Raw genomic sequence first — 72,089 nt, forward strand, 5'->3', positions numbered from 1 at the left:
AGAGGAGGCAGGTAGCCTAGTGGTTAGAGTGTAGAGGTGACAGGTAGTCTAGTGGTTAGAGTGTAGAGGTGGCAGGTAGCCTAGTGGTTAGAGTGTAGAGGAGGCAGGGTAGTCTAGTGGTTAGAGTGTAGAGGAGGCAGGGTAGTCTAGTGGTTACAGTGTAGAGGAGGCAGGTAGTCTAGTGGTTAGAGTGTAGAGGTGGCAGGTAACCTAGCGGTTAGAGTGTAGAGGCGGCAGGTAGCCTAGTGGTTAGAGTGTAGAGGCGGCAGGTAGCCTAGTGGTTAGAGTGTTAAGGTGGCAGGGTAGCCTAGTGGTTAGAGTGTAGAGGAGGCAGGTAGCCTAGTGGTTAGAGTGTAGAGGCGGCAGGTAGCCTAGTGGTTAGAATGTAGAGGCGGCAGGGTAGTCTAGTGGTTAGAGTGTAGAGGTGGCAGGTAGCCTAGTGGTTAGAGTGTTAAGGTGGCAGGGTAGCCTAGTGGTTAGAGTGTAGAGGAGGCAGGTAGCCTAGTGGTTAGAGTGTAGAGGTGGCAGGTAGCCTAGTGGTTAGAGTGTAGAGGTGGCAGGTAGCCTAGTGGTTAGAGTGTAGAGGAGTCAGGTAGCCTAGTGGTTAGAGTGTAGAGGCGGCAGGTAGCCTAGTGGTTAGAATGTAGAGGCTGTAGGTAGCCTAGTGGTTAGAGTGTAGAGGTGGCAGGTAGCCTAGTGGTTAGAGTGTAGATGAGGCAGGTAGCCTAGTGGTTAGAATGTAGAGGCGGTAATTAGCATAGTGGTTAGAGTGTAGAGGTGGCAGGTAGCATAGTGGTTAGAGTGTAGAGGTGGCAGGTAGTCTAGTGGTTAGAGTGTAGAGGTGGTAGGTATCCTAGTGGTTAGAGTGTAGAGGTGGCAGGTAGCCTAGTGGTTAGAGTGTAGAGGTGGCAGGTAGCCTAGTGGTTAGAGTGTAGAGGCGGCAGGGTAGTCTTGTGGTTAGAGTGTAGAGGAGGCAGGTAGTCTAGTGGTTAGAGTGTAGAGGTGGTAGGTAGCCTAGTGGTTAGAGTGTAGAGGTGGCAGGTAACCTAGTGGTTAGAGTGTAGAGGCGGCAGGTAGCCTAGTGGTTAGAGTGTAGAGGTGGCAGTTAGCCTAGTGGTTAGAGTGTAGAGGTGGCAGGTAGTCTAGTGGTTAGAGTGTAGAGGAGGCAGGTAGCCTATTGGTTAGAGTGTAGAGGTGGCAGGTAGCCTAGTGGTTAGAGTGTAGAGGTGGCAGTTAGCCTAGTGGTTAGAGTGTAGAGGTTGTTACAACACAGAGGCGGATGCAAGATGCAAGCAACGATGGTTTTAATGAATGTAGCTCACAGCAGCAACATGACAGACAGACTGTACTCAGAAGGAATCCGACCCAGGAACTCGGGCGCATCTTCTGATCATAACGTGCTGAGAAAACCAGGGGAGTGTGTCCAGATGAGTAGGAAGGAGCACAGCAGATAATCCACACAAGAGAAGAGCACGGACACACGACACAACCTCAGAGAAGAAACAACGATCTGACAACAAGAAACACTGGTAACAGAACATATAAAGGGAAGATAAGTGGTTCCAGCTGGCGCAGACAATCAGGCCGAGATTGGGAAACCACGCCCACACAAACACTGGAGAGAGAGAGAGAGAGAGACGGAGGCAGTGGATTCATGAACCGTGACAATACCCCCCCCCCTAGGAACGCCTCTTGGCGTTCCCAGGCGAATTTACCTGTCGATTGAAATCATCGATAAGGGAGTGATCCAGAATGTCCCTAGCAGGTACCCAACTTCTCTCCTCCGGGCCGTAACCCTCCCAGTCCACCAGGTACTGGAATCCGCGTCCCCTCCTTCTAGAGTCCAAAATACGATTGACAGAAAAGGTGGTCTCCCCATCAACAAGTCGTGGCGGCGGGGGAACCGGGACCGGCGGGTTAATGCGTGCCTGAAACACAGGTTTTATTTTAGACACATGAAAGGTAGGATGAATTCTCCTATACGCCGGAGGAAGCTTGAGCCGGACCGCCACCGGACTAATGATCCTGGTGACTCTGAACGGGCCGATAAATTTGGGGGCAAGCTTGTTCGAAACGGATCGGAGTGGAATGTTCTTAGTAGAAAGCCACACTCTTTGGCCAACGACGTATACCGGAGGCTTCGACCGGTGGCGATCGGCCTTAGCCTTGGTGCGCGCCCCCACCCGGAGAAGAGTCTCACGGGCTCTGCTCCATGCGTGACGGCACCTCTGGATGAAAGCGTGAGCGGAGGGAACAGTGACCTCGGACTCCGTACTGGGAAAGATAGGTGGCTGGTAACCTAAACTACACTCAAACGGAGAGAGACCCGTGGCTGCCACTGGCAACGAATTGTGAGCGTACTCAACCATAGAGAGTTGTTGACTCCAGGAAGAGGGATTCTTAGAAACCAAACATCGCAACACTCTCTCCAAATCTTGGTTGGCCCTCTCCGTTTGACCGTTGCTCTGGGGATGAAACCCTGAAGACAGGCTGACACTCGCTCCCAGTAACCTACAAAACTCTTGCCAAAACTTGGACACAAATTGGGGCCCCGGTCAGAAACTACGTCCATCGGCAGGCCATGTAAGCGAAAGACGTGATCCACGACAGTTACCGCTGTCTCCTTGGCAGATGGTAATTTAGGCAAGGGAATAAAATGAGCCGCCTTCGAGAACCGGTCCACCACGGTCAAAACAACCGTCTTGCCCTGGGAGGGCGGGAGGCCGGTAACAAAATCTAGCGCGATGTGGGACCAGGGTCTCGAAGGGACCGACAGCGGTTGGAGTAACCCATCTGGGGGTCGATTAGAAGTCTTCCCAGTGGCACAAACCGAGCAGGCCAAGACAAAACTGTGAATGTCACGAGCCATCAATGGCCACCAAAAGCGTTGCTTAACCAAAAAGCTAGTGCGGCTGACTCCTGGATGACACGCTACGTTGGAGCAGTGCCCCCACCGAATAACATCGGACCGACACCCCTCCGGCACAAACAACCGATTAGGCGGGCAACCGGGCGGAGCGTGACCCCCTCTAAGGCCGTTTTGACCCTCGATTCAACCTCCCATGTGAGTGTGGAGACCACTAGGGTCCCGGGTAGGATGCACTCGGGAGTGGATGGGCGTTCGGAATGGTCAAAAATGCGAGAAAGGGAATCGGGTTTGACATTCTTGGAACCCGGGCGATACGAGAGAGAGAAGTCAAAACGTCCGAAAAGAGTGCCCACCGCGCCTGCCTGGAGTTGAGTCGCTTGGCGGTTCTGATATACTCCAAATTCTTGTGATCGGTCCAAACTATAAAAGGTACCCCCGAACCCTCTAACCAATGGCGCCACTCCTCCAGTGCTAACTTCACTGCCAACAACTCTCTGTTGCCAATGTCGTAGTTGCGTTCCGCAGGTGATAACCGATGGGAAAGGAACGCGCAAGGGTGCATCTTGTCGTCAGAAGAGGAACGTTGGGAAAGTACCGCACCTACCCCCACCTCTGAAGCGTCCACCTCCACCACGAACTGACGCGAGGGATCGGGAGCTATGAGGATAGGAGCCGAAACAAAGCGGCTCTTGAGTTTGGCGAATGCAGCCTCGGCTGTATCGGACCACCTGAACGTCACTCTGGGAGAGGTTAAGGCGGTAAGAGGAGCGACTATCTGGCTAAAGTTGCGAACGAAACGCCGGTAGAAATTGGCGAATCCCAGAAACCTCTGTAGGGCCTTACGGGAATCTGGGCTTGGCCAATCCACCACAGCCTTAACCTTGTCGGGATCCATGCGAATACCTTCAGTCGAGACGATGTAACCTAGGAATGGAACGGATTGTGCATGAAAAATGCATTTCTCCGCCTTGACAAAAAGTCCATTCTCCAGCAACCTCTGAAGCACTCGTCTGACGTGTTGAGCGTGTTCCTGGAGAGAAGAAGAAAAATCAGTATGTCATCCAGGTAAACATATATGAACTGATCAATCATATCTCTCAGCACGTCATTGACGAGTGCCTGGAAAACCGCTGGGGAGTTGGATAGCCCAAAGGCATGACCAAATATTCGAAGTGCCCTCTGGGGGTGTTAAACGCGGTCTTCCATTCGTCCCCCTCCCTTATGCGAACCAAATGATATGCATTACGTAAATCCAACTTAGTGAACACGGATGCTCCCTGTAACCTTTCAAAGGCGGAGGACATCAACGGTAAGGGATAGGTATTCTTCACTGTGATGTTATTCAACCCACGGTAATCAATGCAAGGACGCAGAGATCCGTCCTTCTTCCCCACAAAGAAGAACCCCGCCCCCGCTGGAGAAGAGGAAGGACGAATGAATTTAGATGCCAGAGAACCAGAGATGTATCTCTCCATAGCCTCCCTCTCAGGAACAGAAAGTGAATATAACTTGCCTTTAGGCGGAGACTCACCTGGCAATAATTCTATTGCACAGTCATAGGGACGATGCGGAGGAAGGGAAGCAGCACGGGACTTACTGAACACCTCCTTCAGGTCGAGGTATTCAACGGGCACGTTAGACAAATCCACTGCCTCCTCTAGAAACACAGAATCAGACACAGACGAACAAGCAGACACTAAACAGGACTCAAGACACTTGTTACTCCACATGGATATAGAGTTATGACCCCAGTCAACTCTGGGGTTGTGTTGGGTGAGCCAAGGGTGGCCGAGAACTAATGGTGCAAGGGGTGAGTCCATGAGTAGGAATGATAGTGTCTCAGTGTGATTGCCAGAAGTGATGAGTGTGATAGGTTCAGTGGTGTGAGAAATGTTGGGGAGTTCTTGACCATTGAGAGCGTTGACGGATATCTTGTGCGTGAGTGAGGTGATAGGGATCTGGAGTTTGTGAGCGAGCTTGAAGTCCATGAAATTACCCTCTGCTCCTGAGTCCAGTAAGGCTTGGGTGTCGTGCGTGTGGGTGGCCCATCTTAGTCTTACCGGGAGGAGAGTAGATGATGAGGTCTTCTCTGTGGTGACACCACCCGATAGTAGCCTCATGTTTACTACCGGGCCTGATCTTTTACCGGGCAGGAGTGGATAAAGTGGCCCGCTCTACCACAGTAGAGACAGAGTCCTTGGGATCTCCGCCTCTCCCTCTCTTCCCGGGAGAGGCGAGCTCTCCCCAGCTGCATGGGTTCGTGAGCGGAGGCTGAACTGGCCGTGTTCCCGACGCTGGCATGCCAGCCCTCCGTGTCGTTATACGGTCTGTTAGGGCATGCTCGGCGGCCAATACGACTCAGACGAGCGTCGACCCTCAGGGCTAGTTCCACTAGTCCATTTAAACTCCTGGGAAGGTCCAGAACATAAATCTCCTTCTGGATCCGGTCCTCCAGCCCATGCAGGAACATGTCCCACTGCGCCTCCTCGTTCCACTGACACTCAGCGGCCAGAGTGCGGAATTGGATGGAGTATTCCGATACTGAATGGTCTCCTTGGCGAAGGTCAGCGAGTAGTCTGGCCGTCTCCCTACCCGCCACGGCCCGATCGAAGACCCTTCTCATCTCCTCGGAGAGTGTCTGGAAAGAGGTGCAGCATGGGTCCTGGTTCGCCCACACCGCCGTTCCCCAGAGAGACGCTTTGCCTGATAGCAGTGTGAGTACGAATGCTACCTTAGACTGTTCACGGTTGAAGGTCCGTGGCTGCAACGAGAAATGCATGGAACATCTCGTAAGAAAGGCTCTGCAGTAGTCAGGATCACCTGAATAACCCTCTGGTGTCGGTAGCCGTGGCTCTAGCTGGGAATCCGGCTCTGGCGGGGCGGGTTGAACTGCCGGTGTAGGTGGCGCAGCGGAACCCCTCAGATGTTGCAATTGTTGGGTCAGCTGGGATACCTGCGTCGAAAGGGCTTGTACTGCACGACCTGTGCTGGAGATGTTCTCCTCTTGTTGATCCATTCTCGTGATACTGCGGGAAAGGAATTCGGTCAGACTCGTTGAACTCGCTGCATCCATGGTCTGGTCAGATCGTTTTGTTACAACACAGAGGCGGATGCAAGATGCAAGCAACGATGGTTTTAATGAATGTAGCTCACAGCAGCAACATGACAGACAGACTGTACTCAGAAGGAATCCGACCCAGGAACTCGGGCGCATCTTCTGATCATAACGTGCTGAGAAAACCAGGGGAGTGTGTCCAGATGAGTAGGAAGGAGCACAGCAGATAATCCACACAAGAGAAGAGCACGGACACACGACACAACCTCAGAGAAGAAACAACGATCTGACAACAAGAAACACTGGTAACAGAACATATAAAGGGAAGATAAGTGGTTCCAGCTGGCGCAGACAATCAGGCCGAGATTGGGAAACCACGCCCACACAAACACTGGAGAGAGAGAGAGAGAGAGACGGAGGCAGTGGATTCATGAACCGTGACAGAGGTGGCAGGTAGTCTAGTGGTTAGAGTGTAGAGGAGGCAGGTAGCCTATTGGTTAGAGTGTAGAGGTGGCAGGTAGCCTAGTGGTTAGAGTGTAGAGGCGGCAGGGTAGTCTAGTGGTTAGAGTGTAGAGGAGGCAGGTAGCCTACTGGTTAGAGTGTAGAGGTGGTAGGTAGCCTAGTGGTTAGAGTGTAGAGGTGGCAGTTAGTCTAGTGGTTAGAGTGTAGAGGTGGCAGTTAGCCTAGTGGTTAGAGTGTAGAGGTGGCAGGTAGTCTAGTGGTTAGAGTGTAGAGGAGGCAGGGTAGCCTAGTGGTTAGAGTGTAGAGGAGGCAGGTAGCCTAGTGGTTAGAGTGTAGAGGCGGCAGGTAGCCTAGTGGTTAGAATGTAGAGGCGGTAGGTAGCCTAGTGGTTAGAGTGTAGAGGTGGCAGGTAGCCTAGTGGTTAGAGTGTAGATGAGGCAGGTAGCCTAGTGGTTAGAATGTAGAGGCGGTAATTAGCATAGTGGTTAGAGTGTAGAGGTGGCAGGTAGTCTAGTGGTTAGAGTGTAGAGGTGGTAGGTATCCTAGTGGTTAGAGTGTAGAGGTGGCAGGTAGCCTAATGGTTAGAGTGTAGAGGTGGCAGGTAGTCTAGTGGTTAGAGTGTAGAGGTGGTAGGTATCCTAGTGGTTAGAGTGTAGAGGTGGCAGGTAGCCTAATGGTTAGAGTGTAGAGGTGGCAGGTAGCCTAGTGGTTAGAGTGTTGAGGTGGCAGGTAGTCTAGTGGTTAGAGTGTAGAGGTGGCAGGTAGCCTAGTGGTTAGAGTGTAGAGGTGGCAGTTAGCCTAGTGGTTAGAGTGTAGAGGTGGCAGGTAGTCTAGTGGTTAGAGTGTAGAGGAGGCAGGTAGCCTATTGGTTAGAGTGTAGAGGTTGCAGGTAGCCTAGTGGTTAGAGTGTAGAGGCGGCAGGGTAGTCTAGTGGTTAGAGTGTAGAGGAGGCAGGTAGTCTAGTGGTTAGAGTGTAGAGGTGGCAGGTAGCCTAGTGGTTAGATTGTAGAGGTGGCAGGTAACCTAGTGGTTAGAGTGTAGAGGCGGCAGGTAGCCTAGTGGTTAGAGTGTAGAGGTTGCAGGTAGCCTAGTGGTTAGAGTGTAGAGGCGGCAGGGTAGTCTAGTGGTTAGAGTGTAGAGGAGGCAGGTAGTCTAGTGGTTAGAGTGTAGAGGTGGCAGGTAGCCTAGTGGTTAGATTGTAGAGGTGGCAGGTAACCTAGTGGTTAGAGTGTAGAGGCGGCAGGTAGCCTAGTGGTTAGAGTGTAGAGGTGGCAGGTAGCCTAGTGGTTAGAGTGTTAAGGTGGCAGGGTAGCCTAGTGGTTAGAGTGTAGAGGAGGCAGGTAGCCTAGTGGTTAGAGTGTAGAGGTGGCAGGTAGCCTATTGGTTAGAGTGTAGAGGCGGCAGGTAGTCTAGTGTTTAGAATGTAGAGGCGGTAGGTAGCATAGTGGTTAGAGTGTAGAGGTGGCAGGTAGTCTAGTGGTTAGAGTGTAGAGGTGGTAGGTATCCTAGTGGTTAGAGTGTAGAGGTGGCAGGTAGCCTAATGGTTAGAGTGTAGATGTGGCAGGTAGCCTAGTGGTTAGAGTGTGGAGGTGGCAGGTAGCCTAGTGGTTAGAGTGTAGAGGTGGCAGGTAGCCTAGTGGTTAGAGTGTAGAGGTTGCAGGTAGTCTAGTGGTTAGAGTGTAGAGGCGGCAGGGTAGACTAGTGGTTAGAGTGTAGAGGTGGCAGGTAGCCTAGTGGTTAGAGTGTAGAGGTGGCAGGGTAGCCTAGTGGTTAGAGTGTAGAGGTGGTAGGTAGCCTAGTGGTTAGAGTGTAGAGGTGGCAGGTAGCCTAGTGGTTAGAGTGTAGAGGTGGCAGGTAGTCTAGTGGTTAGAGTGTAGAGGTGGTAGGTAGCCTAGTGGTTAGAGTTTAGAGGTGGTCGGTAGTCTAGTGGTTAGAGTGTAGAGGTGGCAGGTAGCCTAGTGGTTAGAGTGTAGAGGCGGCAGGCAGCCTAGTGGTTAGAGTGTAGAGGTGGCAGGTAGCCCAGTGGTTAGAGTGTAGAGGTGGTAGGTAGCCTAGTGGTTAGAGTGTAGAGGTGGCAGGTAGCCCAGTGGTTAGAGTGTAGAGGTGGTAGGTAGCCTAGTGGTTAGAGTGTAGAGGTGGTAGGTAGTCTAGTGGTTCGAGTGTAGAGGTGGCAGTCAGCCTAGTGGTTAGAGTGTAGAGGCGGCAGGCAGCCTAGTGGTTAGAGCGTTGGACTAGTAACTGAAAGGTTGCTAGATCAAATCCCCGAGCTGACAAGGTGAAAATCTGCCCCTGAACAAGGCAGTTCCACCCACTGTTCCCCGGTAGTCTGTCATTGAAAATAAGAATTTGTTCTTAACTGACTTGCCTAATTTAAAAAAAAAATAACCCTGCTGCCATCAAGTGTGCGTGTGTTCTGTTAGGGTGGAAGTTCAGGAAGTGTCTATGTGTGTGAACGTTTAAACTAAAAGTGGGAGATTTGAGAAAATACACCATCAGGTCTCTTTCACCCTCAGTGGCTTCATTTTTCCATAGTATTGTAGTATTATAGTGCTGGATGTGTCTTTGTTTAGCGTGTGAAGAGGGTGGAGTTGGTAGTTAAAATGTTAATATGAGTAATTCAATTTTAATTTAACGGCCTAATTACTACACAATCTGTGAATAAATTAGAGAGAGAGAGAGAGAGAGAGACAGAGAGAGAGAGAGAGTGTGTGTGTGTGTGTGTGTGTGTGTGTGTGTGTGTGTGTGTGTGTGTGTGTGTGTGTGTGTGTGTGTGTGTGTGTGTGTGTGTGTGTGTGTGTGTGTGTGTGTGTGTGTGTGATAAATAATGAGAGAGAGGGAGTGAGGGAGAGGAAGAGAGAGAGATAGAGTCAGAGAGAGAGAGGGAGAGAGTGTGTGTGTGTGTGTGTGTGTGTGTGTGTGTGTGTGTGTGTGTGTGTGTGTGTGTGTGTGTGTGTAATGGGAAAGGGGAGAGGGGGATACCTAGTCAAACTGAATCTATTCAACTGAAACCTTCCTCATTTAACCCTCTGAATCGGAGAGGTGCGGGGGGCTGCCTTAATCTACACCCAGGGAACAGTGGGTTAACTGCCTTGCTCAGGGGCAGAACTAATGTTTAATGTTATTGTTTATTTAACAACATTTTCTGTCTATTACACTTACTTTGGCAATGTAAACATATGTTTCCCATGCCAATTAAACCCCTTAAATTGAAATTGATATTGAATTGAGAGAGAGAGGCTTCGAGGGGACTCCTATGGTAGGTACACCTATAGCTCATCTCTTGGCAGTAGTACTGTAGACTACTTTATCACTGACCTCAACCCAGAGTCTCTCAGAGCGTTCACAGTCAGCCCACTGACACCCCTATCAGACCACAGCAAAATCACAGTCTAATTGAACAGAGCAATACTCAATCATGAGGCATCAAAGCCAAAGGAACTGAATAATGTTAAAAAATGCTATAGATGGAAGGAAAGTAGTGTGGATAGATAACAACAAACTATTAGGCAACAACAAATTCAATCTCTTTTATACAACTTCCTGGACAAAATGTTTCACTGTAATAGTGAAGGTGTAATCTTGGCAGTAGAAAACCTAAACAGTATATTTGACCTCTCAGCTTCCCTATCAAATCAAAAAAAAGTCCAAGAGAAAACCGAAGAAAATGAACAATAACGACAAATGGTTTGATGAAGAATGCAAAAACCTAAGAAAGAAATTGAGAAACCTGTCCAACCAAAAACATAGAGACCCGGAAAACCTGAGTCTACGCCTTCAATATGGTGAATCACTAAAACAATACAGAAATACACTACGGAAAAAGAAGGAACAGCATGTCAGAAATCAGCTCAATGTCATTGAAGAATCCATAGACTCTAACCACTTCTGGGAAAATTGGAAAACATCAACAACACGAAGAGTTATCTATCCAAAACGGAGATGTATGGGTAAACCACTTCTCCAATCTTTTTGGCTCTATAACAAAGAACAAACAGCAAAAACATATACATGATTAAATACAACTCTTAGAATCAACTATTAAAGACTACCAGAACCCACTGGATTCTCCAATACATTGAATGAACTACAAAACAATATATAAACCAACCCAAAAAGGACTGTGCTATTGATGGTATCCTCAATGAAATGATAAAATATACAGAACACCAATTCCAATTGGCTAATTCCAATCCACAAAAGTGGATACAAATTTGACCTTCCTCAATGAAAACAATGTACTGAGCAAATGTCAAATTGGCTTTTTACCAAATTACCGTACAACAGACCACGTATTCACCCTACACACCCTAACTGACAACCGTACGACAGACCACATATTCACCCTACACACCCTAACTGACAACCAAACAAACCAAAACAAAGGCAAAGTCTTCTCATGCTTGTTGATTTGAAAAAGCTTTTGACTCAATTTGGCACGAGGATCTGCTATACAAACTGATGGAAAGTGATGTTGGGGGTAAAACATACGACATTATAAAATCCATGTATACAAACAACAAGTGTGAGGTTAAAGTTGGCAAAAAACACATTTCTTTCCACAGGGCCGTGGGGTGAGACAGGGATGCAGCTTAAGCCCCACCCTCTTCAACATATATATCAACGAACTGGCGAGGGCACTAGAACAGTCTGCAGCACCCGGCCTCACCCTACTAGAATCTGAAGTCAAATGTCTGCTGTTTGCTGATGCTCTGGAGCTTCTGTCACCAACCAAGGAGGGCCTACAGCAGCACCTAGATCTTATGCACAGATTCTGTCAGACCTGGGCCCTGACAGTAAATCTCAGTAAGACCAAAATAATGATGTTCCAAAAAAGGTCCAGTCGCCAGGACCACAAATACAAATTTCATCTACAAACAAGTATACATACCTCAGCCTAAACATCGGAGCCACAGGTAACTTCCACAAAGCCTGTGAACGAGCTGAGAGACAAGCAAGAAGGGCCTTCTATGCCATCAAAAGGAACATAAAATTCAACATACCAAATACTTGAATCAGTTATAGAACACATTGCCCTTTATTGATGTGAGGTCTGGGGTCCCCTCACCAACCAAGAATTCACAAAATGGAGCAAACACCAAATTGAGACTCTGTATGCAGAATTCTGCAAAAATATCCTCTGTGTACAACGTAGAACACCAAATAATGCATGCAGAGCAGAATTAGGCCGATACCCACTAATTATCAAAATCCAGAAAAGAGCTGTTAATTAAATTCTATAACCACCTAAAAGGAAGCGATTCCCAAACCTTCCATAACAAAGCCTTCACCTACAGAGAGATGAACCTGGAGAAGAGTCCCCTAAGCAAGCTGGTCCTGGGGCTCTGTTCACAAACACACCCCACAGAACCCCAGGACAGCAGCACAATTACACCCAATCAAATCATGAGAAAACAAAAAGACTATTACTTGAAACAAAGAATTAACAAAAATATAATTACTTGATACATTGGAAAGAATTAACAAAAGAACAGAGCAAACTAGCATGCTATTTGGCCCTAAACAGAGAGTACACAGTGGCAGAATACCTGACCACTGTGATTGACCAAAACTTAAGAAAAGCTTTGACTATGTACAGATTCAGTGAGCATAGCCTTGCTATTGAGAAAGGCCGCCGTAGACAGACCTGGCTCTCAAGAGAAGACAGGCTATGTGCTCACTGCCCACAAAATGAGGTGGAAACTGAGCTGCACTTCCTAACCTCCTGCCCAATGTATGACCATATTAGATTTGGAGATTTTTTTATATTTTTTTTTGATAAACTCCCATATCCACTGGGTGAAATACCACAGTGTGACATCACAGCAGCAATATTTGTGACCTATTGCCACAAGAAAAGGGCAACCAGTGAAGAACGAACACCATTGTAAATACAACCCATATTTATGTTTATTTATTTTCCCTGTTGTACTTTAACAATTTGAACATTATTTGACATTTGAAATGTCTTTATTCCTTTGGGACTTTTGTGACTGTGATGTTTAATCTTTATAGTTTATGTCACTTTTGTTTATTGTCTATTTCACTTGCTTCGGAAACGTTAACATATGTTTGCCATGCCAATAAAGCCCCTTAAATTGAATTGAAATTGAATTGAGAGAGAGATAACACCACCAAACTTTTATTTTTATTTTTTAAATTAACACAGTTCAAAATAAGAGGTGGGAACCAAAAAACACAGAACTAAAATGATAGACAGATGTAGAATCTTAATTTGAGCCAGGAAAATAATCTGCAGCAACAGGAAATGGGAATTATTACATGGATTATAACTAATGGACATTCTTTGTAGGGGTTGATACATTTCTTGTTAGGGCAAATCAGGCCTGAATATTCAAATGACCAACTTTTAGAAGCCTTACTACACCCCAAGTTTACATTTACTGTCGTACAGGAAAATTCTCAGCAACAAAACAGTGATCGAATTAAGATCCCACATCTTTACGTGCAAAGGCCGTATGATACAGAGAAAAATAAGAGATAGAAAGATAGTGAGGTACGTTCTTCTCCAAGTCTTCCTCGATAGGTCACAGCTCATCTCTGTGTGTCCACGGCATAGAAGTCAATGCGCATAAATTACTATTATAATCATAGAGATTAACATGATAATGGCTTGTGTTAATAGATGCCAGGAAGAGGGAGTGACAGCACTCTAAAATGAGGAGACATGCTCGGGGCAGTTGGTTCACACACGCACGCACACACACGCACACACGTTCCCGCACAGGCACGCACACATGCACATACACATACACATGCACATACACATGCACATACACACGCACACACATGCACACACATGCACACACACGCACACACACGCACATACACATGCACACTCATAGACGCCACATGAGTTTCAAGTGGAAAGCTATTTTTTTTTTCTCAAAACAAAAGTGCATCTAGGATTGTACGCATCTTTCGTCACATTTGCAGACTTATGCAAGATAGCCCTCTATTCAGAATGTGATGGGTAGATTGGATGGTCATAAAGTAGCCAGAGAGGTTTCTTCTCTGTTTTATTGCGTGACTGAGAACGAAGTGCAGTAGTAGCCAATCAGAGAGGTTCTTTCTCTGTTTTAATGCGTGACTGAGAACGAAGTGGAGTAGTAGCCAATCAGAGAAGTTTTTTCTCTGTTTTAATGCGTGACTGTGAACGACGCGGAGTAGGAGCCAATCAGAGAGGTTTCTTCTCTGTTTTATTGCGTGACTGAGAACGAAGTGCAGTAGTAGCCAATCAGAGAGGTTCTTTCTCTGTTTTAATGCGTGACTGAGAACGAAGTGGTGTAGTAGCCAATCAGAGAGGTTCTTTCTCTGTTTTATTGCGTGCCTGAGAACGATGCGGAGTAGTAGCCAATCAGAGAGGTTTCTTCTCTGTGTTAATGCGTGACTGAGAACGATGCGGAGTAGTAGCCAATCAGAGAGGTTTCTTCTCTGTGTTAATGCGTGACTGAGAACGATGCGGAGTAGTAGCCAATCAGAGAGGTTTCTTCTCTGTTTTATTGCATGACTGAGAATGATGCGGAGTAGTAGCCAATCAGGAGTCTTTAACAGGAAGACATATTGAGACATGTCTCTTTAACAGGGGAGACATATTGAGACATATGTCTCTTTAACAGGGAAGACATATTGAGACCCAGGAGTCTTTAACAGGGAAGACATATTGAGACCCAGGAGTCTTTAACCTGTTGATGCTCTGGGGGCGCTATTTCATTTTTGGATGAAAAACGTTCCCGTTTTAAACAAGATATTTTGTCACAAAAAGATGCTCGACTATGCATATAATTGATAGCTTTCGAAAGAAAACACTCTGACGTGTCCAGAACTACCAAGATATTTTCTGTGCGTGCCCTAGAACGTGAGCTACAGGCAAAACCAAGATGAGACGGCATCCAGGAAATGAGCAGGATTTTTGAGGCTCTGTTTTCCATTGTCTCCTTATATGGCTGTGAATGCGAGAGGAATGAGCCTGCCCTTTCTGTCGTTTCCCCAAGGTGTCTGCAGCATTGTGACGTATTTGTAGGCAGATCATTGGAAGATTGACCATAAGAGACCACATTTACCAGGTGTCCACCCGGTGTCCTGCGCCGAAATTGGTGCGCAAAACTCAGCTGCCAGTATTTTTCCATGGGATACAGAGAGGAAAGCAAGCTTCCACGAACTGCATATCAATGAAGAGATATGTGAAAAAACACCTTGAGGATTGATTCCAAACAACGTTTGCCATGTTTCGGTCGATATTATGTAGTTAATCCGGAAAAGTTTTACGTTGTAGGTGACTGAATTTTCGGGTCGTTTCGGTAGCCAGACGCAATGTAGAAAACGGAACGATTTCTCCTACACACAGACGCTTTCAGGAAAAACTGCGCATTTGGTATGTAACTGAGAGTCTCCTCATTGAAAACATCAGAAGCTCTTCAAAGGTAAATGATTTTATTTATTTGGTTATCTGGTTTTTGTGAAAATGTTGCGTGCTAAATGCTACTCAAAATGCTATGCTAGCTTTGCATACTCTTACACAAATTAGTCAATTTCTATGGTTCAAAAGCATATTTTGAAAATCTGAGATGACAGTGTTGTTAAGAAAAGGCTAAGCTTGAGAGCAGACGCATTATTTTCATTTTATTTGCGATTTTCAGAAATCGTTAACGTTGCGTTATGCTAATGAGCCTGAGGCTTTAGTCACGATCCCGGATCCGGGATGGGGAGTTCCAAGAGGTTTAACAGGGGAGACATATTGAGACATGTCTCTTTAACCGGGAAGACATATTGGGACATGTGTCTCTTTAACAGGGAAGACATATTGAGACCCAGGAGTCTTTAACAGGGAAGACATATTGGGACAGGTGTCTTCCCAAACGTTATCCTTTTGACTCATCTGTCCATAGAACATTCTTCTTCCAAGATGATTGCTGATCGTCCGGGTGTTTTTTTGGTAAACTGGAGTCAGCTTTGTGTAGGAGATTAGTCACATTATGTTTAAAAAAAAATCAAACACCGCATTCCACAGCTGGCCAAGTTGCGTGTTTCCCAACTCTAGGATATGCGCTTGTGATTTTAAATCACAAACCTACACAGACATGCACAGACAACGTCGAGGAACAACAGCCCAACAAGCTCTCACTGTCTCACTGCAACATTAGACGTTTATTCATATACAGTTGAAGTCGGAAGTTATGTTGGAGTCATTTCGTTTTTCAACCACTTCAACCAGCCTGTCCTTCCTCACCACACTCTCGGTGGACCATGCCAGTTGGTAGTTTGCCCCCTGTGACGCATTGGGCAGACTGCACCACCCTCTGGAGAGCCCTGCGGTTGCGGGCGGTGCAGTTGCCATACCAGGTGGTGTTACAGCCTGTCCTTCCTCACCACACTCTCTGTGTGGGTGGACCATGCCAGTTTATCCGTGATGTGTAACGCCGAGAAACTTGAAGCTTTCCACCTTCTCCTCTGCAGACACCCTCTTAAGCCTTTAGCCCCGCCCATTCAGCATCGTTCACACCCTCTTAAGCCTTTAGCCACACCCATCTCTTTAAGGATTCACATTAGAGGCCATGTGCTAAACAGAGTGAGTACGGGAGGCATCAGCTGTGTAGCCAAGTGATCATAGGGTCCACTGAGCAGGCCGGGAGATGGACCTGTCTCCAGGCTAGCGTCGGGGCTGGGCCACTCGGTTGCTAGCTAGCTGTGATGATCTGGAGTAACGGTCCAGAGTTTACGTCAGGAATCTCGTGATGTAGTTGAAACAGTCCGATATGCAGGGTTGATATCGCTCTGTGCAGACTGGTGAGTATTATCCAGGCTAAAAGCGGCTGGTCTCTGAGCTAAGGTGAAAGCCTGCCAGCAGTGGCTAACAATGACTAAAATAGCTAGTAGCTCATTAGCTGGTTAGCATCTGATGGAGATTCTAGCTATAAGGTCTAAGAATAGCAGATCCATATCACATGAGGTGGGTTGCCGGAAGGTGCATTTAATTTTAAAACGGAAAAAAGAGATTGAAAAAAAATATTGAAAAATATACAAAAAAAGACGAAAAGCAAAAATGTACATGGGACAACGACAAAACACGTCTGCACAACTACACCATCTTGGAACTGCCAAACCAGGAGAGGTTCCCAACTTGAACCAGTTCGAAAGACTCAAGAGAGACCTGCAAATAGCTGTGCAGCGACGCTCCCCGTCCAACCTGACAGAGCTTGAGAGGATCCCCAAATACAGGAGTGCCAAGCTTGTAACGTCATACCCAAGAAGACTGGAGGCTGTAATCACTGCCAAACGTGATTCAACAAGACACTTTGGGTCTAAGTAGTATTTGGCACATGAGACAAATACAATTAGATTTAATTTGAGTTCTTATATAAATGTGATATTTCAGTTTTAATTGTGATGTCATTGTGGGGTATTGTGATGTCATTATGGGATATTGTGATGTCATTATGGGGTATTGTGATGTCATTATGGGGTATGTGATGTCATTATGGGATATTGTGATGTCATTATGGGGTATTGTGATGTCATTATGGGGTATTGTGATGTCATTATGGGGTATTGTGATATCATTATAGGGTATTGTGATGTCATTTTGGGGTATTTCGATGTCATTATGGGATATTGTGATGTCATTATGGGGTATTGTGATGCCATTATGGGATATTGTGATGTCATTATGGGGTATTGTGTGTAGATTGACGAGGGAAAAAACAAAAACAATTTCATAAATTTTTCAATAAGGCTGTAACATAACAAATTTGGGAAAAAAGTTAAGGGGTCAGAATATTTTCTGAACTGTAAACTCAAACAGAATGCATGACATCAGCAGCCTGTTGGTCCAAAAGAGCACAACTGGTGTTTTTTTAACACCAAAAAAAATCCATCCGTTTAAAAACACAATTTAGTAAATGTCCATCTAGCAAACCAGGCAAGTAAAAGCCACGTTTTGGTTCGTTTCCAGCTTGGTGGACGTCGGCAACCTTCCGTCCCTGCTCTGGATCGAAATATAATATGATCTGAGAAGAACAACATTAGCAGGCCACAGTCCCTGCTCTGGATCGAGTGAGGCTTCTTCATCTGTCTGGGGCACCATCCTGCGTAAGGTTGGGCTTGTTTCCTCGTCCTTCTCGCCAGCCGCGATTTTGGGCAGCTCCCATGGTAAGACATGTGACTGTTCCTGGTGCAAAAATAGTATATTGGTGCAATATCCTGCCCCCGTAGCTCGAGTAAATAACATTACTAAGCTGCTCCTGAATGTACTACGCCAGGACATGGACATTGATTCTATCCTAGTCCATGTGGGTTTTAATGACATTATGAAGGGCAGCTCTGAACAGTTGAAACTGGATTTTAAAGTGTTGATTGACTCTCTGCTAGACACTAATAAAAGACCCATCATGTCTGGCCCCGTGCCTTCTCTGAATCACGGCATTGAAGGCTTTAGCAGGATTCTTCCCAACTGACTACGTGGTCATTGCATCTCAATGGGTGTAACTTCTGTTGATCATTTTGATACCTTTAGGAAACAAAACACTTTTTGTAAGGAGGATGTGATCACCTCCGCAGCCCTACTGACCTCTAGCAGCAATGTGGCCATTAGTTTATCAGCCCCGAATCCAAACCCAGGGGGCTATAGGGTGGCAGGATCCACCTCCTCTGGGGAGTAAGACCAGGGGGCTATGGGGCAGTTGAATCCACCCCCTCTGAGGAGTAGGACCAGGGGGCTGAGGAGTAGGACCAGGGGGCTGGATGTCAGAAGGTGAATTCACCAATTTGTAAGTCGCTCTGGATAAGAGCGTCTGCTAAATGACTTAAATGTAAATGTAATGTAAATGAGTAGGACCAGGGGGCCAGGGGGCAGTAGAATCCACCCTCTCTGCGGACTAGGACCAGGGGGCTACGGGGCAGTAGAATCCACCCCATCTGGGGACTAGGACCAGGGGGCTATTGGGCAGTAGAATCCACCCCCTCTGGTGAGTAGGACCAGGGGGCTATTGGGCAGTAGAATCCACCCCCTCTGGTGAGTAGGACCAGGGGGCTACGGGGGAGTAGAATCCACCCCCTCTGGTGAGTAGGACCAGGGGGCTATTGGGCAGTAGAATCCACCCCCTCTGGTGAGTAGGACCAGGGGGCTATTGGGCAGTAGAATCCACCCCCTCTGGTGAGTAGGACCAGGGGGCTACGGGGCAGTAGAATCCACCCCCTCTGGTGAGTAGGACCAGGGGGCTACGGGGCAGTAGAATCCACCCCCTCTGGTGAGTAGGACCAGGGGGCTACGGGGCAGTAGAATCCACCCCCTCTGGTGAGTAGGACCAGGGGGCTACGGGGCAGTAGAATCCACCCCCTCTGGTGAGTAGGACCAGGGGGCTACTGGGCAGTAGAATCCACCCCCTCTGGTGAGTAGGACCAGGGGGCTATTGGGCAGTAGAATCCACCCCCTCTGGTGAGTAGGACCAGGGGGCTACGGGGCAGTAGAATCCACCCTTGAACATGTTGGGACATGATCCCCTTGAACATGTTGGGACAGGAGCCCCTTGAACATGTTGGGACAGGAGCCCCTTGAACATGTTGGGGCAGGATCCCTTGAACATGTTGGGGCAGGATCCCTTGAACATGTTGGGACAGGATCCCTTGAACATGTTGGGACAGGAGACAGTTGAACATGTTGGGACAGTACCACCCTTGAACATTTTGGGGCAGTACCCCCCTTGAACATTTTGGGGCAGTACTACCCTTGAACATTTTGGGGCAGTACCCCCCTTGAACATTTTGGGGCAGTACCCCCCTTGAACATTTTGGGGCAGTACCCCCCTTGAACATTTTGGGGCAGTACTACCCTTGAACATTTTGGGGCAGTACCCCCCTTGAACATTTTGGGGTAGTACTACCCTTGAACATGTTGGGGCAGTACTACCCTTGAACATTTTGGGGCAGTACCCCCCTTGAACATTTTGGCGCATTACTACCCTTGAACATGTTGGGACAGGATTCCCTTGAGCATGTTGGATCATAGATTTACACCCAGAAAGGGTCTGGCCTACTGCAGCCTACTGTTACCCCTGTGGATTCATCCACACCAGAACAGCTTGAAGACAACAGCAATTTGATCAACTCTCATCAGGCTTATCCTCAGCCCCACTGTCTCAGCTAGAAGCAGTCTAATTGAATATTTCAACTAATCTAATAATCTAATCTAATAATCTATTTCAACTAAAGATGGGACCACAACAGTCAAGACCTTTAAAAGTGGACCAGGACACTCTTTCAGCCCAGCTCTTCTCCAAACAGAACGTCCTGGAACGTGACCGGGAGAGACAGACCAGGACACTCTTTCAGCCCAGCTCTTCTCCAAACAGAACGTCCTGGAACGTGACCGGGAGGGACAGACCAGGACACTCTTTCAGCCCAGCTCTTCTCCAAACAGAACGTCCTGGAACGTGACCGGGAGGGACAGACCAGGACAGTCTTTCAGCCCAGCTCTTCTCCAAACAGAACGTCCTGGAACGTGACCGGGAGGGACAGACCAGGACACTCTTTCAGAGCTGCACAGTCTTCTACACAGGCCAGCTCCTCTTCAAACAGAACGTCCTGGAACGTGACCAGTAGGGACAGAGCTGCACACTCTTTACACAGGCCAGCTCTTCTCCAAACAGAACGTCCTGGAACGTGACCAGTAGGGACAGAGCTGCACACTCTTCTACACAGGCCAGCTCCTCTTCAAACAGAACGTCCTGGAACGTGACCAGTAGGGACAGAGCTGCACACTCTTCAACACAGGCCAGCTCCTCTTCAAACAGAACGTCCTGGAACGTGCCCAGTAGGGACAGAGCTGCACACTCTTCTACACAGGCCAGCTCCTCTTCAAACAGAACGTCCTGGAACGTGACCAGTAGGGACAGAGCTGCACACTCTTCTACACAGGCCAGCTCCTCTTCAAACAGAACGTCCTGGAACGTGACCAGTAGGGACAGAGCTGCACACTCTTCTACACAGGCCAGCTCCTCTTCAAACAGAACGTCCTGGAACGTGACCAGTAGGGACAGAGCTGCACACTCTTCTACACAGGCCAGCTCCTCTTCAAACAGAACGTCCTGGAACGTGACCAGTAGGGACAGAGCTGCACACTCTTCTACACAGCCCAGCTCCTCTTCAAACAGAACGTCCTGGAACTTGACCAGTAGGGACAGAGTGCAGTTTATTCTGCTGCTTCCCACACAACCACTGACAGCATAGGCAGGAAAAGGACACCGTGTGAGAAAGACAACCTGTATTCCACCATAATGACATGGGGCCACAACCATATGAAACACTTTAAGGAGAGCAACACACATACGCACGCACGCACGCACGCACGCACGCACGCACGCACGCACGCACGCACGCACGCACGCACGCACGCACGCACGCACACACACACACACACACACACACACACACACACACACACACACACACACACACACACACACACACACACACACACACACACACATACACACACACACACATTGGGGAATAGCCTAGCCACTGAGGCTATAGGTGGATGACTGGGGAGGTCAGACACTCAAAGGACAGCTGAGTGAAAATTAATTAAAATGGCTGCATGTCTTCGCGTGGTAAATGACGGGAGGCTTTTGTTGGTCCTCTCTCTCTGCTTTGACAACAGGGGCCCGGAGGGGATTGGAGGTAGGACCATCCCAATATGTCCCTGGTGCCACCCTACCCCTGGTGGCCTTTGTTCATTGTCTAACTGCCAGGCTCTCCTCCTATCACAGGACAATCAGTGGCATACCAATGAAGCTGGCTCTGCCTCTTGTTGCTGCTAATGGTAATTACAACATTTCTGTGCTATAAGACAATGGGAGAGGTGGAAAGGCGGGAGAGAGAGTAGAGAGAGAGAGTAGAGGGGGAGAGAGAGAGTAGAGAGAGAGTAGAGAGAGAGTAGAGAGAGAGTAGAGAGAGAGTAGAGAGAGAGAGTAGAGAGAGAGTAGAGAGAGAGTAGAGAGAGAGAGTAGAGAGAGAGTAGAGAGAGAGAGAAGAGAGAGGGGGAGTGGAGGCTAGGAGGACAGAGGGGGAGGAGAGAGGACAGGGGAAAAGGTGAGAGAAGAGAGAGAGAGTAGAGAGAGGGGGAGAGGAGGCTAGGAGGACAGAGGGGGAGGAGAGAGGACAGGGGAAAAGGTGAGAGAAGAGAGAGAGAGAGTAGAGAGAGGGGGAGTGGAGGCTAGGAGGACAGAGGGGGAGGAGAGAGGACAGGGGAAAAGGTGAGAGAAGAGAGAGAGAGTAGAGAGGGGGGAGAGGAGGCTAGGAGGACAGAGGGGGAGGAGAGAGGACAGGGGAAAAGGTGAGAGAAGAGAGAGAGAGTAGAGAGAGGGGGAGTGGAGGCTAGGAGGACAGAGGGGGAGGAGAGAGGACAGGGGAAAAGGTGAGAGAAGAGAGAGAGAGTAGAGAGAGGGGGAGAGGAGGCTAGGAGGACAGAGGGGGAGGAGAGAGGACAGGGGAAAAGGTGAGAGAAGAGAGAGAGAGTAGAGAGAGGGGGAGTGGAGGCTAGGAGGACAGAGGGGGAGGAGAGAGGACAGGGGAAAAGGTGAGAGAAGAGAGAGAGAGAGTAGAGAGAGGGGGAGAGGAGGCTAGGAGGACAGAGGGGGAGGAGAGAGGACAGGGGAAAAGGTGAGAGAAGAGAGAGAGAAGAGAGAGAGAGGGGGAGTGGAGGCTAGGAGGACAGAGGGGGAGGAGAGAGGACAGGGGAAAAGGTGAGAGAAGAGAGAGAGTAGAGAGAGGGGGGGAGTGGAGGCTAGGAGGACAGAGGGGGAGGAGAGAGACAGGGGAAAGGTGAGAGAAGAGAGAGAGAGTAGAGAGGGGGGAGAGGAGGCTAGGAGGACAGAGGGGGAGGAGAGAGGACAGGGGAAAAGGTGAGAGAAGAGAGAGAGTAGAGAGAGGGGGAGAGGAGGCTAGGAGGACAGAGGGGGAGGAGAGGACAGGGGAAAAGGTGAGAGAAGAGAGAGAGAGTAGAGAGAGGGGGAGAGGAGGCTAGGAGGACAGAGGGGGAGGAGAGAGGACAGGGGAAAAGGTGAGAGAAGAGAGAGAGAAGAGAGAGAGAGAAGAGAGAGGGGGAGTGGAGGCTAGGAGGACAGAGGGGGAGGAGAGAGGACAGGGGGAAAGGTGAGAGAAGAGAGAGAGTAGAGAGAGGGGGAGAGGAGGGTAGGAGGACAGAGGGGGAGGAGAGAGGACAGGGGGAAAGGTGAGAGAAGAGAGAGAGTAGAGAGAGGGGAGAGGAGGCTAGGAGGACAGAGGGGGAGGAGAGAGGACAGGGGAAAGGTGAGAGAAGAGAGAGAGAAGAGAGGGGGGAGTGGAGGGTAGGAGGACAGAGGGGGAGGAGAGAGGACAGGGGAAAGGTGAGAGAAGAGAGAGAGAGAGTAGAGAGAGGGGGAGAGGAGGCTAGGAGGACAGAGGGGGAGGAGAGAGGACAGGGGAAAGGTGAGAGAAGAGAGAGAGAAGAGAGAGGGGGAGTGGAGGGTAGGAGGACAGAGGGGGAGGAGAGAGGACAGGGGAAAAGGTGAGAGAAGAGAGAGAGAGAGTAGAGAGAGGGGGAGAGGAGGCTAGGAGGACAGAGGGGAGGAGAGAGGACAGGGGAAAGGTGAGAGAAGAGAGAGAGAAGAGAGGGGGAGAGGGAGGCTAGGAGGACAGAGGGGGAGGAGAGAGGACAGGGGAAAGGTGAGAGAAGAGAGAGAGAAGAGAGAGGGGGAGTGGAGGGTAGGAGGACAGAGGGGGAGGAGAGAGGACAGGGGAAAAGGTGAGAGAAGAGAGAGAGAGAGTAGAGAGAGGGGGAGAGGAGGCTAGGAGGACAGAGGGGGAGGAGAGAGGACAGGGGAAAAGGTGAGAGAAGAGAGAGAGTAGAGAGAGGGGGAGTGGAGGCTAGGAGGACAGAGGGGGAGGAGAGAGGACAGGGGAAAAGGTGAGAGAAGAGAGAGAGAGTAGAGAGAGGGGGAGAGGAGGCTAGGAGGACAGAGGGGGAGGAGAGAGGACAGGGGAAAAGGTGAGAGAAGAGAGAGAGGGGGTAGAGAGAGGGGGAGTGGAGGCTAGGAGGACAGAGGGGGAGGAGAGAGGACAGGGGGAAAAGGTGAGAGAAGAGAGAGAGAGAGTAGAGAGAGGGGGAGAGAGGAGGCTAGGAGGACAGAGGGGGAGGAGAGAGGACAGGGGAAAAGGTGAGAGAAGAGAGAGAGTAGAGAGAGGGGGGAGAGGAGGCTAGGAGGACAGAGGGGGAGGAGAGAGGACAGGGGAAAGGTGAGAGAAGAGAGAGAGAGAGTAGAGAGAGGGGGAGAGGAGGCTAGGAGGACAGAGGGGGAGGAGAGAGGACAGGGGAAAAGGTGAGAGAAGAGAGAGAGAGTAGAGAGAGGGGGAGAGGAGGCTAAGAGGACAGAGGGGGAGGAGAGAGGACAGGGGGTGAAAAGGTGAGAGAAGAGAGAGAAGAGAGGGGGGAGAGGAGGCTAGGAGGACAGAGGGGGAGGAGAGAGGACAGGGGAAAAGGTGAGAGAAGAGAGAGAGAGAGAAGAGAGGGGAGTGGAGGCTAGGAGGACAGAGGGGGAGGAGAGAGGACAGGGGAAAAGGTGAGAGAAGAGAGAGAGAGTAGAGAGAGGGGGAGAGGAGGCTAGGAGGACAGAGGGGGAGGAGAGAGGACAGGGGAAAGGTGAGAGAAGTTAGAGAGGGGGTAGAGAGGGGGGAGATGAGGGTAGGAGGACAGAGGGGGAGGAGAGAGGACAGGGGGAAAGGTGAGAGAAGAGAGAGAGTAGAGAGAGGGGGAGAGGAGGGTAGGAGGACAGAGGGGGAGGAGAGAGGACAGGGGGAAAGGTGAGAGAAGAGAGAGAGTAGAGAGGGGGGAGAGGAGGCTAGGAGGACAGAGGGGGAGGAGAGAGGACAGGGGAAAGGTGAGAGAAGAGAGAGAGAAGAGAGAGGGGGAGTGGAGGGTAGGAGGACAGAGGGGGAGGAGAGGACAGGGGAAAAGGTGAGAGAAGAGAGAGAGAGAGTAGAGAGAGGGGGAGAGGAGGCTAGGAGGACAGAGGGGGAGGAGAGAGGACAGGGGAAAGGTGAGAGAAGAGAGAGAGAAGAGAGGGGGGAGTGGAGGGTAGGAGGACAGAGGGGGAGGAGAGAGGACAGGGGAAAAGGTGAGAGAAGAGAGAGAGAGTAGAGAGAGGGGGAGAGGAGGCTAGGAGGACAGAGGGGGAGGAGAGAGGACAGGGGAAAGGTGAGAGAAGAGAGAGAAAGAGAGAGGGGGGAGAGGAGGCTAGGAGGACAGAGGGGAGGAGAGAGGACAGGGGAAAGGTGAGAGAAGAGAGAGAGAAGAGAGAGGGGGAGTGGAGGGTAGGAGGACAGAGGGGGAGGAGAGAGGACAGGGGGAAAAGGTGAGAGAAGAGAGAGAGAGAGTAGAGAGGGGGGAGAGGAGGCTAGGAGGACAGAGGGGGAGGAGAGAGGACAGGGGAAAAGGTGAGAGAAGAGAGAGTAGAGAGAGGGAGTGGAGGCTAGGAGGACAGAGGGGGAGGAGAGAGGACAGGGGAAAAGGTGAGAGAAGAGAGAGAGAGAGTAGAGAGAGGGGGAGAGGAGGCTAGGAGGACAGAGGGGGAGGAGAGAGGACAGGGGAAAAGGTGAGAGAAGAGAGAGGGGGGTAGAGAGGGGGGAGTGGAGGCTAGGAGGACAGAGGGGGAGGAGAGAGGACAGGGGAAAAGGTGAGAGAAGAGAGAGAGAGTAGAGAGAGAGGGGGAGAGAGGAGGCTAGGAGGACAGAGGGGAGGAGAGAGGACAGGGGAAAAGGTGAGAGAAGAGAGAGAGTAGAGAGAGGGGGAGAGGAGGCTAGGAGGACAGAGGGGGAGGAGAGAGGACAGGGGAAAGGTGAGAGAAGAGAGAGAGAGAGTAGAGAGAGGGGGAGAGGAGGCTAGGAGGACAGAGGGGGAGGAGAGAGGACAGGGGAAAAGGTGAGAGAAGAGAGAGAGAGAGTAGAGAGAGGGGGAGAGGAGGCTAAGAGGACAGAGGGGGAGGAGAGAGGACAGGGGAAAAGGTGAGAGAAGAGAGAGAGAAGAGAGAGGGGGAGAGGAGGCTAGGAGGACAGAGGGGGAGGAGAGAGGACAGGGGAAAAGGTGAGAGAAGAGAGAGAGAAGAGAGAGGGGGAGTGGAGGCTAGGAGGACAGAGGGGGAGGAGAGAGGACAGGGGAAAAGGTGAGAGAAGAGAGAGAGAGTAGAGAGAGGGGGAGAGGAGGCTAGGAGGACAGAGGGGGAGGAGAGAGGACAGGGGAAAGGTGAGAGAAGTTAGAGAGGGGGTAGAGAGAGGGGGAGATGAGGGTAGGAGGACAGAGGGGGAGGAGAGAGGACAGGGAAAATGTGAGAGAAGAGAGAGAGTAGAGAGAGGGGGGAGAGGAGGAGGAGAGGAGGGTAGAAGGACAGAGGGGTGGAGAGAGGACAGGGGAAAAGGTGAGAGAAGAGAGAGAGGGGGAGAGGAGGGTAGAAGGACAGAGGGGGAGGAGAGAGGAAAGGGGAAAAGGTGAGAGAAGAGAGAGAGAGAGTAAAGAGAGGGGGGAGGAGGGGTAGAGGAGGGTAGAAGGACAGATGGGGAGGAGAGAGGACAGGGGAAAAGGTGAGAGAAGAGAGAGAGAGAGTAGAGAGAGAGGGGGAGAGGAGGGGGAGAGGAGGGTAGAAGGACAGAGGGGAGGAGAGAGGACAGGGGAAAAGGTGAGAGAAGAGAGAGAGTAGAGAGAAGGGGGAGAGGAGGGGGAGAGGAGGGTAGAAGGACAGAGGGAGGAGAGAGGACAGGGGAAAAGGTGAGAGAAGAGAGAGAGTAGAGAGAGGGGGAGAGGAGGGGGAGAGGAGGGTAGAAGGACAGAGGGAGGAGAGAGGACAGGGGAAAAGGTGAGAGAAGAGAGAGAGAGAGTAGAGAGAGGGGGAGAGGAGAACGGAGGACTGTTGAGGAGAGGAGAAGAGACGGACAAAGAGCAGACAAATCTCTCCATGTACCTTTGTAATATGAAGAGGCAATATGTTTCACTCCTTGAGTCCGGTAAGGGGCAGAGGAAGGTAAGGAGAGAGAGAGACAGAGAGAGAGAGACAGAGAGAGAGACAGAGAGAGAGACAGAGAGAGAGAGAGAGAGACAGAGAGTAAGAGACATAGAGACAGAGAGAGAGAAAGACAGACAGACAGACAGACAGACAGACAGACAGACAGGCAGGCAGGCAGGCAGGCAGAGAAAGAAAGAGACAGAGAGACAGAGAGAGAAAGAGAGAGACAGAGACAGACAGAGACAGAGAGACAGAGACAGAGACACAGAGACACAGAGACACAGAGACAGAGACAGAGATAGGACCATCAGACTCCACTACAGATCCACAACACAGATACCCACTACAGATACCTACTACAGATACCCACTACAGATACCCACTACAGGTACCCACTACAGATACCCACTACAGATACCCAGTACAGATACCCACTACAGATACCCACTACAGGTACCCACTACAGGTACCCACTACAGATACCCACTACAGGTACCCACTACAGATTCCCACTACAGGTACCCACTACAGGTACCCACTACAGGTACCCACTACAGATACCCACTACAGATACCCACTACAGGTACCCACTACAGGTACCCACTACAGATCCACAACACAGATACCCACTACAGGTACCCACTACAGATTCCCACTACAGGTACCCACTACAGGTACCCACTACAGATACCCACTACAGGTACCCACTACAGGTACCCAGTACAGATACCCACTACAGATACCCATTACAGATACCCACTACAGGTACCCACTACAGATACCCACTACAGATACCCACTACAGGTACCCACTACAGATACCCACTACAGATACCCACTACAGATACCCACTACAGATTCCCACTACAGGTACCCACTACAGATTCCCACTACAGGTACCCACTACAGGTACCCACTACAGGTACCCACTACAGATACCCACTACAGATACCCACTACAGATACCCACTACAGGTACCCACTACAGGTACCCACTACAGGTTCCCACTACAGGTACCCACTACAGGTTCCCACTACAGGTTCCCACTCCAGATTCCCACTACAGATTCCCAGTACAGATACATTAATTTGTGGATCTGTAGTGGGTGGTATGAGGATTGGAGTGGGTTCAGAGTGTCTGGGATGATGGTGTTGATGTGAGCAACGATCAGCCCTTTCAAAAGCACGTCATGGCTACAGATGTGATTGGTCCAGGGCGATAATCATGTAGACAGGTTACCTTGGCGTTCTTAGGCACAGGGACTATGGTAGTCTGCTTGACACATGTGTTTGTCAAAAACCATCTCGCAGCCCGTAACAAAAAGGGAGACAACACAGAGATCAAGGAATAACAAAAAATATATTTATGAACTAAAGTAAACTAGGGAAAAGTGTACTTATAAACCTGTAACCAGAACAACAGTGACCTTAACAACAGTAACCACAACAACAGTAACCACAACAACAGCTCTCGGTGAGATAAACCTGTAACCACAACAACAGTGACCTTAACAACAGTAACCACAACAACAGTAACCACATCAACAGCAAGAGGTCAGATAAACCTGTAACCACAACAACAGTTAGTGGTGAGATAAACCTGTAACCACAACAACAGCTAGTGGTGAGATAAACCTGTAACCACAACAACAGATAGTGGTGAGATAAACCTTTAACCACAACAACAGCTAGTGGTGAGATAAACCTGTAACCACAACAACAGCTAGTGGTGAGATAAACCTGTAACCACAACAACAGCTAGTGGTGAGATAAACCTGTAACCACAACAACAGCTAGTGGTGAGATAAACCTGTAACCACAACAACAGCTAGTGGTGAGATAAACCTGTAACCACAACAACAGCTAGTGGTGAGATAAACCTGTAACCACAACAACAGTAACCACAACAACAGCTAGTGGTGAGATAAACCTGTAACCACAACAACAGTAACCACAACAACAGTTAGTGGTGAGATAAACCTGTAACCACAACAACAGTAACCACAACAACAGTTAGTGGTGAGATAAACCTGTAACCACAACAACAGCTAGTGGTGAGATAAACCTGTAACCACAACAACAGTAACCACAACAACAGCTAGTGGTGAGATGAACCAGTAACCACAACAACAGTAACCAGAACAACAGTAACCACAACCACAGCTAGCGGTGAGATGAACCAGTAACCACAACAACAGTAACCACAGCAACAGTAACCAGAACAACAGTAACCACAACCACAGCTAGCGGTGAGATAAACTTGTAACCACAACAACAGCTAGCGGTGAGATAAACCTGTAACCACAACAACAGTAACCACAACAACAGCTAGCGGTGAGGTAAACCTGTAACCACAACAACAGTAACCACAACCACAGCTAGCGGTGAGGTAAACCTGTAACCACAACAACAGTAACCACAACAACAGTAACCACAGCAACAGTAACCACAACCACAGCTAGCGGTGAGGTAAACCTGTAACCAACCATGAAGAGACTCTCCAGGATACCAATGACATTGTGTAGGTAGTGACACTCGACACTACACTGGGTAATATAATGTAATGATGAGGTTAACGGACTGGTAAGTGTGTGTGTGTGTGTGTGTGTGTGTGTGTGTGTGTGTGTGTGTGTATACTACTATTATACTGACATACTATATACTATATACTATACTACTACTATACCAACATACTATATACTATACTATAATACTACTAAGCTAACATACTATATATTATACTACTACTATACCAACATACTATATACTATACTATAATACTACTAAGCTAACATACTATATATTATACTACTACTATACCAACATACTATATACTATACTATAATACTACTAAGCTAACATACTATATACTATACTACTACTATACCAACATACTATATACTATACTATAATACTACTAAGCTAACATACTATATATTATACTACTACTATACCAACATACTATATACTATACTATAATACTACTAAGCTAACATACTATATATTATACTACTACTATACCAACATACTATATACTATACTATAATACTACTAAGCTAACATATTATATATTATACTACTACTATACCAACATACTATATACTATACTACTACTATACCAACATACTATATACTATACTATAATACTACTAAGCTAACATACTATATATTATACTACTACTATACCAACATACTATATACTATACTACAGTGCCTTGCGAAAGTATTCGGCCCCCTTGAACTTTGCAACCTTTTGCCACATTACAGGCTTCAAACATAAAGATATAAAACTGTATTTTTTTGTGAAGAATCAACAACAAGTGGGACACAATCATGAAGTGGAACGACATTTATTGGATATTTCAAACTTTTTTAACAAATCAAAAACTGAAAAATTGGGCGTGCAAAATTATTCAGCCCCTTTACTTTCCGTGCAGCAAACTCTCTCCAGAAGTTCAGTGAGGATCTCTGAATGATCCAATGTTGACCTAAATGACTAATGATGATAAATACAATCCACCTGTGTGTAATCAAGTCTCCGTATAAATGCACCTGCACTGTGATAGTCTCAGAGGTCCGTTAAAAGTGCAGAGAGCATCATGAAGAACAAGGAACACACCAGGCAGGTCCGAGATACTGTTGTGAAGAAGTTTAAAGCCGGATTTGGATACAAAACGATTTCCCAAGCTTTAAACATCCCAAGGAGCACTGTGCAAGCGATAATATTGAAATGGAAGGAGTATCAGACCACTGCAAATCTACCAAGACCTGGCCGTCCCTCTAAACTTTCAGCTCATACAAGGAGAAGACTGATCAGAGATGCAGCCAAGAGGCCCATGATCACTCTGGATGAACTGCAGAGATCTACAGTTGAGGTGGGAGACTCTGTCCATAGGACAACAATCAGTCGTATATTGCACAAATCTGGCCTTTATGGAAGAGTGGCAAGAAGAAAGACATTTCTTAAAGATATCCATAAAAAGTGTTGTTTAAAGTTTGCCACAAGCCACCTGGGAGACACACCCAACATGTGGAAGAAGGTGCTCTGGTCAGATGAAACCAAAATTGAACCTTTTGGCAACAATGCAAAACGTTATGTTTGGCGTAAAAGCAACACAGCTCATCACCCTGAACACACCTCATCACCCTGAACACACCATACCCACTGTCAAACATGGTGGTGGCAGCATCATGGTTTGGGCCTGCTTTTCTTCAGCAGGGACAGGGAAGATGGTTACAATTGATGGGAAGATGGATGAAGCCAAATACAGGACCATTCTGGAAGAAAACCTGATGGAGTCTGCAAAAGACCTGAGACTGGGACGGAGATTTGTCTTCCAACAAGACAATGATCCAAAACATAAAGCAACATCTACAATGGAATGGTTCAAAAATCAACATATCCAGGTGTTAGAATGGCCAAGTCAAAGTCCAGACCTGAATCCAATCGAGAATCTGTGGAAAGAACTGAAAACTGCTGTTCACAAATGCTCTCCATCCAACCTCACTGAGCTCGAGCTGTTTTGCAAGGAGGAATGGGAAAAAATTTCAGTCTCTCGATGTGCAAAACTGATAGAGACTTACCCCAAGCGACTTACAGCTGTAATCCCACGCCCAATTTTTCAGTTTTTGATTTGTTAAAAAAGTTTGAAATATCCAATAAATGTCGTTCCACTTCATGATTATGTCCCACTTGTTGTTGATTCTTCACAAAAAAATACAATTTTATATCTTTATGTTTGAAGCCTGAAATGTGGCAAAAGGTCGCAAAGTTCAAGGGGGCCGAATACTTTCGCAAGCACTGTATATACTACTAAGCTAACATACTATATATTATACTACTACTATACCAACATACTATATACTATATACTATGACTTAGAATACGTGGACAACTACAAATACCTAGGTGTCTGGTTAGACTGTAAACTCTCCTTCCAGACCCACATCAAACATCTCCAATCCAAAATTAAAACTAGAATCGACTTCCTATTTCGCAAACAAAGCATCCTTCACTCATGCTGCCAAACATACCCTCGTAAAACTGACCATCCTACCAATGCTCGACTTCAGCGATGTCATTTACAAAATAGCCTCCAATACCCTACTCAACAAATTGGATGCAGTCTATCACAGTGCAATCCGTTTCGTCACCAAAGCCCCATATACTACCCACCATTGTGACCTGTACGCTCTCGTTGGCTGGCCCTCGCTTCATACTCGTCGCCATTCCCACTGGCTCCATGTCATCTACAAGACCCTACTAGGTAAAGTCCCCCCTTATCTCAGCTCGCTGGTCACCATAGCATCTCCCACCTGTAGCACGCGCTCCAGCAGGTATATCTCTCTGATCACCCCCAAAACTAACTCTTTCTTTGGCCTCATCTCCTTCCAGTTCTCTGCTGCCAATGACTGGAACGAACTACAAAAATCTCTGAAACTGGAAACACTTATCTCCCTCACTAGCTTTAAACACCAGGTGTCAGAGCAGCTCACAACTACTACACCAGAGATATTTAACTTACTGCTGTTTTCAATGTGTCTGTACTACACCAGAGATATTTAACTTACTGCTGTTTTCAATGTGTCTGTACTACACCAGAGATATTTAACTTACTGCTGTTTTCAATGTGTCTGTACTACACCAGAGATATTTAACTTACTGCTGTTTTCAATGTGTCTGTACTACACCAGAGATATTTAACTTACTGCTGTTTTCAATGTGTCTGTACTACACCAGAGATATTTAACTTACTGCTGTTTTCAATGTGTCTGTACTACACCAGAGATATTTAACTTACTGCTGTTTTCAATGTGTCTGTACTACACCAGAGATATTTAACTTACTGCTGTTTTCAATGTGTTTGTACTACACCAGAGATATTTAACTTACTGCTGTTTTCAATGTGTCTGTACTACACCAGAGATATTTAACTTACTGCTGTTTTCAATGTGTCTGTACTACACCAGAGATATTTAACTTACTGCTGTTTTCAATGTGTCTGTACTACACCAGAGATATTTAACTTACTGCTGTTTTCAATGTGTCTGTACTACACCAGAGATATTTAACTTACTGCTGTTTTCAATGTGTCTGTACTACACCAGAGATATTTAACTTACTGCTGTTTTCAATGTGTCTGTACTACACCAGAGATATTTAACTTACTGCTGTTTTCAATGTGTCTGTACTACACCAGAGATATTTAACTTACTGCTGTTTTCAATGTGTCTGTACTACAACTGAGAGATATAAGAAAGATCAGGATAAAACATTTTCTTTTTTTACACATTTTGGCACCAAACTACTTCCACATATATACTCCCATTACTTTCTTTCCACTGTGGCCCCGCCTTCAGACAAGTCTTGTGAGGCTGGTGGGCGTCCTGTAACCACAACAACAGTAACCGCAACAACAGTAACCGCAACAACAGCTAGCGGTGAGATTAACCCTGTGGGCGTCCTAGAGCAAAACAACCAACGCTACGGAACGTTGTTTTCATGAGAAGACCTCATTTTTGGGTTGTTTCATGGTCCGCTAAAGACCGCTGTAGCTCGGCCACCTTCCATCACAGATGTGAGGTGGATTGAGACGAATCCAATGCAATAAATACATATATATATACAGCTTAAACTGACCGATTTTGATGGGGATGTTTTTATTATGCAAAAAATATATATATTTTGCGGCTGCGTGGACATGGACTCTGTTTTTTTTAAAGAGCTATAGAGAGAGAGTTAGAGAGAGATATGGAGAGGACAGATAGAGAAAGGGTCAGAGAGAGATAGGGAGAGAGTGAATACAATTTTGAAAGATAGAGAGAGAGAGAGAGAGAATAGAGGATTGTGTTAACCTCCAGGGCAAGGTCAGGGTATCTCAGTATCCACAGAGTGTTCTCATTACACCGTGTGTTCTGTGACCCTTCATGTGGACCTTCTACAGTATATAAATAAATACAACATTCATCACCAGCTGCCCAGAAAAACCATCACACAGCCTGAGTCCCAAAAACAACACTATTCCCTAAATAAGGGACTCCCTTGTAAAAGAGACCCTGGTCTCAATGGTAATCCCCTGCTTAAATAAGGTACAAATTAGAAAGAAAAAAAAGAATGTGCTACTTTTGACCAGAAAATAGGGTGGCATTTTGGGATGCACTCCCAGCCTGCTTACAGGGGGCCAGAGATACTGAGGTCAGGGGTAAAGGTCATCCAGAGGTCAAATTGAAGCCTGGTCACTGTAATGTAGCTAACCTGGTTAATATCCTCAACTGACCTCAGTGCTAATACAATGAGGGGAGGTATTTTCTTAGGATCCCCATTAGCTGTTGCAAAAGAAGCGTGGCGTGCGGGTGTTGCCTGCAATCCATGGCTTCTGGTTGGGATATGTACTTACAGTCAATTTGGGGACGAAGTCGTCAATTCACTTGTTGATGAAGCCGGTGACTGATGTTTTATTTATTTATTTTATTTTACCTTTATTTAACTAGGCAAGTCAGTTAAGAACAAATTCTTATTTTCAATGACGGCCTAGGAACAGTGGGTTAACTGCGTGTTCAGGGGAAGAATGACAGATTTGTACCTTGTCAGCTTTGGGGTTTCAACTTGCAACCTTCTGGTTACTAGTCCAATGCTCTAACCACTAGGCCACCCTGCCGCCCCATGTGGTGTACTCCTCAATGCCATTAGATGAATCCGGGAACATATTCCAGTCTGTGCTAGCAAAAGTCCTGTAGCGTAGCATCTGAGTCATCTGACCAACTCCGTATTGAGCGAGTCACTGGTACTTCCTGCTTTAGTTTTTACTTGTAAGCAGGAATCAGGAGGATAGAATTATGGTCAGATTTGCCAAAAGGAGGGGGAGGGATAGTTTGTACATGTGAATCTGTGTGTGGATTAAAGAGTTTAGAGTTTCTAGAGTTTGTACATGTGCGTCTATGTGTGGATTAAAGAGTTTAGAGTTTCTAGAGTTTGTACATGTGCATATATGTGTGGATTAAAGAGTTTAGATTTCCTAGAGTTTGTACATGTGCATCTATGTGTGGATTAAAGGTGGTCTAGAGTTTTTTTTCCTCTGGTTGCACATTTAACATGCTGGTAGAAATGAGGTAAAACGGATTTAAGTTTGCCTGCATTAAAGTCCCCGGCCACTAGGATTAACCACTTCTGGATGAGTTACGTTCCAAACTCTTGACTAACTCAGGCTCAGTGAGGTATCTTTGTTTGTTTGTTTCCTCCCGTGGAAAAAATACTAGCGGATTGTGATCGAGGATGATATGTTGTGTGTAAAGTTGGTGAGACGTCTTCCACCCTACAAGGTGCAGGATAGGCCTGTAGTTTTAGAGAGAGAGAAACCTGCTCTGTAAGTAAGAGGTCTGTAGTATGGGAGATTGGGAGAGGAGAAGCCTTCTCTGTAAGTAACGTTAAAGCAGCAGTAACTAAGGACCACAAATGTTCAGATATACAGATAAGTCCGAAGTGGAGCGGAGTGGAGTGGAGTGGAACGAGGCAGGGTGTTAGGTGAGCAGCTGCCTGGCCCGTCCAGCAGCAGTCTCATCCAACCTATTCATCACTATTTACTTCTATCTACCTCTCAGCGTCTTCGTCAAGCTGTCACTGAGTATAGGCCGGCTCCTCTTACCATTCTGGGGGAATCCTCAATGGCACCCGATTGCCTTTATAGTGCACTGCTTTAGACCAAGGCCCTGTGGGAGGGAAGAGGGTTCCATTTGGTAAAGAATCTACCTCTCCAGCTGGGGGTCGGGTTGCAGGTGTCCAGCCGCCATTAAAAGCGAAGCAACTGTTGATGATTTAATTAATTATGATACAGGTTAATTTATTCGAGGCGAGGGCAGGCCGGGGAGTTGGGTGTCTGGTGAAAAAAATGTGGCCAGAGCTTGGTTCACGTTTCCAGCCGCCTCACAACAATGTGAGGCTCATATTTAATTTAACTACACACCAGACCTGGGTTGAAATACATGCATGTGAGTATCTGGTATTTCAAATACAATATTCAAATACAATATTCAAATACTCACATGTATTTACAGTGCCTTGCGAAAGTATTCGGCCCCCTTGAACTTTGCGACCTTTTGCCACATTTCAGGCTTCAAACATAAAGATATAAAATTGTATTTTTTTGTGAAGAATCAACAACAAGTGGGACACAATCATGAAGTGGAACGACATTTATTGGATATTTCAAACTTTTTTAACAAATCAAAAACTGAAAAATTGGGCGTGCAAAATTATTCAGCCCCTTTACTTTCAGTGCAGCAAACTCTCTCCAGCAGTTCAGTGAGGATCTCTGAAATCCAATGTTGACCGAAATGACTAATGATGATAAATACAATCCACCTGTGTGTAATCAAGTCTCCGTATAAATGCACCTGCACTGTGATATTCAGATACCTGGGTTAAATGCATGTGAGTATTTTCAAATACGCAACATGTTAAATTACTTTTCTTCTCAAATGGAAGATATCGGAATATTTACTTCAAATGTATGTGAAAGTAATTGAGATATGTGAACGAGTATTTGAATCCAGGTCGGTCACACTCAGAGGACTTTGTTAATAACTAGTATTTGACCCCGGGTCGGTCACACAGAGTAGTTTGTTAATAACTAGTATTTGAACCCAGGTCGGTCACACTCAGAGTAGTTTGTTAATAACTAGTATTTGAACCCAGGTCGGTCACACTCAGAGTAGTTTGTTAACAACCTCTTAATCTGTGTTGTAGCTGGCAGTGTAATGTCTTAATTAACATGTGGACCACTACCACTTTGTAATTACTCTTGATTGGTTGGAAGAGCCCAGCAGGGTGAGAGAGAGGAACAAAGTGTCTGCTGGGAGCAACAGAATTGTTAGCCTGGAAACCAAACTGATTGATACCAGGCTATTTCATTTGTTTGATTCCAAGCTTCTTCAGTATAAACTTCAACACTACAGGCAACAATCAACACAATGCTCTGAACAACAATCAATCAAACCTGCTGTCAGGCTTTAGGCCTAGATTCAATCAGCTCAAGCGTAAACCGACAATAGCCGACACCCGCATAGCTAATGTTTTGGCAGTGGAACTGTGTTGGAGCCGTCAAATCGGTGAGCAGCTGCTCTTGTGATCATTGTCAAGAAGCCACACTGTCAGAAGTTCAGAACAAGAGAGTCTACTCTGTATTGAAATAATGACACTCAAGTTGAAAATCATTCAACTAAAGAATAAGGATTTCTATCAGCCTAATCACGGTGTAGATTACATCTCACATTCCAGTGTTTGAACTTAAAAACAAGGCTGCATGGGATTTCGTCTTTAATACCACTCCGTGTAGCCAATGGGAGCCACGAAGGAGCTGTGACATTCAATGCATGGACTGGTGGTAGCGACTCAATAAACGTTTCAGGTTTCAATGTTAAGGGATGGATGGATGAACGGATTGATTGGTAACCATGGAGACGGATTGGTAACAATGGGGATGGATGGATTGGTAACCATGGGCATGGATTGGTAACCATGGGGATGGATTGGTAACAATGGGTATAGATGGATTGGTAACCATGGGATGGATGGATCGGTAACCATGGGGATGGATTGATTGGTAACCTAACATAACGCATTTGTGACACTTATTGAAATTGGAGCCACGTGTAGGACCTCTTGTCTCCTGTTCTCTGTATTAAAATGGAGACGGTATCCACTTATATGAACTGTGACTCAGTTAAACTTCTTGTTTCTCCCAAACCTGCATGCGGGTGCGTAATCATCGCCTGAAACTAATTAGCATAACGCAACGGACATAAATATCCCTAGAAAATATTCCTATTCATGAAAATCACAAAAGAAATATATATTGAGACACAGCTTAGCCTTTTGGTAATCACCCTGTCATCTCAGATTTTCAAAATATGCTTTACAGCCAAAGCTAGACAAGCATTTGTGTAAGTTTATCGATAGCCGTTTACCTTTGATGAACTTTGTGTCAGGACCCGGTTACGAACCTGGGTCTCCGGAGTGAGAAACAGTCACTTAACCAACTGAGCCACAAATAGTCAGCAGAACCCAGAAGATGAGGCAGACACAGCAGTACTTAAGACGGTGTATTTAATAAAGTTAAAAGGAGAAGTCCTTAAATACAAAAATGGCAAATCCAAAAGGTGGTAGGAATAGCACAAAAAAGCCTCAAGAAATACTCAAAAACAAAAACAGAATTCCACAAGAGCATCCACCGGAATCGACAAGAATACACAGAACACTAGGGCTGGGTGCTAACATACAAACACAGAGCACAGAACTGAGGGAAACTAAGGGTTTAAATACAATCAGGGAAAACGAGGCACAGGTGCAAATAATAATGGGGAACAAGGGAAAAAACATAAGGTCAAAAAGCACAATGGGGGCATCTAGTGACCAAAACCCGGAACAACCCTGGTCAAATCCTGACACTTTGGATGTTTTCACTCACGAGACTCCCTAGTAGATAAACATAATTCATTTTTTCCCAAAATATAATTTTTGTAGGCGAAATATCTCAGTTTGTTCTTCACGTTTGGCTGAGAAATCGCTCGGAAATTGCAGTCACGAAAACGGTGAAAAATATTCCAAATTAGCTCCATAATATCGACAGAAACATGGCAAACGTTGTTTATAATCAATCTTCAAGGTGTTTTTCTAATATCTATTCGATAATATATCCATCGGGACAATTCGTTTTTCAGTAGGACCGATTGCAGTAATGGCTACCTCTGTATTTTACGTGAGAATCTCTCTCGGAGCCACCATGTGACCACTGACGCAATGTGGCCGCCTACGACTATTCTTCAACAGAAATACTGAAACTACGTCACAATGCTGTAGACACCTTGGGGAATATGTAGAAAGCGTAAGCTCGTTGATGGCACATTCACAGCTGAATAGGGACTCATTGGAACGCAGCGCTTTCAAAACCTGAGGCACTTCCGGATTGGATTTTTCTCAGGCTTTCACCTGCAACATCAGTTCTGTTATACTCACAGACAATATCTTAACAGTTTTGGAAACGTTAGAGTGTTTTCTATCCAAAGCTGTCAATTATATGCATATTCTAGCATCTTGTCTTGACAAAATATCCCGTTTAAAACGGGAACGTTTTTTCCAAAAATGAAAATACTGCCCCTAGAATCGCAACAGGTTTTAAAAAGAAATGCAATTGTTGCATGTTGCGTTTATATTTTTGTTCAGTGCATTGTATATAAATATGTAATGTATATTTTGTACACAATAAAGAAAATCAATTACAGGTCAAAATCTAAATATTGCCCCAAGCATTGATCAAAACTCGCTTACAGTATATTCTTGATCTTACTGAGTTCTGATCGCAGCTGCCAAACAAGTGGAATCATGAACAGCGTTCGCCTGCGTCCCCCACCCCCCCGGGTTTTTGACTGATTTTTAGAAGCACATTCACAACTTTCTCAAGCAGGTAACTCCACACCACTGCAGCATAGGCCGAAGGCCTGACACGTGAAACGAGCTATCCCAGCTCAGAGTAAGACACTGGAGAAGCTGCTGACAGTGTGTTTACGAGAGTCCGGACAAAAATGCAACTTCAAAACCGTCCCACGACTCCTTCCATGTCTATAGACATCAACCCCCAAACAACCAAAAACCCTGAGAACGAAGTGCACAACTGGTAAGGACATGTCAGTCAGTCAGGTGGCTGCCGGCAGAGACTTTTATTGCAGTAACGTTGAAGGTCCCTGGCTAGTATTACTTCGGCCAGATTAGAAGGATGAAGTGAGAAGCTACCGTTTACAGTGCTGATTGACTCTCTGCTAGACACTAATAAAGGACCCAACATATCTGGCTCCGTACCTTCTCTGAATCGTGGCATTGCAACGCTTTAGCAGGATTCCATCTCTTCACAACTGCCTACGTGATTATTATTTATTTTGATACCTTCTGGAAACAGGTTTTATAACGAGAATGGGATCCACCCAAATCATCTGGGTTCCTGGCTCATTTCACAGCATCATAAGGAGGATTGGATCCACCCAAATCATCTGGGTTCCTGGCTCATTTCACAGCATCATAAGGAGGATTGGATCCACCCAAATCATCTGGGTTCCTGGATCCTTTCACAGCATTATAAGGTTGAGACAATGACCCAAGTTAATCGATTGTGTCGCTGAGTCATTATAATGTACTTTATAACAGGATGACATGTAACCTAATGTATGTCCCTCTAACTGCCCGGAATGCCTCTGTTGTCTGCTGTAATCATGTGTAATCATGTGTCTATGAACCAGAGTTATACTGTTAGCACTGAGGCGGTGTGCCCTAGGAGGAAGTCCACTGTGTGCAGCTCACCCTGCACTAACATCAATAACATGAGCATGTCTACTTCTGCTAAGCTCCTCAGCATTAAGTGGCTTAATAAGAAACAAGGTTTGTGAAATTAATAACTTGCTAGTAACAAATAACATTCATATTCTGACTATCTCTGAAACTCACTTAGATAATACCTTTGATGATACAGTGGTAGCAATACAATGTTATAACATTTACAGAAAAATACAGAAATGCCAATGGTGGAGGTGCTGCTGTTTATATTCAGAACCACATTCCTGTAAAGATTAGAGATGATCTCATATAAAATACTGTTGAAGTAATATGGCTACAGGTTCATCTGCCTCACCTAAAGCCCAATCTGGTGGGAGGCTGCTAATATACCACCAAGTGCTAACAGTCATTATCTGGATAACATGTGTGAAACGCTTGATAAAGCAATACATGAATGTTTAATAATGTAACACATCCACCACATTTCTGGCTGAACCGTTTCAGGTAACAAGGCGTGTATTGCGGGTCACTACCGTTTGAACGTTTAAATTTTATGTAAATAACCTTTTTGATTGGCTGAGCTAATGAGTGGGCTGGACATGAGTTTGGATTGGTCTGCCACTTGTTTCTATTTGAGCTGGTCAGTATTTCTAGGTAATCCTGTCTAAGCAGGCTTTAAAAAATAACGTATTGTGTAGTAAAACCGTGTTGCTCTCCACTTTCTGGAGGACCGAGTTTTGAAAATCAGTTGGAATTCGAGTATGATAGCTAAGAAGTTGGAGAAAACACCTGTCTCCGGATTAAATCTTCAAACGAAGGGCAACTATGGCATCCGACAGGAGACACATCCATCCATTATGAATTTGTGTAAGATTGTCAGATATTGCACGTTACGTTTCCAGTTAAAGTGTACTGTTAGCTAGCTAAAGTTACCAGTATTATCTTATTATTCGTATCTCAGAACCTGTTAGCTAGTTGAACCTGGTTGGTTAGCTACCAGCAGATTCATGCAGGGAAGTAACGTCAGTAACGCCAAGTTGGGATTATGGTTAATTGTTTACCTAGCTAGCTAGCTCGCTACATACACTACCGTTCAAAAGTTTGGGGTCGCTTAGAAATGTCCTTGTTTCTGAAAAAAAAAGGATTTTTTTTGTCCATTAAAATAACGTCAAATTGAAATACAGTGTAGACATTGTTAATGTTGTAAATGACTATTGTAGCTGGAAACGGCAGATTTTTTTATGGAATATCTACATAGGTGTACAGAGGCCCATTATCAGCAACCATCACTCCTGTGTTCCAAAGGCATGTTGTGTTAGCTAATCCAAGTTTATCATTTTAAAAGGAAAACCCTTTGCAATTATGTTACCACAGATGAACACTGTTGTTCTGATTAACTTTTTATGGCTGCAGTATTGAGTAGCTTGGGTGAAAGGTGCCCATATCAAACGGCCTGCTCCTCAGTCATAGTAGCTAATATTTGCATATTATTATTAGTTTTGGATAGAAAACACTCTGCAGTTTCAAAAACTGTTTGAATGATGTCTGTGAGTATAACAGAACTCATATTGGCAGGCAAAATCCTGAGTTGAAATCAAAACAGGAAGTCAGAAATCTGAGCTTGTCACAATGAGTCCCCAATGAAATCCACTTGATGTATGAATGATGTTGCACTGCCTAGGGGTTCCACTAGATGTCAACCATCAATATAAATTATAATGAGGCTTCTATGTTGTTGTGGGAGTGAATGAGAGCAGAATATATCAGATGTCCATCAAGCAGCCATTTTGTGATCGCTCTTTTTCCTCATGGTATCCACTTACCTTCCATGGCTCACGAAGACAAGAAGGAATACTCTGGTTGATACTTTATTGAAGCTAAATGTTAAAAACATCCTAATGATTGATTCTGTACTTAGTTTGAAATGTTTCTTCGACCGGTAATATCACTTTTTGAAGTTTTTGTCCGATATAACGCTGACCAGAATTAGCAATTGGATACCAAACGCACTAACAAAAGAAGGTATTTGGACATAAATAACTGACATTTTTGAACAAAACAAACATTTATTTACCTGGGATTCCTGGAGTGCATTCTGATGTAGATCATCAAAAGTAAGGGAATATTTATCATGTAATTTCTTGTTTACGTTAACGCCATCTTTGCGGCTGTGGTGTTTTTACTTTTGATAGCCGTCTCAGATTATTGCATGCGTTTCTTTTTCCGTAAAGTGTTTTTGAAATCTGACACAGCGGTTGCATTAAGGAGAGGTATATCTATAAATCTACATTTATGATGAGTATTTCTGTTGAATAATGTGGCTATGTAAAATCACTTGATGTTTTTGGAACTAGTGAATCTAACGCGTCAATGTAAACTCAGATTTTTTTATATAAATATGAACTTTATCAAACAAAACATGCATGTATTGTCTAACATAAAGTCTTATGAGTGTCATCTGATGAAGATAATTCAAGGTTAGTGATTAATTTGATCTTTATTTCTGTTTTTCGTGAATGCTATATTTTGCTGGAAAATGGCTGTGCTTATTGTGGTTTGGTGGAGACCTAACATAATCGTTTGTAGTGCTTTCGCTGAAAAGCCTATTTGAAATCGGACACTTTGGTGGGATTAACAAGAAGATTACCTTTAAAATGATATATAACACATGTATGTTTTAGGAATTGTAATTATCAGATTTCTGTGGTTTGAATTTGGCGCCCTCTATTTTCACTGGTAGTTGTCATATCGATCCCGGTATCGGGATTGCAGCCATAATAGGTTAAAGAAGCAATAAAACTGGCCTTCTTTAGACTACTTGAGTATCTGGAGCATCAGCATTTGTGGGTTCGATTACAGGCTCAAAATGGCCAGAATCAAAGAACTTTCTTCTGAAACTTGTAAGTCTATTCTTGTTCTGTCAAATGAAGGCTATTCCATGAGAAAAATTGCCAAGAAACTGAAGATCTCATACAACGCTGTGTACTACTCCCTTCACAGAACAACACAAACTGGCTCTAACCAGAATAGAAAGAGGAGTGGGAAGAGGAGTGGGAGGCCCCGGTGCACAACTGAGCAAGAGGACAAGTACATTAGAGTGTCTAGTTTGAGAAACAGAAGCCTCCCACTCAACTGGCACCTTCATTAAATAGTACCCGCAAAACACCAGTTTCAACATCAACAGTGAAGAGGCGATTCCGGGATGCTGCAGAGTTCCTCTGCCCAGTGTCTGTGTTCTTTTGACCGTCTTAATCTTCTATTTTCATTGGCCAGTCTGAGATATGACTTTTTCTTTGCAACTCTGCCTAGAAGGCCATCATCCCAGAGTCGCCTCTTCACTGTTGACGTTGAGCCATATCTAGGAGAACCTGTCACACCCTGATCGTAGTATTCTTTGTTTTCTTTGTTATTTTGGTTAGGTCAGGGTGTGACATGGGTGATGTATTGTGTTTTTGTACTGTCTAGGGGTTTTGTATGTTTATGGGGGTGTTTCCTATCTAGGTGTTTTTGTAAATCTATGGTTGCCTAGATTGGTTCTCAATTAGAGGCAGCTGTCTATTGTTGTCTCTGATTGGGAACCATATTTAGGCAGCCATATTCTTTGGGTATTTTGTGGGTGATTGTTCCTGTTTACCAGTGTCCCTATGTGTTAGTGTTCACGTTACGGGACTGTTTCGTCTTCGTTGATTTTTGTCGGTTTATTGTGTTGTTCGTGGTTTACATATCCCATTAAAATATGGACGCTCATTTTGATCCTCCTCTCTTTCACCCGAAGACAGTCATTACAGAACCGAAGTGTCAAAGGCCTAATACAGTGTGTGCAAGAAGTTTTGTAGTGATGTTCTATCTTGTTGATGTACCGAATATTTATTGGTCCAGACACTGCACTTGACACATTTATGAAATAGCTTATCCCAGTTAATAATAAGCAGGCACTCATTAAGAAAATGACTGTAAAAACTGTTAAATCCGTGTGGATTGATGAGGAACTAAAAAAATGGATTGGTTGAGGGGGATGAGGCAAAAGTACTTCAAATTGAGAAATCATGACGAAACTGAATAAAAACAAGGTGAAACTACAGTATGAAATAAATTATATAAAGAATGATAGTAAAAAGCTTTGTAGCACCTTAAAGTACATTTTGGGGAAAAAAGGCAAACTTATCTCCATTGTTCATTGAATCAGATGGCTCATTCATTACAAAACCCACCAATATTGCCATACACTTTAATCATTTTTTCATTTCTAAGATTAGCAAACTTCGGCATGACATGCCAGCAACAAATGTTGACACTTCACATCCAAGTATATCTGACCAAATTATGAAAGACAACCATTGTCATTTGGAATTCCGTAAAGTGAGTGTGGAAGAAGTGATTTTTGTTTTCAATAAAAAAATGACATGCCACCAGGGTCTGATAACTTGGATGGAAAATTACATGAGGATAATAGCGGACGATATTGCCACTCCTATTTTCCACATCTTCAATTTGAGCCTACTAGAAAGTGTGTGGCCCCAGGCTTGGAGAGAAGCAAAAGTCATTCCTTTACCTAAGAATAATAAATACTCCTTTACTGGCTCAAACAGCTGATCAATCAGCCTGTACCAACCTTTAGTAAAGTTTAAGAAAAAATGATGTTACTGACCAGATATAATGCTATTTTACAGTAAAAGAAATTGACGACAGACTTTCAGCCTACTTATAGGGAAGGACATTCAACAAGGACAGCACTTACACAAATGACTGATGATTGGCTGAGAAAAATGATGATGATGATGATATCCTGATAAAATTATTGTGTGGGCTGTTTTGTTAGACTTCAGTGCGGCTTTTGACATTATCGATCATAGTCTGTTTCTGGAAAAACGTATGTGTTATGGCTTTACACCCCCTGCTATATTGTGGATAAACAGTTACCTGTCTAACAGAACACAGAGGGTGGAAGTCTCTCCAACAAAATCCTTTGTAGAATCAGAAATTCCCCAGGGCAGCTGTCTTGGCACCTTACTTTTTAAAATCTTTACTAATGACATGCAGTAAAGCCAGTGTGTATATGTATGCGGATGACTCAACACTATATACATGTGCTATTACAGTGAATGAAATGACTGCAAGACTCAAAGAGCTGTAGTTAGTTTCAGAGTGGGTGGCAAGGAATAAGTTCGTCCTAAATATTTCAGAAGTAAAAGTATTGTATTTGGGACAAATCATTCACTAAACCCTAAACCTTCACAAAATCTTGCAATAAATAATGTGGAAATTGAGCACGTTGAGGTGACTAAACAAATGTAGGATATATTGATTTGTTTAACACTTTGTTGGTTAATAAATGATTCCATGTGTTTTATTTCATAGTTTTTATGTCTTTACTATTATTCTACAATGTAGAAAATAGTAAAAATAAAGAAAAACCCTTGAATGAGTAGGTGTGTCCAAATATTTGACTGGCACTGTACATGGTGGAGGCTCATGCTAGTCATCTTCACTACTTTCAATATGTCATTCTCGGTGTCACCAAAATTTAAAAAAAATATGTGTTGATGGGGACAGAATGCTGTTGGACCATCAAATAATTGGCATATTATATATATTATATATATGAATCGAATTTTGAATTGTTATTTTGTTTATTATTATTTATTTATTTTTATTTTTGATTATTTTTGATTTCCACAAGGATATTGGAAATGTTGTCAAAGCCTAGGTGTGTCCAAACCTTTGACTGGTACTGTATCTTGACAAAGCTATGGATGCTCAGCAGTACCATCGAGACTAAACCCAGGATGCAAGGACTGATCATTGATGAAATCAAAATAATTGTTTGAACCATGTTTTTAGGCTATGTAATGTCCGTCGATGGTGGAAGAAGGTGAGGACCAAGGTGCAGCATGGTATATATTTATTAGAATTAACACGGAAATAACAAAAATACCAAAGAGAAACGACCAAAACAGTTCTGGGCTGGTGCAGACACACAACAGGAAACAGTTCTGGCTGGTGCAGACACACAACAGGAAACAGTTCTGGCTGGTGCAGACACACAACAGGAAACAGCTCTGGCTGGTGCAGACACACAACAGGAAACAGCTCTGGCTGGTGCAGACACACAACAGGAAACAGCTCTGGCTGGTGCAGACACACAACAGGAAACAGCTCTGGCTGGTGCAGACACACAACAGGAAACAGTTCTGGCTGGTGCAGACACACAACAGGAAACAGTTCTGGCTGGTGCAGACACACAACAGGAAACAGCTCTGGCTGGTGCAGACACACAACAGGAAACAGCTCTGGCTGGTGCAGACACACAACAGGAAACAGTTCTGGCTGGTGCAGACACACAACAGGAAACAGTTCTGGCTGGTGCAGACACACAACAGGAAACAGTTCTGGCTGGTGTAGACACACAACAGGAAACAGTTCTGGCTGGTGCAGACACACAACAGACAACAGAAAATAATCACTTACCAAAACACAATAGAAAACAGGCTACCTAAATATGGTTCTCAATCAGGGACAATGATTGACAGCTGCCTCTGATTGAGAACCATACCAGGCCAAACATAGAAATAGCAAAACATAGAAAAACTAACATAGACAACCCACCCAACTCACGCCCCCTGACCATACTAAAACAATGACATCACAAAAGAACTAAGGTCAGAACGTGACAGCAGTATATTAATACATCATGATAATGACATCACAATACCCCATAATGACATCACAAAGGAACTAAGGTCAGGACGTGACAGCAGTATATTAATACATCATGATAATGACATCACAATACCCCATAATGACATCACAAAGGAACTAAGGTCAGGACGTGACAGCAGTATGTTAATACATCATGATAATGACATCACAATACCCCATAATGACATCACAAAGGAACTAAGGTCAGGACGTGACAGCAGTATATTAATACATCATGATAATGACATCACAATACCCCATAATGACATCACAAAGGAACTAAGGTCAGAACGTGACAACAGTATATTAATACATCATGATAATGACATCACAATACCCCATAATTACATCACAAAGGAACTAAGGTCAGGACGTGACAGCAGTATGTTAATACATCATGATAATGACATCACAATACCCCATAATGACATCACAAAGGAACTAAGGTCAGAACGTGACAACAGTATATTAATACATCATGATAATGACATCACAATACCCCATAATGACATCACAAAGGAACTAAGGTCAGAACGTGACAACAGTATATTAATACATCATGATAATGACATCACAATACCTCATAATGACATCACAAAGGAACTAAGGTCAGAATGTGACAGGCTATGAGTTGGTTTACATTTACTCCATTTACAAACATAAATGCAGAGTTTTTGATTTTTCAAATGTGGAATTGCAAGTTCACGTATGAAAAAACAGTCATGTAAAACTCTCATTCGTAATTTCATATGTGAAAACTACCTAAATGTGTAAATCTCACTTTCACATGTGGAATTCAAATCCAAAACTGCAAGAAAGCATGTTAATCTCACAAGGGCTTACATGTTTACATGTGAACTCTACATTTAATACATGTGAAAACAGCTATTGAACTTGTGAAAACAGCTATTGAACATGGGAAAACAGCTACTTAACATGTGAAAACAGCTATTTAAAATGGGAAAATATGATTTTACACATAATTTTCTTCCCCCAGAAGGTGTGTGTGTGTGGGGGGGGGGGGGGGTACTAAGCTGTCTCAGTAGTGAGTCCATCCCCCCTCCTCCCACACTGACCTTCCCAGCCTATTAACTCCTATTGACTGTGACACACGTTTACACACACACACACACACACACACACACACACACACACACACACACACACACACACACACACACACACACACACACACACACACACACACACACACACACACACACACACACACACACACACACACACACACTATGCTCAGCTAAGCAGACGTCAGTCACAGGAATACACAGTGGGTTTCTGTGTATACACGTACAGGAAATAACATGACGAAATACATTTAATGTAAAACTTTACATTTCAAAACGCCTCTGAAGACGAATCTCAACGTAATAGCTGGGTGAGCAGTCCTGTCTGATACATAGCCTGCATTTCACAGAGAGAGAGAGAGAGAGAGAGAGCGAGAGACAAGGCGAAAGTGTAATTTGGATGCTGCCAGGGGAAGAAAAAGGTAATCAAATGTAATTACAATATGTTTTCTACTTCTGGACACAATCGCAACCTTTCCTTGATGGAAACACCAAAGCAATTTCATCAGACTCTGAAGAACCAGTGAATATCTAGAGAGAAGGGAAAAGGCGGAGTCACGGTCGAGTGGAGGAGGAGAACAGAATAGAGGGATCGACTGTTTTATAGTCCTCTACAGGGTAGTGTACCAGAGAGAAGAAAGAGAAGAGAGAAAGAGATAAAATAGTGAGAGAGAAGGAGAGAGCGAGAAAGAGAGAGATATCAGTTACAAACACAGACACACACACACACACACACACACACACACACACACACACACACACACACACACACACACACACACACACACACACACACACACACACACACACACACACACACCTTACATCTAAACTAAACAGGTCAATTTCAAAGAGACAGATATTAGATACATATTTACATTTAAGAATCGTGACAAATAGCTAACTGTCCTGGGATTGGGATGAGAGGAGACTGTTCTGTTAGAGGAGGCTGTTCTGTTAGAGGAGTCTGTTCTGTTAGAGGAGACTGTTCTGTTAGAGGAGTCTGTTCTGTTAGAGGAGACTGTTCTGTTAGATGAGTCTGTTCTGTTAGAGGAGACTGTTCTATTAGAGGAGTCTGTTCTGATAGAGGAGTCTGTTCTGTTAGAAGAGTCTGTTCTGTTAGAGGAGTCTGTTCTGTTAGAGTTAGAGGAGACTGTTCTGTTAGAGGAGTCTGTTCTGTTAGAGTTAGAGGAGGCTGTTCTGTTAGAGTTAGAGGAGACTGTTCTGTTAGAGGAGTCTGTTTTGTTAGAGGAGACTGTTCTGTTAGAGGAGTCTGTTCTGTTAGAGGAGCCTGTTCTATTAGAGGAGTCTGTTCTGTTAGAGGAGTCTGTTCTGTTAGAGGAGTCTGTTCTGTTAGAGGAGACTGTTCTGTTAGAGGAGTCTGTTCTGTTAGAGGAGACTGTTCTGTTAGAGGAGACTGTTCTGTTAGAGGAGTCTGTTCTATTAGAGGAGTCTGTTCTGTTAGAGGAGTCTGTTCTATTAGAGGAGTCTGTTCTGTTAGAGGAGACTGTTCTGTTAGAGGAGTCTGTTCTATTAGAGTTAGAGGAGTCTGTTCTGTTAGAGTTAGAGGAGACTGTTCTGTTAGAGGAGACTGTTCTGTTAGAGTTAGAGGAGACTCTTCTGTTAGAGTTAGAGGAGTCTGTTCTGTTAGAGGAGACTGTTCTATTAGAGGAGTCTGTTCTGTTAGAGGAGACTGTTCTGTTAGAGGAGTCTGTTCTGTTAGAGGAGACTGTTCTATTAGAGGAGTCTGTTCTGATAGAGGAGTCTGTTCTGATAGAGGAGTCTGTTCTGTTAGAGGAGTCTGTTCTATTAGAGGAGTCTGTTCGGTTAGAGGAGTCTGTTCTGATAGAGGAGTCTGTTCTGTTAGAGGAGTCTGTTCTGATAGAGGAGTCTGTTCTGTTAGAGGAGACTGTTCTGTTAGAGGAGTCTGTTCTGTTAGAGGAGTTTGTTCTGTTAGAGTTAGAGGAGTCTGTTCTGTTAGAGTTAGAGGAGACTGTTCTGTTAGAGGAGTCTGTTCTGTTAGAGGAGTCTGTTCTGTTAGAGGAGTCTGTTCTGTTAGAGGAGTCTGTTCTATTAGAGTTAGAGGAGTCTGTTCTGTTAGAGGAGCCTGTTCTATTAGACTTAGAGGAGACTGTTCTGTTAGAGGAGGCTGTTCTGTTAGAGGAGTCTGTTCTATTAGACTTAGAGGAGACTGTTCTGTTAGAGGAGGCTGTTCTGTTAGAGGAGTCTGTTCTGTTAGAGTTAGAGGAGACTGTTCTGTTAGAGGAGCCTGTTCTATTAGAGTTAGAGGAGACTGTTCTGTTAGAGGAGACTGTTCTGTTAGAGGAGTCTGTTCTGTTAGAGGAGTCTGTTCTATTAGAGGAGTCTGTTCTGTTAGAGGAGACTGTTCTGTTAGAGGAGCCTGTTCTGTTAGAGGAGACTGTTCTGTTAGAGGAGTCTGTTCTATTAGAGGAGTCTGTTCTGTTAGAGGAGTCTGTTCTGTTAGAGGAGCCTGTTCTGTTAGAGGAGTCTGTTCTGTTAGAGGAGACTGTTCTGTTAGATTTAGAGGAGTCTGTTCTGTTAGAGGAGCCTGTTCTGTTAGAGGAGACTGTTCTGTTAGAGTTAGAGGAGTCTGTTCTGTTAGAGGAGGCTGTTCTGTTAGAGGAGGCTGTTCTGTTAGAGGAGACTGTTCTGTTAGAGGAGTCTGTTCCGTTAGTGGAGACTGTTCTGTTAGAGTTAGAGGAGGCTGTTCTGTTAGAGGAGTCTGTTCTGTTAGAGGAGTCTGTTCTGTTAGAGGAGTCTGTTCTGTTAGAGGAGTCTGTTCTGTTAGAGTTAGAGGAGACTGTTCTGTTAGAGGAGACTGTTCTGTTAGAGGAGTCTGTTCTGTTAGAGGAGTCTGTTCTGTTAGAGGAGACTGTTCTGTTAGAGGACTCTGATCTGTTAGAGGAGACTGTTCTGTTAGAGGAGTCTGTTCTGTTAGAGTTAGAGGACTCTGATCTGTTAGAGGAGACTGTTCTGTTAGAGGAGTCTGTTCTGATAGAGTTAGAGGAGTCTGTTCTGTTAGAGGAGACTATTCTGTTAGAGGAGTCTGTTCTGTTAGAGTTAGAGGAGTCTGTTCTGTTAGAGGAGACTATTCTGTTAGAGGAGTCTGTTCTGTTAGAGTTACAGGAGACTGTTCTGTTAGAGGAGACTGTTCTGTTAGAGTTAGAGGAGACTCTTCTGTTAGAGTTAGAGGAGTCTGTTCTGTTAGAGGAGACTGTTCTATTAGAGGAGTCTGTTCTGTTAGAGGAGACTGTTCTGTTAGAGGAGTCTGTTCTGTTAGAGGAGACTGTTCTATTAGAGGAGTCTGTTCTGTTAGAGGAGACTGTTCTGATAGAGGAGTCTGTTCTGTTAGAGGAGTTTGTTCTGTTAGAGGAGACTGTTCTGATAGAGGAGTCTGTTCTGTTAGAGGAGTCTGTTCTGTTAGAGGAGTCTGTTCTGATAGAGGAGTCTGTTCTGATAGAGGAGTCTGTTCTGTTAGAGGAGTCTGTTCTATTAGAGGAGTCTGTTCGGTTAGAGGAGTCTGTTCTGATAGAGGAGTCTGTTCTGTTAGAGGAGTCTGTTCTGATAGAGGAGTCTGTTCTGTTAGAGGAGACTGTTCTGTTAGAGGAGTCTGTTCTGTTAGAGGAGTTTGTTCTGTTAGAGTTAGAGGAGTCTGTTCTGTTAGAGTTAGAGGAGACTGTTCTGTTAGAGGAGTCTGTTCTGTTAGAGGAGTCTGTTCTGTTAGAGGAGTCTGTTCTGTTAGAGGAGTCTGTTCTATTAGAGTTAGAGGAGTCTGTTCTGTTAGAGGAGCCTGTTCTATTAGACTTAGAGGAGACTGTTCTGTTAGAGGAGGCTGTTCTGTTAGAGGAGTCTGTTCTATTAGACTTAGAGGAGACTGTTCTGTTAGAGGAGGCTGTTCTGTTAGAGGAGTCTGTTCTGTTAGAGTTAGAGGAGACTGTTCTGTTAGAGGAGCCTGTTCTATTAGAGTTAGAGGAGACTGTTCTGTTAGAGGAGACTGTTCTGTTAGAGGAGTCTGTTCTGTTAGAGGAGTCTGTTCTATTAGAGGAGTCTGTTCTGTTAGAGGAGACTGTTCTGTTAGAGGAGCCTGTTCTGTTAGAGGAGGCTGTTCTGTTAGAGGAGTCTGTTCTATTAGAGGAGTCTGTTCTGTTAGAGGAGTCTGTTCTGTTAGAGGAGCCTGTTCTGTTAGAGGAGTCTGTTCTGTTAGAGGAGACTGTTCTGTTAGATTTAGAGGAGTCTGTTCTGTTAGAGGAGCCTGTTCTGTTAGAGGAGACTGTTCTGTTAGAGTTAGAGGAGTCTGTTCTGTTAGAGGAGGCTGTTCTGTTAGAGGAGGCTGTTCTGTTAGAGGAGACTGTTCTGTTAGAGGAGTCTGTTCCGTTAGTGGAGACTGTTCTGTTAGAGTTAGAGGAGGCTGTTCTGTTAGAGGAGTCTGTTCTGTTAGAGGAGTCTGTTCTGTTAGAGGAGTCTGTTCTGTTAGAGGAGTCTGTTCTGTTAGAGTTAGAGGAGACTGTTCTGTTAGAGGAGACTGTTCTGTTAGAGGAGTCTGTTCTGTTAGAGGAGTCTGTTCTGTTAGAGGAGACTGTTCTGTTAGAGGACTCTGATCTGTTAGAGGAGACTGTTCTGTTAGAGGAGTCTGTTCTGTTAGAGTTAGAGGACTCTGATCTGTTAGAGGAGACTGTTCTGTTAGAGGAGTCTGTTCTGTTAGAGTTAGAGGAGTCTGTTCTGTTAGAGGAGACTATTCTGTTAGAGGAGTCTGTTCTGTTAGAGTTAGAGGAGTCTGTTCTGTTAGAGGAGACTATTCTGTTAGAGGAGTCTGTTCTGTTAGAGTTAGAGGAGACTGTTCTGTTAGAGTTAGAGGAGTCTGTTCTGTTAGAGGAGTCTGTTCTGTTAGAGTTAGAGGAGACTGTTCTGTTAGAGGAGTCTGTTCTGTTAGAGTTAGAGGAGGCTGTTCTGTTAGAGGAGTCTGTTCTCTTAGAGGAGCCTGTTCTCTTAGAGGAGCCTGTTCTGTTAGAGGAGTCTGTTCTGTTAGAGGAGTCTGTTCTGTTAGAGGAGTCTGTTCTGTTAGAGGAGTCTGTTCTCTTAGAGGAGCCTGTTCTCTTAGAGGAGCCTGTTCTGTTAGAGGAGTCTGTTCTGTTAGAGGAGTCTGTTCTGTTAGAGGAGTCTGTTCTGTTAGAGGAGCCTGTTCTGTTAGAGGAGTCTGTTCTGATAGAGGAGTCTGTTCTGTTAGAGGAGCCTGTTCTGTTAGAGGAGCCTGTTCTGTTAGAGGAGACTGTTCTGTTAGAGGAGTCTGTTCTGTTAGAGTTAGAGGAGTCTGTTCTGTTAGAGGAGTCTGTTCTGTTAGAGTTAGAGGAGGCTGTTCTGTTAGAGGAGTCTGTTCTGTTAGAGGAGTCTGTTCTGTTAGAGGAGACTGTTCTGTTAGAGTTAGAGGAGTCTGTTCTGTTAGAGGAGACTGTTCTGTTAGAGTTAGAGGAGTCTGTTCAATTAGAGGAGTCTGTTCTGTTAGAGGAGTCTGTTCTGTTAGAGTTAGAGGAGACTGTTCTGTTAGAGGAGTCTGTTCTGTTAGAGTTAGAGGAGTCTGTTCTGTTAGAGGAGACTGTTCTGTTAGAGGAGTCTGTTCTGTTAGAGGAGTCTGTTCTGTTAGAGGAGTCTGTTCTGTTAGAGGAGACTGTTCTGTTAGAGGAGACTGTTCTGTTAGAGGAGACTGTTCTGTTACATTTACATTTACATTTACGTCATTTAGCAGACGCTCTTATCCAGAGCGACTTACAAGTTAATTTTTTCCTTTTTTTTTTTATTTAACCAGGCAAGTCAGTTAAGAACACATTCTTATTTTTTCAATGACGGCCTGGGAACAGTGGGTTAACTGCCTGTTCAGGGGCAGAACGACAGATTTGTACCTTGTCGGCTTGGGGGTTTGAACTCACAACCTTCCGGTTACTAGTCCAACGCTCTAACCACTAGGCTACCCTGCCGCGAGGAGTCTGTTCTATTAGAGGAGTCTGTTCTGTTAGAGGAGCCTGTTCTGTTAGAGGAGTCTGTTCTGTTAGAGGAGACTGTTCTGTTAGATTTAGAGGAGTCTGTTCTGTTAGAGGAGCCTGTTCTGTTAGAGGAGACTGTTCTGTTAGAGTTAGAGGAGTCTGTTCTGTTAGAGGAGGCTGTTCTGTTAGAGGAGTCTGTTCTGTTAGAGGAGTCTGTTCTGTTAGAGGAGACTGTTCTGTTAGAGTTAGAGGAGTCTGTTCTGTTAGAGGAGACTGTTCTGTTAGAGTTAGAGGAGTCTGTTCAATTAGAGGAGTCTGTTCTGTTAGAGGAGTCTGTTCTGTTAGAGTTAGAGGAGACTGTTCTGTTAGAGGAGTCTGTTCTGTTAGAGTTAGAGGAGTCTGTTCTGTTAGAGGAGACTGTTCTGTTAGAGGAGTCTGTTCTGTTAGAGGAGTCTGTTCTGTTAGAGGAGTCTGTTCTGTTAGAGGAGACTGTTCTGTTAGAGGAGCCTGTTCTGTTAGAGGAGACTGTTCTGTTAGAGGAGTCTGTTCTATTAGAGGAGTCTGTTCTGTTAGAGGAGTCTGTTCTGTTAGAGGAGCCTGTTCTGTTAGAGGAGTCTGTTCTGTTAGAGGAGACTGTTCTGTTAGATTTAGAGGAGTCTGTTCTGTTAGAGGAGCCTGTTCTGTTAGAGGAGACTGTTCTGTTAGAGTTAGAGGAGTCTGTTCTGTTAGAGGAGGCTGTTCTGTTAGAGGAGGCTGTTCTGTTAGAGGAGACTGTTCTGTTAGAGGAGTCTGTTCCGTTAGTGGAGACTGTTCTGTTAGAGTTAGAGGAGGCTGTTCTGTTAGAGGAGTCTGTTCTGTTAGAGGAGTCTGTTCTGTTAGAGGAGTCTGTTCTGTTAGAGGAGTCTGTTCTGTTAGAGTTAGAGGAGACTGTTCTGTTTGAGGAGACTGTTCTGTTAGAGGAGTCTGTTCTGTTAGAGGAGTCTGTTCTGTTAGAGGAGACTGTTCTGTTAGAGGACTCTGATCTGTTAGAGGAGACTGTTCTGTTAGAGGAGTCTGTTCTGTTAGAGTTAGAGGACTCTGATCTGTTAGAGGAGACTGTTCTGTTAGAGGAGTCTGTTCTGTTAGAGTTAGAGGAGTCTGTTCTGTTAGAGGAGACTATTCTGTTAGAGGAGTCTGTTCTGTTAGAGTTAGAGGAGTCTGTTCTGTTAGAGGAGACTATTCTGTTAGAGGAGTCTGTTCTGTTAGAGTTAGAGGAGACTGTTCTGTTAGAGTTAGAGGAGTCTGTTCTGTTAGAGGAGTCTGTTCTGTTAGAGTTAGAGGAGACTGTTCAGTTAGAGGAGACTGTTCTGTTAGAGTTAGAGGAGTCTGTTCTGTTAGAGGAGTCTGTTCTGTTAGAGTTAGAGGAGGCTGTTCTGTTAGAGGAGTCTGTTCTCTTAGAGGAGCCTGTTCTCTTAGAGGAGCCTGTTCTGTTAGAGGAGTCTGTTCTGTTAGAGGAGTCTGTTCTGTTAGAGGAGTCTGTTCTGTTAGAGGAGTCTGTTCTCTTAGAGGAGCCTGTTCTCTTAGAGGAGTCTGTTCTGTTAGAGGAGTCTGTTCTGTTAGAGGAGTCTGTTCTGTTAGAGGAGCCTGTTCTGTTAGAGGAGTCTGTTCTGATAGAGGAGTCTGTTCTGTTAGAGGAGCCTGTTCTGTTAGAGGAGCCTGTTCTGTTAGAGGAGACTGTTCTGTTAGAGGAGTCTGTTCTGTTAGAGTTAGAGGAGTCTGTTCTGTTAGAGGAGTCTGTTCTGTTAGAGTTAGAGGAGGCTGTTCTGTTAGAGGAGTCTGTTCTGTTAGAGGAGTCTGTTCTGTTAGAGGAGTCTGTTCTGTTAGAGGAGACTGTTCTGTTAGAGTTAGAGGAGTCTGTTCTGTTAGAGGAGACTGTTCTGTTAGAGTTAGAGGAGTCTGTTCAATTAGAGGAGTCTGTTCTGTTAGAGGAGTCTGTTCTGTTAGAGTTAGAGGAGTCTGTTCTGTTAGAGGAGACTGTTCTGTTAGAGGAGTCTGTTCTGTTAGAGGAGTCTGTTCTGTTAGAGGAGCCTGTTCTGTTAGAGGAGTCTGTTCTGTTAGAGGAGCCTGTTCTGTTAGAGGAGTCTGTTCTGTTAGAGGAGTCTGTTCTGTTAGAGGAGACTGTTCTGTTAGAGTTAGAGGAGTCTGTTCTGTTAGAGGAGACTGTTCTGTTAGAGTTAGAGGAGACTGTTCTGTTAGAGGAGTCTGTTCTGTTAGAGGAGACTGTTCTGTTAGAGTTAGAGGAGGCTGTTCTGTTAGAGGAGTCTGTTCTGTTAGAGGAGACTGTTCTGTTAGAGGAGACTGTTCTGTTAGAGGAGACTGTTCTGTTAGAGGAGTCTGTTCTGTTAGAGGAGTCTGTTCTGTTAGAGGAGTCTGTTCTGTTAGAGGAGACTGTTCTGTTAGAGGAGTCTGTTCTGTTAGAGGAGCCTGTTCTGTTAGAGGAGTCTGTTCTGTTAGAGTTAGAGGAGGCTGTTCTGTTAGAGGAGTCTGTTCTGTTAGAGGAGTCTGTTCTGTTAGAGGAGTCTGTTCTGTTAGAGTTAGAGGAGTCTGTTCTGTTAGAGGAGCCTGTTCTGTTAGAGGAGTCTGTTCTGTTAATGGAGTCTGTTCTGTTAGAGGAGTCTGTTCTGTTAGAGGAGTCTGTTCTGTTAGAGGAGTCTGTTCTGTTAGAGTTAGAGGAGACTGTTCTGTTAGAGGAGCCTGTTCTGTTAATGGAGTCTGTTCTGTTAGAGGAGTCTGTTCTGTTAGAGGAGTCTGTTCTGTTAGAGGAGTCTGTTCTGTTAGAGGAGTCTGTTCTGTTAGAGGAGTCTGTACTGTTAGAGGAGCCTGTTCTGTTAGAGTTAGAGGAGTCTGTTCTGTTAGAGGAGACTGTTCTGTTAGAGGAGTCTGTTCTGTTAGAGGAGACTGTTCTGTTAGAGGAGTCTGTTCTATTAGAGTTAGAGGAGTCTGTTCTGTTAGAGTTAGAGGAGACTGTTCTGTTAGAGGAGACTGTTCTGTTAGAGTTAGAGGAGCCTCTTCTGTTAGAGTTAGAGGAGTCTGTTCTGTTAGAGGAGACTGTTCTATTAGAGGAGTCTGTTCTGTTAGAGGAGACTGTTCTGTTAGAGGAGTCTGTTCTGTTAGAGGAGACTGTTCTATTAGAGGAGTCTGTTCTGTTAGAGGAGACTGTTCTGATAGAGGAGTCTGTTCTGTTAGAGGAGTTTGTTCTGTTAGAGGAGACTGTTCTGATAGAGGAGTCTGTTCTGTTAGAGGAGTCTGTTCTGTTAGAGGAGTCTGTTCTGATAGAGGAGTCTGTTCTGATAGAGGAGTCTGTTCTGATAGAGGAGTCTGTTCTGTTAGAGGAGTCTGTTCTGATAGAGGAGTCTGTTCTGTTAGAGGAGGCTGTTCTGTTAGAGGAGTCTGTTCTGTTAGAGGAGTTTGTTCTGTTAGAGTTAGAGGAGTCTGTTCTGTTAGAGTTAGAGGAGACTGTTCTGTTAGAGGAGTCTGTTCTGTTAGAGGAGTCTGTTCTGTTAGAGGAGTCTGTTCTGTTAGAGGAGTCTGTTCTATTAGAGTTAGAGGAGTCTGTTCTGTTAGAGGAGCCTGTTCTATTAGACTTAGAGGAGACTGTTCTGTTAGAGGAGGCTGTTCTGTTAGAGGAGTCTGTTCTATTAGACTTAGAGGAGACTGTTCTGTTAGAGGAGGCTGTTCTGTTAGAGGAGTCTGTTCTGTTAGAGTTAGAGGAGACTGTTCTGTTAGAGGAGTCTGTTCTGTTAGAGGAGTCTGTACTGTTAGAGGAGCCTGTTCTGTTAGAGTTAGAGGAGTCTGTTCTGTTAGAGGAGACTGTTCTGTTAGAGGAGTCTGTTCTGTTAGAGGAGACTGTTCTGTTAGAGGAGTCTGTTCTATTAGAGTTAGAGGAGTCTGTTCTGTTAGAGTTAGAGGAGACTGTTCTGTTAGAGGAGACTGTTCTGTTAGAGTTAGAGGAGCCTCTTCTGTTAGAGTTAGAGGAGTCTGTTCTGTTAGAGGAGAATGTTCTATTAGAGGAGTCTGTTCTGTTAGAGGAGACTGTTCTGTTAGAGGAGTCTGTTCTGTTAGAGGAGACTGTTCTATTAGAGGAGTCTGTTCTGTTAGAGGAGACTGTTCTGATAGAGGAGTCTGTTCTGTTAGAGGAGTTTGTTCTGTTAGAGGAGACTGTTCTGATAGAGGAGTCTGTTCTGTTAGAGGAGTCTGTTCTGTTAGAGGAGTCTGTTCTGATAGAGGAGTCTGTTCTGTTAGAGGAGTCTGTTCTATTAGAGGAGTCTGTTCGGTTAGAGGAGTCTGTTCTGATAGAGGAGTCTGTTCTGTTAGAGGAGTCTGTTCTGATAGAGGAGTCTGTTCTGTTAGAGGAGACTGTTCTGTTAGAGGAGTCTGTTCTGTTAGAGGAGTTTGTTCTGTTAGAGTTAGAGGAGTCTGTTCTGTTAGAGTTACAGGAGACTGTTCTGTTAGAGGAGTCTGTTCTGTTAGAGGAGTCTGTTCTGTTAGAGGAGTCTGTTCTGTTAGAGGAGTCTGTTCTATTAGAGTTAGATGAGTCTGTTCTGTTAGAGGAGCCTGTTCTATTAGACTTAGAGGAGACTGTTCTGTTAGAGGAGGCTGTTCTGTTAGAGGAGTCTGTTCTATTAGACTTAGAGGAGACTGTTCTGTTAGAGGAGGCTGTTCTGTTAGAGGAGTCTGTTCTGTTAGAGTTAGAGGAGACTGTTCTGTTAGAGGAGCCTGTTCTATTAGAGTTAGAGGAGACTGTTCTGTTAGAGGAGACTGTTCTGTTAGAGGAGTCTGTTCTGTTAGAGGAGTCTGTTCTATTAGAGGAGTCTGTTCTGTTAGAGGAGACTGTTCTGTTAGAGGAGCCTGTTCTGTTAGAGGAGACTGTTCTGTTAGAGGAGTCTGTTCTATTAGAGGAGTCTGTTCTGTTAGAGGAGTCTGTTCTGTTAGAGGAGCCTGTTCTGTTAGAGGAGTCTGTTCTGTTAGAGGAGACTGTTCTGTTAGATTTAGAGGAGTCTGTTCTGTTAGAGGAGCCTGTTCTGTTAGAGGAGACTGTTCTGTTAGAGTTAGAGGAGTCTGTTCTGTTAGAGGAGGCTGTTCTGTTAGAGGAGGCTGTTCTGTTAGAGGAGACTGTTCTGTTAGAGGAGTCTGTTCCGTTAGTGGAGACTGTTCTGTTAGAGTTAGAGGAGGCTGTTCTGTTAGAGGAGTCTGTTCTGTTAGAGGAGTCTGTTCTGTTAGAGGAGTCTGTTCTGTTAGAGGAGTCTGTTCTGTTAGAGTTAGAGGAGACTGTTCTGTTAGAGGAGACTGTTCTGTTAGAGGAGTCTGTTCTGTTAGAGGAGTCTGTTCTGTTAGAGGAGACTGTTCTGTTAGAGGACTCTGATCTGTTAGAGGAGCCTGTTCTGTTAGAGGAGTCTGTTCTGTTAGAGTTAGAGGACTCTGATCTGTTAGAGGAGACTGTTCTGTTAGAGGAGTCTGTTCTGTTAGAGTTAGAGGAGTCTGTTCTGTTAGAGGAGACTATTCTGTTAGAGGAGTCTGTTCTGTTAGAGTTAGAGGAGTCTGTTCTGTTAGAGGAGACTATTCTGTTAGAGGAGTCTGTTCTGTTAGAGTTAGAGGAGACTGTTCTGTTAGAGTTAGAGGAGTCTGTTCTGTTAGAGGAGTCTGTTCTGTTAGAGTTAGAGGAGACTGTTCAGTTAGAGGAGACTGTTCTGTTAGAGTTAGAGGAGTCTGTTCTGTTAGAGGAGTCTGTTCTGTTAGAGTTAGAGGAGGCTGTTCTGTTAGAGGAGTCTGTTCTCTTAGAGGAGCCTGTTCTCTTAGAGGAGCCTGTTCTGTTAGAGGAGTCTGTTCTGTTAGAGGAGTCTGTTCTGTTAGAGGAGTCTGTTCTCTTAGAGGAGCCTGTTCTCTTAGAGGAGCCTGTTCTCTTAGAGGAGCCTGTTCTGTTAGAGGAGTCTGTTCTGTTAGAGGAGTCTGTTCTGTTAGAGGAGTCTGTTCTGTTAGAGGAGCCTGTTCTGTTAGAGGAGTCTGTTCTGATAGAGGAGTCTGTTCTGTTAGAGGAGCCTGTTCTGTTAGAGGAGCCTGTTCTGTTAGAGGAGACTGTTCTGTTAGAGGAGACTGTTCTGTTAGAGGAGTCTGTTCTGTTAGAGTTAGAGGAGTCTGTTCTGTTAGAGGAGTCTGCTCTGTTAGAGTTAGAGGAGGCTGTTCTGTTAGAGGAGTCTGTTCTGTTAGAGGAGTCTGTTCTGTTAGAGGAGACTGTTCTGTTAGAGTTAGAGGAGTCTGTTCTGTTAGAGGAGACTGTTCTGTTAGAGTTAGAGGAGTCTGTTCAATTAGAGGAGTCTGTTCTGTTAGAGGAGTCTGTTCTGTTAGAGTTAGAGGAGACTGTTCTGTTAGAGGAGTCTGTTCTGTTAGAGTTAGAGGAGTCTGTTCTGTTAGAGGAGACTGTTCTGTTAGAGGAGTCTGTTCTGTTAGAGGAGTCTGTTCTGTTAGAGGAGCCTGTTCTGTTAGAGGAGTCTGTTCTGTTAGAGGAGCCTGTTCTGTTAGAGGAGTCTGTTCTGTTAGAGGAGTCTGTTCTGTTAGAGGAGACTGTTCTGTTAGAGTTAGAGGAGTCTGTTCTGTTAGAGGAGACTGTTCTGTTAGAGTTAGAGGAGACTGTTCTGTTAGAGGAGTCTGTTCTGTTAGAGGAGCCTGTTCTGTTAGAGGAGTCTGTTCTGTTAGAGGAGTCTGTTCTGTTAGAGGAGACTGTTCTGTTAGAGGAGACTGTTCTGTTAGAGTTAGAGGAGGCTGTTCTGTTAGAGGAGTCTGTTCTGTTAGAGGAGACTGTTCTGTTAGAGGAGACTGTTCTGTTAGAGGAGACTGTTCTGTTAGAGGAGTCTGTTCTGTTAGAGGAGTCTGTTCTGTTAGAGGAGACTGTTCTGTTAGAGGAGACTGTTCTGTTAGAGGAGTCTGTTCTGTTAGAGGAGCCTGTTCTGTTAGAGGAGTCTGTTCTGTTAGAGTTAGAGGAGGCTGTTCTGTTAGAGGAGTCTGTTCTGTTAGAGGAGTCTGTTCTGTTAGAGGAGTCTGTTCTGTTAGAGTTAGAGGAGTCTGTTCTGTTAGAGGAGCCTGTTCTGTTAGAGGAGTCTGTTCTGTTAATGGAGTCTGTTCTGTTAGAGGAGTCTGTTCTGTTAGAGGAGTCTGTTCTGTTAGAGGAGTCTGTTCTGTTAGAGGAGTCTGTTCTGTTAGAGTTAGAGGAGACTGTTCTGTTAGAGGAGCCTGTTCTGTTAGAGGAGACTGTTCTGTTAATGGAGTCTGTTCTGTTAGAGGAGTCTGTTCTGTTAGAGGAGTCTGTTCTGTTAGAGGAGTCTGTTCTGTTAGAGGAGTCTGTTCTGTTAGAGGAGTCTGTACTGTTAGAGGAGCCTGTTCTGTTAGAGTTAGAGGAGTCTGTTCTGTTAGAGGAGACTGTTCTGTTAGAGGAGTCTGTTCTGTTAGAGGAGTCTGTACTGTTAGAGGAGCCTGTTCTGTTAGAGTTAGAGGAGTCTGTTCTGTTAATGGAGTCTGTTCTGTTAGAGGAGACTGTTCTGTTAGAGGAGACTGTTCTGTTAGAGGAGTCTGTTCTGTTAGAGGAGTCTGTCTGTTCTGTTCTGTGTGTGTGTGTGTGTGTGTGTGTGTGTGTGTGTGTGTGTGTGTGTGTGTGTGTGTGTGTGTGTGTGTGTGAGTGTGTTCCTTCTGTTATAGTGTGTGTGTGTGTGTGTTGCTTGTTTGTGTGCGTGCCTTGTGTGTGCTCATGGGGGAGGTGTGTGTGTGGGATAGGTGTGTGTGTGCTTGCCTTGTGTGATAGTGTGTGTTCCTTCTGTTATACTGTGTGTGTGTGTGTGTGTGTGTGTGTGTGTGTGTGTGTGTGTGTGTGTGTGTGTGTGTGTGTGTGTGTGTGTGTGTGTGTGTGTGTGTGTGTGTGTGTGTGTGTGTGTGTGTGTGTATTTATGTGTGTGCGTGTGCGTGCCTTGTGCGTGATCATAAGGGAGGTGTGGGGGCTGCCCTGGAAAGTAAATTCGTTCAGTACGAGACAATGAAAGTAACCAATTAGTCAGCCAGGATATAGACCTCACCCTGGACAACGCTTTAGGAAAATCACCAAGACCTGGAGATCCATGAGAGAGATGTGACACAGCAGCTCTTATCTACCTCAAACTGAACGCAGCTCTTATCGGCCTCAGATGGACCACAGCTCTTATCGGCCTCAGATGGACCACAGCTCTTATCGGCCTCAGATGGATCACAGCTCTTATCGGCCTCAGATGGATCACAGCTCTTATCGGCCTCAGATGGATCACAGCTCTTATCGACCTCAGATGGATCACAGCTCTCATCGGCCTCAGATGGATCACAGCTCTTATCGACCTCAGATGGATCACAGCTCTTATCGGCCTCAGATGGATCACAGCTCTTATCGGCCTCAGATGGATCACAGCTCTTATCGACCTCAGATGGATCACAGCTCTTATCGGCCTCAGATGGATCACAGCTCTTATCGACCTCAGACAGAATGATCCATGACAAACAGATTGTCGTTAAACTCTCCATCACTTTGTCCATTGACGGGTGATATATTTTTATCAATTGAACATCAAGTATGGTATTATATTGATATCTTCCTCCCTCCTTTCTTTGCTGCTGAACTTAAGATGACACGTAGTGTAATGGCGCCGGAGGAGATGGCAGCCATTTTACGGGCTTCTAACCAATTGTGCTATTTTTTAATATATTTTTTTTTTTTTAAATTTTGTAACTGACTTTCTACATAACGTTTCTGCTACCGTCTCTAATGACCAAAAGGAGTTTCTGGACATCAGAACAGCGATTACTCACCTCTAACTTGACAAAGATTTATTCATTAATGAGTCTGACGCAAAGGATATACTGTTTGGTCAAGACAAGGCCCAAATCCCCGTCATCAGCATTAAAACCTTTCTTAGGCAGGGGTTCCGCTAGAGGAATGTATGTTCCATGTTTTGTTCGATAATGTGCATATTTATATCCAAAAATCTCAGTTTATATTGGCGCGTTACGTACAGTAATGTTTTGATTCCAAAACATCCGGGTGATTTTGCAGAAATACTCATAATAAACATTGGTAGAAGATGCAACTGTTATTCACAGAATTAAAGAGACTTCTCCTTAATGCAACCGCTGTGTCAGATTTAAAAAAAAGCTTTATGGAAGAAATCTGAGGACGGCGCTCAGAACCCAAAACAGCCAGAGAAATATGCTCCATTTTGGAGTCAACAAAGTCAGAAATAACACCATAAATATTCACTTACCTTTGATGATCTTCATCAGAAGGCACTCCCAGGAATCCCAGTTCGACAATAAATGACTGATTTGCTCCATAAAGTCCATCATTTATGTCCAGATAGCCATTTGTTGTAAGCGTGTTCAGCCCAGTAATCCATCTTCATGAGGCGCAGGCACTTCGTTCAGACAAAAACTTGAAAAGTTCCGTTACAGTCCTTTAGAATCTTTAGGGTGTTTTTAACATAAAACATCAACAATGTTCCAACCGGAGAATTCCTTTGTCTGAAGAAAAGCATTGGAACGAGAGGTAACTCTGTTGGGAGCGCGTATCATGTGACCAAGCCACTCTGCCAGACCACTGACACAAAGCGGTCTCATGAGCCCCTCCTTTATAGTAGAATCCTCATTCAAGTTTCTAAAGACGGTTGACGTCTAGTGGAAGCCGTAGAAAGTGCAACTTTATCCATATCTCAATGTGTATTCGGTAGGCCAAGCTTTGAAAAACTACAAACCTCAGATGTCCCACTTCCTGGTTGGATTTTTCTCAGGTTTCGCCTGCCGTATGAGTTCTGTTATACTCACATACATCATTCAAACAGTTTTAGAAACATCAGAGTGTTTTCTATCCAATACTAATAATAATATGCATGTATTCGTATGTGGGACTGAGTAGGAGGCAGTTCACTCTGGGCATGCTATTCATCCAAAAGTGATAATGCTGCCCCATAACCCAAAAAGGTTAAGAAAAGACTGAGGAAAAGGGGGAGGAGGGTGGGGTGCCTTGTAAGAATTCGCACCACTTTCCTCCGTATTATTGGCCAACGTGCAGTCATTGAAAAACAAAATGGACAATCTATTATTAAGACTATCCTACCAACAGGATATTAAAAAATGTAATATTTTACTTTTCACAGAGATGTGACTGAACAACGACACAGATATAGATATATATAGAGCTGGCTGGCTTCTCCGTGCATCAGCAGGACAGAGCAGCTACGTCTGGCAAGACGAGGGGCGGAGGTGTGTGTCTATTTGTCAATAACTGCTGGTGTGCAATGTCTAACATTAAAGAAGTCTTGAAGTCTCGAAGTATTGCTCGCCTGAGGTAGAATACCTCATGATAAGCTGTAGACCACTCTATTTACCAAGAGAGTTCTCGTCTATAATTTTTGTAGCCGTCAATTTACCACCAGAAACCGATGTTGGTACTAAGACCTCACTCAACCAGCTGTATACTCTATAAGGCCATAAGCAAACAAGAAAATGCTCATCCAGAAATGGCGCTCCTAGTGGCCGGGGACTTTGACGCAGGAAAACTTAAATCCTTTTTACCTCATTTCTACCAGCATGTTAAATGTGCAACCAGAGGAAAACAACTCTAGACCACCTTTAATCCACACATATATGCACATGTACAAACTCTAGAAACTCTAAACTCTTTAATCCACACATACAGTATATTCACTTGTACAAACTCTCCCTCGCCCTCCATTTGGCAAATCTGACCATAATTCTGTCCTCCTGATTCCTGCTTACAAGCAAAAACTAGAGCAGGAAGTACCAGTGACTCGCTGAAAATGGAAGTGGTCAGATGATGCGAATGCTATGCTACAGGACTGTTTTGCTAGCACAGACTGGAATATGTTCTGGGATTCATCAAATGGCATTGAGGAGTACATCACATCAGTCACCGGCTTCATCAATAATTGCATCGACGTCGTTCCCACAGTGACCGTACGTACATTTCCAAACCAGAAGCAATGGATTACAGGCAACATCTCCACCGATCAAAAGGCTAGAGCTGCCCCTTTCAAGAAGCGGGACACTATTCCGGACTTATTAGAAATCCCGCTATGCCCTCCAATGAACCATTAAACAGGCAAAAGATTAATACAGGACTAAGATTGAACCCTACTACACCAGCTCTGATGCTCGTCGGATGTGGCAGGGCTGGAAAAATATTTCAGACTACAAAGGGAAGCCAAGCCGTGAGCTGCCCAGTGACGCAAGCCTACCAGATGAGCTAAGTACTTTTTATGCTCGCTTCAAGAAAAACAGCATTGAAGCATGCATGAGAGCACCAGCTGTTCCGGACGACTGTGTCATCATGCTCTCCGTAGCTGATGTGAACTAGACCGTTAAATAGGTCAACATTCACAAAGCCGCAGGGTCAGACAGATTACCAGGACGTGTACTAAAAGCATGCATGAACCAATTGGCAAGTGTCTTCACTGATATTTTCAATCTCTCCCTAGCTGAGTCTGTAATACCTACATGTTTAAAACAGACCACCATAGCCCCTGTGGACTAGCACTCATGTTGGTAGCCATGAAGTGCTTTGAAAGGCTGATCATGGCTCACATCAACACCATTATCGCAGAAACCATAGACCCACTCGCGTACCGCCCCAACAGATCCAATAGATGACGCAATCTCAATCGCACTCCACACTACTGGATCCTGGACTTCCTGATGGGCCATGCTGATCCTCAACACCGGGGCCCTTCAGGGGTGTGTGCTTAGTCCCCTCTTGTACTCCCTGTTCACCCACGACTGTGTGGCCAAGCACGACTTCAACGCCATCATTAAGTTTGCTGACGAGACAACAGTGGTAGGCCTGATCATCGACAACGATAAGACAGCCTATAGGAAGGAGGTCAGAGACCTGGCCGTGTGGTACCAGGACAACAACCTCTCCCTCAATGTGACCAAGAGAAAGGAGCTGATTGTGGACAACAGGAAAAGGAGAGCCGAACAGGCACCAATTAACATTGACGGGCCGAAGTGGAGCGGGTCGAGAGTTTCAAGTTCCTTGGTGTCCACACCACCAACAAACTATCGTGGAACTACCAAATACACCAAGACAGTTGTGAAGAGGGCACGACAACACCTTTTCCACCTCAGGAGACTGATTTGGCATGGGTCCCCAGATCCTCAAAACGTTCAATTGAGAGCATCCTGACTGGTTGCGTCACTGCCTGGTATGGCAACTGCTCAGTATCTGACCGCAAGGCGCTGAAGAGGGTAGAGTGTAAGGCCCAGTACATCACTGGGGCCAAGCTTCATGACATTCAAGACATATATACTATGTGGTGTCAGAGGATAAGGCCCAAACAATTGTCAAAGACTCCAGTTACAGAAGGCAGAGACTGTTCTCTTTGCCACCGCACGGCGAGCGGTACCGCAGCACCAAGTCTAGGTCCAAAAGACTCCCTAACAGCATGGCGAGCGGTACCGCAGCACCAAGTCTAGGTCCAAAAGACTCACTAACAGCATGGTGAGTGGTACCGGAGCACCAAGTGTAGGTCCAAAAGGCTCCCTAACAGCACGGCGAGCAGTACCGGAGCATCAAGTCTAGGTCCAAAAGGCTCCCTAACAGCACGGCGAGCGGTACCGGAGCGCCAAGTCTAGGTCCAAAAGGCTCCCTAACAGCACGGCGAGCAACCGGAGCACCAAGTCTAGGTCCAAAAGGCTCCCTAACAGCACGGTGAGCAGTACCGGAGCATCAAGTCTAGGTCCAAAAGGCTCCCTAACAGCACGGCGAGCGGTACCGGAGCGCCAAGTCTAGGTCCAAAAGGCTCCCTAACAGCACGGCGAGCAACCGGAGCACCAAGTCTAGGTCCAAAAGGCTCCCTAACAGCATGGCGAGCAGTACCGGAGCATCAAGTCTAGGTCCAAAAGGCTCCCTAACAGCACGGCGAGCGGTACCGGAGCGCCAAGTCTAGGTCCAAAAGGCTCCCTAACAGCACGGCGAGCAACCGGAGCACCAAGTCTAGGTCCAAAAGGCTCCCTAACAGCATGGTGAGCGGTACCGGAGCACCAAGTCTAGGTCCAAAAGACTCCCTAACAGCATGGCGAGTGGTACCGGAGCATCAAGTCTAGGTCCAAAAGGCTCCCTAACAGCACGGCGAGCAGTACCGGAGCATCAAGTCTAGGTCCAAAAGGCTCCCTAACAGCACGGCGAGCAACCGGAGCACCAAGTCTAGGTCCAAAAGGCTCCCTAACAGCACGGTGAGCGGTACCGGAGCACCAAGTCTAGGTCCAAAAGGCTCCCTAACAGCACGGCGAGCGGTACCGGAGCGCCAAGTCTAGGTCCAAAAGGCTCCCTAACAGCACGGCAAGCAACCGGAGCACCAAGTCTAGGTCCAAAAGGCTCCCTAACAGCATGGTGAGCGGTACCGGAGCACCAAGTCTAGGTCCAAAAGACTCCCTAACAGCACGGCGAGCGGTACCGCAGCATCAAGTCTAGGTCCAAAAGGCTCCCTAACAGCACGGCGAGCGGTACCGGAGCATCAAGTCTAGGTCCAAAAGGCTCCCTAACAGCACGGCGAGCAACCGGAGCACCAAGTCTAGGTCCAAAAGGCTCCCTAACAGCACGGCGAGCGGTACCGGAGCACCAAGTCTAGGTCCAAAAGGCTCCCTAACAGCACGGCGAGCGGTACCGGAGCATCAAGTCTAGGTCCAAAAGGCTCCCTAACAGCACGGCGAGTGGTACCGGAGCATCAAGTCTAGGTCCAAAAGGCTCCCTAACAGCACGGCGAGCAACCGGAGCACTAAGTCTAGGTCCAAAAGGCTCCCTAACAGCACGGCGAGAGGTACCGGAGCATCAAGTCTAAGGTCCAAAAGGCTCCCTAACAGCACGGCGAGCAACCGGAGCACCAAGTCTAGGTCCAAAAGGCTCCCTAACAGCACGGCGAGCAACCGGAGCACCAAGTCTAGGTCCAAAAGGCTCCCTAACAGCACGGCGAGCGGTACCGGAGCACCAAGTCTAGGTCCAAAAGGCTCCCTAACAGCACGGCGAGCAACCGGAGCACCAAGTCTAGGTCCAAAAGACTCCCTAACAGCATGGCGAGTGGTACCGGAGCATCAAGTCTAGGTCCAAAAGGCTCCCTAACAGCACGGCGAGCGGTACCGGAGCGCCAAGTCTAGGTCCAAAAGGCTCCCTAACAGCACGGCGAGCAACCGGAGCACCAAGTCTAGGTCCAAAAGGCTCCCTAACAGCATGGAGAGCGGTACCGGAGCACCAAGTCTAGGTCCAAAAGACTCCCTAACAGCATGGCGAGTGGTACCGGAGCATCAAGTCTAGGTCCAAAAGGCTCCCTAACAGCACGGCGAGCAACCGGAGCATCAAGTCTAGGTCCAAAAGGCTCCCTAACAGCACGGCGAGCGGTACCGGAGCATCAAGTCTAGGTCCAAAAGGCTCCCTAACAGCACGGCGAGCAACCGGAGCACCAAGTCTAGGTCCAAAAGGCTCCCTAACAGCATGGAGAGCGGTACCGGAGCACCAAGTCTAGGTCCAAAAGACTCCCTAACAGCATGGCGAGTGGTACCGGAGCATCAAGTCTAGGTCCAAAAGGCTCCCTAACAGCACGGCGAGCAACCGGAGCATCAAGTCTAGGTCCAAAAGGCTCCCTAACAGCACGGCGAGCGGTACCGGAGCATCAAGTCTAGGTCCAAAAGACTCCCTAACAGCTCGGTGAGTGGTACCGCAGCACCAAGTCTAGGTCCAAAAGACTCCCTAACAGCATGGCGAGCGGTACCGCAGCACCAAGTCTAGGTCCAAAAGGCTCCCTAAAAGCACGGCGAGCGGTACCGGAGCACCAAGTCTAGGTCCAAAAGGCTCCCTAACAGCACGGCGAGCGGTACCGCAGCACCAAGTCTAGGTCCAAAAGACTCCCTAACAGCATGGCGAGCGGTACCGCAGCACCAAGTCTAGGTCCAAAAGGCTCCCTAACAGCATGGCGAGCGGTACCGGAGCACCAAGTCTAGGTCCAAAAGACTCACTAACAGCATGGCGAGCGGTACCGCAGCACCAAGTCTAGGTCCAAAAGGCTCCCTAACAGCATGGCGAGCGGTACCGCAGCACCAAGTCTAGGTCCAAAAGGCTCCCTAACAGCATGGCGAGCGGTACCGCAGCACCAAGTCTAGGTCCAAAAGACTCCCTAACAGCATGGCGAGCGGTACCGCAGCACCAAGTCTAGGTCCAAAAGGCTCCCTAACAGCATGGCGAGCGGTACCGCAGCACCAAGTCTAGGTCCAAAAGGCTCCCTAACAGCATGGCGAGCGGTACCGGAGCACCAAGTCTAGGTCCAAAAGGCTCCCTAACAGCATGGCGAGCGGTACCGCAGCACCAAGTCTAGGTCCAAAAGGCTCCCTAACAGCATGGCGAGCGGTACCGGAGCACCAAGTCTAGGTCCAAAAGACTCCCTAACAGCATGGCGAGCGGTACCGCAGCACCAAGTCTAGGTCCAAAAGACTCCCTAACAGCATGGCGAGCGGTACCGGAGCACCAAGTCTAGGTCCAAAAGACTCCCTAACAGCATGGCGAGCGGTACCGGAGCACCAAGTCTAGGTCCAAAAGACTCCCTAACAGCATGGCGAGCGGTACCGCAGCACCAAGTCTAGGTCCAAAAGGCTCCCTAACAGCTTCTACCCCCAAGCCACAAGACTGCTGAACACTAAATTAACCATCCGGAATATTTCCATTGACCCCCCCGCATTCATTTTTACATTGTTACTACTCACTGTTTATTATCTATCACTTTACAAATGAACCAAATTACCTCGATTAGCCTGTACCCCCCCACTCATGTGAAAAATACCATTCGATTTGCATGCGGGAGGAAGACAGCACAGTGATGTACGTCACGTTGGACAGCTTCCCTATTTCTACACAGCTACAAAAACATGCACAGCTTTATTCATATTGAAACACCTTCACTATGGTTGAGCTGGATTCAGATCCAGGTGGAAGTGATAGCTTCATGTAACTGTTCGTGGTAGTGGAATGAAATGAGATATCGACCATATCTTCTGTTTGCTACCCTGCAGAGGAGGATTGAGGAGGATCTCTAGGATTGATACTGAGATTATTTAGTGTAAGACCCTGTTTCTTAATCTTCTCTGTTTCTAGAAGTATTCTCTGTGTGGTTTTAAAGCCACCGTGAGAGTTAGTGGGCAGGTTCATTAATGATCTCTGGGTGGTTTATTTATGACAGCATAATTAGAGATGGTTCCTTTCCGTCAGACTGAGAAACGTCAATAACACCAAGCCAAGCCAAACTACTTCTCTTGTCACTCCATTGAGACTTGTGGAAAAATCTATACAGTAGACGGTGACTCTATCTGTTTATGACACATACTAACACCCTGTTTTGGTTCACAGAGCTGACCAATTGTCTACCGTCTCATCTTCCCTGTTTATTAATTGTATTTATTTTTCCTTTAGTTAACTAGGCAAGTCAGTTAAGAACAAATTCTTATTTTCAATGACGGCCTAAGAACAGCGGGATAACTGCATGTTCAGGGGCAGAACAACAGATTTGTATCTTGTCAGCTCAGGGATTTGAACTTGCAACCTTCCGGTTACTAGTCCTTTCCATGTAGTCATGGCTCTACGTAGTACTGTGGAATAGAGTTCCATGTAGTCATGGCTCTATGTAGTACTGTGGAATAGAGTTCCATGTAGTCATGGCTCTATGTAGTACTGTGGAATAGAGTTCCATGTAGTCATGGCTCTATGTCGTACTGTGGAATAGAGTTCACTGTAGTCATGTCTCTATGTAGCACTGTGGAATAGAGTTCCATGTAGTCATGGCTCTATGTAGTACTGTGGAATAGAGTTCCATGTAGTCATGGCTCTATGTAGTACTGTGGAATAGAGTTCCATGTAGTCATGGCTCTATGTAGAACTGTGGAATAGAGTTCCATGTAGTCATGGCTCTATGTAGTACTGTGGAATAGAGTTCCATGTAGTCATGGCTCTATGTAGTACTGTGGAATAGAGTTCCATGTAGTCATGGCTCTATGTAGTACTGTGGAATAGAGTTCCATGTAGTAATGGCTCTATGTAGTACTGTGGAATAGAGTTCCATGTAGTCATGGCTCTATGTAGCACTGTGGAATAGAGTTCCATGTAGTCATGGCTCTATGTAGTACTGTGGAATAGAGTTCCATGTAGTAATGGCTCTATGTAGTACTGTGGAATAGAGTTCCATGTAGTCATGGCTCTATGTAGCACTGTGGAATAGAGTTCCATGTAGTCATGGCTCTATGTAGCACTGTGGAATAGAGTTCCATGTAGTCATGGCTCTATGTAGTACTGTGGAATAGAGTTCCATGTAGTAATGGCTCTATGTAGTACTGTGGAATAGAGTTCCATGTAGTAATGGCTCTATGTAGTACTGTGGAATAGAGTTCCATGTAGTCATGGCTCTATGTAGTACTGTGGAATAGAGTTCCATGTCGTCATGCCTCTATGTAGTACTGTGGAATAGAGTTTCATGTAGTAATGGCTCTATGTAGTACTGTGCGCCTCCCTTAGTCTGCTCTGAACTTGGGGATTGTGGCACGTCTGGTGGCAAGTCCTTTGATGTATGCATGGGTGTCTAAGCTGTGTGCTAGCCATTTAAACAGACATCTTGCTCCATTTAGCATGTCAATAATTCTTACATAAACAAGTTGTGATGAGCCATGAGAATATTGACATGCATATTATTAATGTTAGCTCTCTGTGTACATTGAAAGGCCAGCTGTGCTGCCCTGTGCTGCCCTGTGCTGCCCTGTGCTGCCCTGTGCTGCCCTGCACCTGACTATACAACTGGACACTAGACGAGGTGCGATAAAACTAGGGCCTGTAGGACCTGCCTTGTTGATAGTGCTTTTAAGAAGGTAGAAACTAGGGCCTGTAGGACCTGCCTTGTTTATAGTGTTGTTAAGAAGTTAGAAACTAGTGCCTGTAGGACCTGCTTTGTAGATAGTGCTGTTAGGAAGGTAGAAACTAGGGCCTGTAGGACCTGCCTTGTTGATAGTGTTGTTAAGAAGGTAGAAACTAGAGCCTGTAGGATCTGCCTTGTTGATAGTGTTGTTAAGAAGGTAGAAACGAGGGCCTGTAGGACCTGCCTTGTTGATAGTGTTGTTAAGAAGGTAGAAACTAGGGCCTGTAGGACCTGCCTTGTTGATAGTGTTGTTAAGGTATAAACTAGGGCCTGTAGCACCTGCCTTGTTGATAGTGTTGTTAAGAAGGTAAAAACTAGAGCCTGTAGGACCTGCCTTGTTGATAGTGTTGTTAAGAAGGTAGAAACTAGGGCCTGTAGGACCTGCCTTGTTGATTGTGTTGTTAAGAAGGTAGAAACTAGAGCCTGTAGGATCTGCCTTGTTGATAGTGTTGTTAAGAAGGTAGAAACGAGGGCCTGTAGGACCTGCCTTGTTGATAGTGTTGTTAAGAAGGTAGAAACTAGGGCCTGTAGAACCTGCCTTGTAGATAGTGCTGTTAAGAAGA

The sequence above is a fragment of the Oncorhynchus masou genome, chromosome 15 (assembly GCF_036934945.1).
Source record: "Oncorhynchus masou masou isolate Uvic2021 chromosome 15, UVic_Omas_1.1, whole genome shotgun sequence".
Taxonomy (NCBI): Eukaryota; Metazoa; Chordata; class Actinopteri; order Salmoniformes; family Salmonidae; genus Oncorhynchus; species Oncorhynchus masou.